Raw genomic sequence first — 70,902 nt, 5'->3', positions numbered from 1 at the left:
GACCTGGAGTCCCGGCTTGGAAAGAGGCCAGAGTACTCATCCGCCAGGTGGGCACTAAACTTACATCTGAGTTCTTTTAAAAATAACGTTAGTTTCGTGGTGGCCTGTAATCCCAGCATTTGGGAGGCAGAGGCAGGCGGATCCCTGTGAGTTCGAGGCCAGCCTGGTCTACAAAGCGAGTCCAGGATAGCCAAGGCTACATAGAGAGACCCTGTCTCAAAAAACCAAACAAAACAACAACAACCCCCCCAAACAAACAAAAAAACAAAAACAAAACAAAACAAAGCAAAGCAAAATAAAAATAATATTAGTTTGCAGTTGTGAGATTTTAAAATAAGGTTGGGAAGTATTTGTTAAATGAAGAGACCCACAAGGCAACGCGGCGCATGCCTGTGGCGCATGCGCACGGGCGCATGCCTGTAATCCCAGCGTGGAGGGTGGGAGTAGGGTGGGGGCAGGAGAGTATGAGTTCAAGGTGCCCTTTAGCTACAGAGAGAGTTTGAAGTTATCCTGGGATATGTCTTTCAAACAAACAAACAAACAAACACAAACAGACAAACACCAAAACTCAAAAGGCAAACCCTAGAGCGTTGCCTATTACTTGGTACAGCGTGCTTGTTCTCCGTGATGGGAACAGCCATCTTTACCTCAACTGCAGGCCCCAAGGGGTTTCCACTGTCCCTGTCCTCACCTGGAGGTACAGCCAGGTGAGACAAAGCCCATTTCCATGCCTCACACAGGACCCCACGGCAGCAGGCAGGCTGATAGGACTATTCGTTCACAGACACCTTTCCTGGACTGGTCAGTGATGGTAGGGGATGGTCCGGCATGGTCCAGGATGGTCCGGGGTAGTCAGGGATAGTCCGGCGTGGTCCAGGATGGTCCAGGATGGTCAGGGATGATCCGGGATGCTCCGGGATGGTCAGGGATGGTCCAGGATGGTCCGGGATAGTCCGGGATGGTCCGGGATGGTCAGGGGTGGTTAGGGGACTGGCTGGCTGCAGTGACCTTTCTCTGATCTTGCTTCTCATCTCTGCTGGATATAAGTGTATACCTATCTATCTGGCATCTAGACCTGCCTTCCTTCTGGGATGTCATTTTGTGGGGTGGAGGGGCAGAGCAATCCCCTAGAGCTGTCCAGCTTGCTTCATTCTGCTGCCACGGCTGGGCATGTGGTACGTGCCTGCCATGCCAGCACTTGGGTGGCAGGGGCGAAAGGATCAGTGGATGGAAGTCATCTTTGGCTATGTAGTGAATTGTGGCCAGTTCTCAAAACGTCTGTTGTCATCTGCGTCAATTACCACACTGCACCCACCACCACCACCACCACTCTATTCCCAGTCCAAGAGCAAACAATAAAGAAGTAGATAGCTTTGGGCTATCACAGTCTGTCACTGCCACCCAAACTGGACCATGCTTTCCTTCCATTGCGACAGAACACGGAGCTAGACTACATTTCCCAGCCTCCTTTGCAACCAGAGCTGGGTCACATGGCTGAAATCGCCCAATGGAAAGTGGTTGGAAGAGACGAATGCCAAACCTTGACTTGACTTAGGAAGCATCTACTGCCGTCAACCCCTTGTTTTATTTTCTTCCTGTTTTCTGTTGGTCAGAAATGACCCCTAGACTCCCAGGCCTGGGCCTTTACAGTGCGAGAGACCTGGGTTGAAAGAAAGCCTGCTCCTCAGTTGTTTAAAGCTGTGTGGTTTGGGATATGTGACTTACTCTTTAGAGTTCAATTTCTTCTTGGTACCAGTGCCTTGCAAAAACACAGTTCCTACCTCAAACGTATTAATCTTCTGGAGTCAAACATGAACGATCACTGCCAGAAACAGAGTCAGACAACCCTGACTACTGCGTTCCAGTGAGGCAATAGCTGCGTGAAAATTTTATAGTAACTATACAAAGAAAGCCATAAATCAAGGTACTTAAAAAAAAAACAACACTGGTTTAAAAAATGTTGTAACTCAAGTTATTTAAAAAAATAAAATAAAAATAGGGGCAAGCAAGATGGCTCAGTGCTTGACAGCACTGGCTGCCCTTCCAGAGGGCTTGGGTTCAGTTCTTAGCATCCACTTGTAGCTCACAGCCAACTGTAGCTCCAGTTCCAGGAGATTCAGTGATCTCTTCTGATCTCCATAGGCACCAGGTAGTCAAGTGACACACACATATACACACAGGCAAAAACAACAAACAAAACAACAACAACAACAACAACAACAACAACAACAAAAACCATACACTTAAAATAAGAGCAGAAACAGTCAGGTGCGGTGGCGCACTCCTAAAATCCCAGCACTCATGGAGGCAGAGGCAGGCAGACCACTGTGAGTTTGAGGCCAGCCTGGTCTATAAAGTGAGTCCAGGACAGCCAAGGCTACACAGAGAAACCCTGTCTAAAAAAAAAAAAAAAAAAAGAACCACATCTTGTGGGTTAACATCCGGGCTGGTGGAAGCCAGGAGTCTGTTTATCTCTCCCAAAAGGTTTTCTATAATGGGTCACAAGGATAGATGTTAGGTGGAGTAAAGAGGTGGATGATGAGCGGCTGTTAAGAAGGCTAAATTGGGCTGGTGAGGTGGTTAAACAGATAAAAGCACTTGCTACTAAGCCTGATGGGCGCAGTCCATTCCTTGGGCTCAGGTGGTAGAGCGGGGAGAACCAACTCACACACTTGTTCTCTTATCTTCTGCACTCTATGGTCTGCACACACACACACACACACACACACACACACACACACACACACACGCACACACACAGATGATTCTATCTCTCTCTCTCTCTCTCTCTCTCTCTCTCTATATATATATATAGCTATATGTATCTATACATATAGATAGATAGATATAGATAGATATCTATATATCTAGATATATATATACATATATACATATATATCGATATATATAGAGCGCACAAATAAGTATAGAAGAAGGCTAAAGTTGGTCAAGATAATTGGACTCTGCCTAATAGTGTTCTAGCCAGTTAATCAGCCTTAGAGAATCTTGACCCTAGGCGTGGTCTGCCCCTCCCCCCAAACTTAAACTTCACAGTTCTTTTGCGAATCAAGAAAATCTAAAGTCTCTTCCATCTAACTCTGCTCTCCTGTCACAGAGGCCCCACCTTCTGAACTCTGATGGAAGAAAGGGCTGGAAGAGATCTGGGTGTAGAGGAATTTTAACTCAGAACATGGCTGCTCTGGCAGAGGTCACATCCAAAGACCTTCAGGGTCTGTGTGATCTTGCTGGAATACAAACACACATTTAATCCAGGAGACAGAGGCAAACCAATCTGAGTGCAAGGCCAGCCTGGTATACAGCAAGTGTCAGGGAAAGAAAAGCTTAGGTCCAGGCATGGTGGTACAGGCCTTTAATCCCAAAGGAAGGTAAAGTTAGTTTGTAGAAGGAAGCACCCATGTTTGAAAGTGATGTCTAATTGAGTGTCAGAAAAGGTGAGGAATCAGAGAAGGATTTGATAGAATAAGATATGCCCAACTCTCACTAGAAGAGAGAGGAAAGGGAAACTATGTAAGGGGCAATGGAGAGAGAGAGAGAGAGAGAGAGAGAGAGAGAGAGAGAGAGAGAGAGCAGTTTTACTAGGAGAGTAATAGAGAAACAGGTTACAGAGAAAGAACTCAGGTGAAGACCAAATAAGCCAGAATGAGAAGGAGCCAGGAGATTAGAAAAGATTGCTGGGGTTGGTTTGAGGCTAAGCAGAGCAACTCAGGGACCAAGAGAGAAACCAAATTGAATCAGTCAGCTTGGAGAGGAGTTTGAGCCAGAACAGCTGAATGGAGCCAGCCAGCTTTGAGTTCTGAAAGAACAAGAAAGGGTGAGTTTATTAAACAGTAAGTCTCAGCTGGTGAAGACACTCTAGGTCTAAGTTAGATTGTACGGAGGCTGGAAGCTTCCAGGACTAGGCCCAGGTTCTCAGACAGAGGCAGTAATCCCCCAAGACAGCAATTTACTTTAGGGGAATGAAAGTTCCTTTTACGTCTGGGAGAGAGACAATTTGAAATGAGAGTTTTTTGGTGGCATATGACCTGCTGATTTCCTGCAACCAGCAGCCTGTCCCTGGTGGCAGGGAAGATAGGGAGAGCTTGTCACAGGGCACCAGTGCACGGGCTAACACCGCAGCTGGGTTAAACTGGGATTAAGAGGTTATGGGAGCAGACGCACCGGCTGACACGGGCAAGCACTTGACGGGCGTGGAAGAATCATTATAAATACCAGAAAAATCACAGAGCCATGGCTAAGGGGCCACTAGTGTGTGGGAGAAGGATCGTGACAGGCTGGGGTAGAGTCATCACCTAACCCACAGCGCCTCCTGGACTGTGTCTGTCTGCTGGGGGTCTCTCAGCTCCCGTGTCTCCAGGGCAGGAGATGCTGAGGACCAGCCCAGAGCTTAATTAGAAGGCCTGGACTCTCAAACTCCATCAAGCCTGCTGCTCATGGGTCAGAGCTGTGGGAAAGAGTGGGATGCTGATTATTAGTTCACAGGTGGGGACATCTCGGTGAATGGGTGAATGCGTTTGACAGTCTCAAATCCCTACACCCTCAGCAGCCCTCTGGCTCTGCCAGCTTGGCCCATTCCTGGTTTAAGGTGGCACTCTTGCTTGCTGGTACAGACAGAGGCCTCAGGCTTGCAAAACAGGAAGAGGCTACCTTAAAAAATGGACACAGGCCTTGTCTGGGGTCAAGATATGATTGGGTCGCAACTAAGGGAAGTAAAGGCTGGTGCTGGAGAATACTGCCCCACAAGTATAAGAATCATTGCCATCTTCATTACAGTAGCCATGACAACACTCCAGAGACCCTCAACTCAGGACTGTTGATCCCATCAAAGGGCAGACTGGGGGAGTCACAAGATCCTCACGTGAGGTTCCAGCCACTCCTTCCAGCTATATGCAACCTCACCCAAATTGCACATAGCCTTGAGGCCTTAGAGGTGCTAGCATATAGACTGTGGAAGGTTCATCCACGCTTGGGTGAGACTCCTCAGTGATGTGGCTGCTCTGGGGTCACCTCTTGTTCATGTTCTGTAAGTGAACCCAATAAACCCATTGGGTCTCCAAGTTGAACTTGGGAGCAATTGCTACTTTGATGTGTCTGTCATTGGTGTCCAGCCTGTGGGGAGCAGACATCTCCCCCAGGAAAGGTTCACAAAGTATATGGGGTGCCATGGAGGCTGCAGGGACTGACAGAGATCTGAAGAGCGTGCATGGGGCTAGATCATAAAGGTCTTAAGGTCGAAGGCAATGCAGGGTGAAGTTGGAACAGGCGAGTTCCACGATGAGCAAGCCTCTTCCCCAGATATAGGACTCCACATCCTGGCAAGAACTCCAGGAAGGATGCTCACCCACTGCTAAGATGACACTTGGAAGCTTGGAAAAAGCTCATCCTCAGGGAATAAGAAATGTCAGAACCTCCAGCTGCTAGCTGAACGCCAGGAAGGCCTGGGGACAGTGTATTCCTCATGTGCTGGTGAGAAGTGTGACAGCATGGTTCAGAAGTTCCATGGTGGCTGGCCTCTAGAAGCCGAAGCTGGCGATAAGAGACGCCGTGACTGAAGAGATGTTGCTTCTCCAATAGCAGCAGGGAAGAGGGGGGGACTGAGATAACGCCACCCCTTGGTGGAACTTAACATCATGAGCAAGGTGGGGAAACTAACTGTTCTGAATAAGGTCAGAGTGGCAGATGGGAAGTCTGCAGAGGGCTCTGCAAATGGTTACTTGGTGTTCTCGGGCAAGAGAGGGGAGCAGGTAACAATGGTACTGTGTAATTTACCCAGCCAGATGTGCTCAATAGACGGTAGGGCTGAAGACGGACATTGCACCAGGAAAAGGTTCTTTCCAGAGATAGAGTGCAGACCCAGACTCCGCTCTTCAAAGGGAGGCTGCCCACCCCCAAAGTCACTACAACACTATATTTACAGCACTGACACCCCAGTTATTCATTCTTAAAGAAACCCATTGTCACTTGTTGGAGTCGCTGTAACCCATTAGAGGAAGAATAACCAGTCCTCTCTGAGGCTGTTGGGTGGAAAGTCCAAGAGGGTGTTGACACACAAGGATCTGTGTATCATCGTGGCTTCCAGTTGGAGGAGTGGCAGGTGGGAGCCGGAAGAGACACAGAGTGATGCTCAAGCTCTGAGCATGTGTGTCTCTACTGAGTTCACAAGCCCACTCTATTCCCCGCCTCCAAGCGGAAGCCTGGGACACACGGTCTCAGCCGGACCCAGTGCAAAGCAAAACATTAAACCAAGCTTTGCATGGCAGTTTTCCTCTCAATTGAAACATTCCCTCCAGAAGGGAGAGGAAGGTTCCTGAGGTAAATGAAAGGTCATGTGTCTGGGAAATCAGAAACTGGAAAAATTCTCACTGCCGCCACACCCACCCTCACTGCCCCCAGCTTTATAGATACAGTAGACAGCGGCTGTGGGAAGAGACTGACCAGAAGATCTGAGAAGGGTTCCCAGACTTGGGACTGCCTGGAGGCTGTGTGGAGAGCCCCAGGGATGCAGCTTTTGTGAGCTGTCATGCATACTGGGTGGGCTTTTCAGCCATGCATCTGCTTGGGTCATCCATGCTTCTGTAAGGCACCTCTTAACCATACTCCTGATAGTAGCACCAGTAAACTATTGATTGGTTCACCAAGTTGGATTTTGGTACAATCATTACTTTGGTCCGTTGTGGGTTCCCTTTCTGGGGTGAATAAACACACGTGTTAAGTCTCCCTAGGAAAAGCCCATCACACAACACCAACCAATGTCGTAACCCCAATAGGGTGGCAGAAATGAGCACCGCCATTAAAGTCTCAAGACGTATGTGCGGCAGTCCTTGAGGTATCCGTTCTCTGGCTTGGTTTCTATAAAGATCCCCAGGTGTATTCTAGAAGGTGTGAGTGGGTGTCCACAGGTGCAGAGACATGGACAGTTACGGTGGCTGCGGTGCACACAGCGCCTCAGCCATGGCTGTCAGCACAGGGAAAGACACGTGACTGCCTCCTTCATACCTGTTATGGATGATCTGAAGCAGTTCACGAGGGACTGGCAAACAGTGGCAGGAAAAGATGCCGTGCTAGTATACATGCACAGATCTGTCTTATGTGCACACTGACGTTGCCATCCTGTTTCACAATGGAATACGGGCTGGGCCTCAGCGGCAGCATTTGGAGATGTGTGATGTATTAGTTATTTGTTACTGTGACAAAAGCCTGACAGAAGCGATGGAAGGGAGGGAGAGGAGGGAGGGGAAAAGGAAGGGGAAGAGGGAGGGAGGGATAGATGAATTAGGGTTTTTTTGTTTTTGTTTTTGTTTTTTGGCTCACAGTTCTAGGGGATACATGCACCATGGTGGGAAAAGAGTGGCTGTGGGAATGTGAGGTGTCTGGTCACATCGTGTCTGCAGTCAGGAAGCAAAGAGAGCTGGATGCTGCTGCTCAGTTGACTTTCTCCCTTTGCCTTTTGTTCAGAACCCCAGGCCACAGATGGTCCCGGCAATGTTTAGCATGGGTCTTCCTGCCTCACTTAAACTTCTCTGGAAACACCCTCACAGACGTGCTCAGAGGTGTGCCTCCTGAGTGAGGGGCTCCAAATCTTACACACGGCACCAGACAGGCCTCTGGGGTTCCTATGAGCAAGACACCACACATCTGACGGAAGCTACTCACTCCAAACCACATTACCAAGTGACATGGAGGGCTGGCACTGTTGAGGTAGCCCCAGGCTGAGGACAAGGAGTCCAGCAGCTAGGATCACGTGACCCAGCAGATTTGGGTGACAGATGGATCAGTGGTGGGAAAAGACGCTATGAATTTATGGCAAGCCCCAATAGGAGAGTGGCAACACAGATCCCCAGGGTTCTGGAACAAGGCCCTGCCATCTGGAGTGGAAAATTATGCAGTGTTTAAGAGAAAAAAAATAGCTTTCACATGGGGCTTGGGAGCTGTGGAGCCAGGTCCATCCTGATAGAGACAGCTTCGAGATGACACTTCGTGAGCATGGAGGGCTGAGGACACATTTGCACACAAATTAGTGATTGTTGCCTGGTGTGGGGTCCCCAGGTAGTATGATAGGTGAGTGTGGAGGCTGGGGGAGGGGGTGCGGGAGGGAAGAGCAGCCGACTAAGGGTCTTACTAATGCTGTGTGTGGGTGTACACACCACTGTGCATGTGTGGAGGTCGTTGGACAACTTTGTGGGGCGTTTTTTCCTCTCTTTCCATCTTTCCATGCGTCCCAGGCTTTGAACTCACGACTCCTGGCTTGTGCAGCCAGTGACTTTCTGCTGAGCCGTTTTTGCTGGCTCCGGGGACTGTTGCTCTTAACATCTTTGACACATGTTAAGGACTCTTCTGGTCGGCTGACACAGATGTTTTCACCAGGATACAGAGGGAATCTCTCATTAAACTTTAGCCTATACCTGCTACCTGGCCATTTCTTTGTACCAAAAGGCCAGAAGGTCAGGCAACAGTCACCACATTACCAGAATCATTGGTTTAATCAACTGGCAGGATGGACCATGGGGGAGCGTCTCTTGGTGTCCTTTAGGCCCTCAACTTCCTGCCTTTATTTTATTTTGTGTGTGGGTGTTGTGTCTGTCTGTCTGTCTGTCTGTCTGTCTGTCTGTGTACTGCATGTGTCTGATGCCTGCTGAGTTCAGAGAGGGTGTCACCAGGAACTGGGAATACGGATAGCTGTGAGGCATTATGTAGCTGCTGGGAACCAAACGCAGGTCCTCTGCAAGAGCAACAAATGCTCCTCCTAACCACTGAGCCATCTCTTTAGCTGTCTCCACTTTTTTTCTCCCTGAGACAGGCATCTTACTTTCTAGTTTGAATCTAGTCTGGACCCTCCTGTTTCAGCATCTCAAGTGTTGGGGCCGCAGGCATGTACAACCTTTCTTTTGCCCATCTTTCACTATTAAATAAATAATTCAGCAGCCACAAACTGAGGACATGATGACGCATTATGAGTGAGCATGGTCCGGCTAGAAGCTGGGCTCTGAGGCCAAGGGGGGCATTGGAGGGAGTCAGGGCAGCCAGTGAAATTAGCCTTGAGTCCAAAGCAGCTACCAAGAAGGTGTACTTCAACCCGCCAGGGACTGCACCTTCCTTTTTTTTTCCTTCTTTCCTTCTTTCCTTCCTTCCTTCCTTTCTTCCTTCTTTCCTTCCTTCTTTCCTTCCTTCTTTCTTTCCTTCCTTCCTTCCTTCTCCTTCTTCCCCCTCCCCCTCCCTCCCTTCCTTCCTCCTCCCTCCCTCCCTTCCTCCCTCCTTTCCTTCCTTCCTTCCTTCTCTCCTCCCCTTCCTCTTCCTCCTTCTCCTTCTTCTCTCTTTCCTCTCCTTCCTTCCTTCTCTCCTCCCCTTCCTCTTCCTCCTTCTCCTTCTTCTCTCTTTCCTCTCCTTCTTTCTCTCTTCTTCCCCTCTTCCTCCTCCTCCCACCCTCAGGTTTTGGGAGGGAGGGCTTATTCTGCCCACAGTTTTAGAGGTTTTGCTTCATCCTGGTGGGAAGGTGCCTGATGGAGCAGAGCCGCCCAGATCATGGTGATCAGGAAGCGGAGAAAGTCAGTGTCTGTGCCAGAGAGGCGACTCAGTGAGTAAGGGATCTTGCCACCAAGCCTGACAATGTGAGTTTAATCAAGGCCCAACATGGTGCAAGGAAAGAATCAGCTCCTTCAAGTTCTCTGACCTCCGCCCGCACCATGACACATGCACCTTGACCCCCTCTCCACAAAAAGATAATAAAAAGAAAAGAACGGCTGTGTTTTCTCAGTGTAAGTTTTGTTGTTGTTGTTTTTTGTTTTGTTTTGTTTTGTTTTTGAAAGAAAGAGACCAAGGAGGATTCCAGAAGAGCAATCTGTTCCTAGCTGGGGGAACTTGCTATATGAAGGAGGTGGATTCTAACAGAGCGAAGGGTGGCCATGTTGATACTGTGAACACACACATCTATGGAGGGACAAGGCTGCTCAGGGACCAGCCCCTCACACAGCGTCTCCCTCTGTGAAGGGGGTTGTTTCCCCTAGGGTTACACCTGTGTTGCTTACTGCTCTGACAAAATAACTGCATGAAAAAGACACCTAACCATCTTCTTATATGAAGGGAAACTGAGACTCAGAGCTGTCAATCAGTCGTCTCCAGTGACACCCACGGAAGTAGAATTAGGCATCAACTCAAGTCTGTTGTGACCAAAAGACAGTGCTGGAGTGATGCAGGAGTCCTCGTGGTCTGAGGACCCCACAAACGGTGAGGCTACACAATCCATTTCACTCGTTGGTTGTCATTTAAAAATATTTTATTTTGGTCAAGCGGTGGTGGCACACGCTTTTAATCCCAGCACTCGGGAGGCAGAGGCAGGTGGATTGCTGTGGGTTCGAGGCCAGCCTGGTCTACAAAGCGAGTCCAGGACAGCCAAGCTATACAGAGAAACCCGGTCTCGAAAAAAAAAATCATTTTATATGGACCGGTGTGCATCACCTACCTGTGTGTGTGTCTGTTCACCATGTGTGTGCCTTGTGCTGAGGTGAGCCTGATGTCCTGGAACTGGGGTTGGAGACACCACGCGCTTCTGTGTGGTTTCTGGAATCACGCGTGGGCCCCCCCGGAAGAATGAGGAGTGTTCTGTACACTGAGCCATCCCTCCAGCGCTCCGCTGGTCAGTCATGGGATGTTGTCCTCTGAGAAGGCGCCGACCCTCCCTGTGGTCCCTCCCTGCAGAGCGCTAACGGGGCTGAGAGGAGATGATGCCATGGAGACCTCCAGGCGAGGACCCCCGTCCCATGCCTCTCTCTGCATTCAACTCTATGCCTGTTTCCCTCAGGCTCTCTCTCACATGCTCATCCCTGCTTGTTGGACTCAGTAGGTGGTCTCAGAGTGTCTGTCTCCAGTGTCCCCAACCCTGCCTTAGTATCAAGAGCTTGAGGGGGCTCCACTGTGATGGTATATTCCAATGGGAGGCCAGCCTGGGGGTCTGGAGTCAATGATTTTTGACTCTGGGTGATTTCAGGCCGGCACTCAGTCTTCTCACCTGTGAAATGGGCACAAGCACCATCCGCTGGAGAACATCGTGTAGACCGGAAGCTATGCAGGAAGTTCCACCTCTTCCGTCCCACCTCTTCCTGATTCCCTCCCTCCCTCCCTCCCTCTCCCTCTCTTCTCCTCCCTCTCCCTCTCTTCTCTCTCTCTCTCTCCCTCTCTCTCTCTCTCTCTCTCTCTCTCTCTCTCTCTCATCACATGCCTCCTCTGATGGCACCAGACTAGGGGAGTCTTCATTTACATTTCAGAAGAAATGCCAGGCTCCAGTCTAGATCAAATATCTTCTGGGCTCCCTGGGAGAGTGTCTGGGCATCCCCTCTGGCGACTGGGGGAGGACAGTTCTCTTCTTGGTGGCCTCTCCCCCTTTCCTCCCCTCTGCCTCTGCCCTCTCCTGCTCTCCTAGGGTCTCAGGGGCCTCAGCCGGCAGTGATCTTCAGCGTGTTCCTGCAACTCAATTGCTTCCTGATCTGCACGCACGGTTTGTTGTTGCTACTTTTGATTAAATTTTCAATTTCTTCACTGGTTTATTTCTCCTGGGCCTCCCGGCTGGCACGGGGCAAGGAGAATATGGAGGTGGTTGAACTTTGGGGCCAGGATAGGAAATCCTGATGGACTTTGGAAAGTCAGATGATGGGGCCGGCGGCCGTTTGTGCTTTGGGGGTGTTACCTGGTACTATAAATATCCAGTCTCATGCGCTGTGAGGGGCTCCGAGTGAATGCATCGTCATTTCCTGGACTTTCCTCCCAGCTCCTGCCCACTCCCCATCTCCCCAGTCTAATTAGTCCTTTGGCAGCCTTACCTTCAAGCCCTACACGACAAAGACACTGTGCTACATAAGGCTCAGCCATGCAGCTCGGCTTGTCACATCTTGCAGTCACTGCACTTCCCAGCAGTCACCTGTCAGTACTGTCCTGGTGGCTCCCAAATGGGGCCTGGGGAGGTCAGGGGGGCCAACTTCAGCCTTTTCCACTTGTCCTTCTTGTCAGCCTCTGCAGGAAGGGACGTGCCCAGGGTTCTCAGAGGACCAGAGCCTGGTCCTGGATGAGCATCCTGAGGTGCGGCATCCCGTTGATCTGAGTGGTCCTGTGGCCACACATTGTATTTGACTGTCTGTCCCTTTGGTCCGCTGCAATCTAGACTCTTCCTATCTTCCTTGTAATTGGCGTTTTGAAGGTTCCGTATCTGATGTCTTGTAAAATGCCAGCGACCTCAATGGGTCTGATTGTTTCCTTCTGATTCGATTCAGTTCAAACGCTTTCGGCTGTGAATACTAAATAGGGGATGTCATGTCCTTATTACAGCATTACCCAACGGGGCATGTAATGTCCCGTTTGTCTATTTTTGGTGACCTACATTGGATCAGTGGTGAAGGTGATGGAGGCCAGATTGATCCTTTGGGGGGAGTTATCGCTTTCCATTTGTAATGGGCACATAATCTTGGTGACATGAGAGGCCTATGAATATCCTACTGTACCCACTGACTGCTCACCTGGTTGGGAGCTGGGAGACTCAAACACGTCTCTTAAAGGGCCAGTGCTTCTGCTGTTGGGTGGTTTATATGCAGGGCACACAGGGGTCCAGGTGGGTTGCTTCATGGGCATGCAGAACAAGGCTTATCCTTGGCCGCTCTATCAGACCTTGGAGAGCAACATTTTCTTTTGTTGTTCTTGACCACAGAGACTGGCTTCTCTGCCCAGAGAGCTAGTCTTCCCTCAGTTGGAGAATTTTGGTCTCTGAGGGCAGTCCAGTGAGTTGGCTGCTAGTCTTCTAGGTCAGCCAGCTGGCTCTGAGTGTGTGTGTGTGTGTGTGTGTGTGTGTGTGTGTGTGTGTGTGTGTGTGTGTGTGTACCTGCTGGGTAGGAGGACGTACAGGGACTTGAGACTCAGAGGTAGCACATCTGCTGTGTGCCCGGAAGCTGCAGGGTGCTGGGCTCCCGGCCTTGGTTTCCATGGCAATGGGCAACCTCCGTTCAGCAGTCTGCTTCTCTCTAGACCAGCTGATGGTGATAGGGTTGGGGACTCTGGACAAGAGACAGGAGGCGGGGAGTAGGCTTCCCTAGACCAACACTGAATAGCTTAGGGAGAAGGAGCCCAGCTGGCTGGTGGAATGTCTTGGTGAAAACAAGTTCTGGCAACAGTTTCTCTCATTGTGCTCCAAGGAGCCCAGGGGTCCCTCCCCCCATGCCTATTTACTGAAGAATGAGGTTGAACACTAGCACAGCTTAAAAGCCACATCCAGATGGCAGTGGGGCCCATTATCTTTGCTGTGAATCAACTCAAGCGTTGAGCCCTTGACCTGCTTCACATTGGCCGTGACCTTTATATATATGTGTGTGTGTGTGTGTGTGTATATATATATATATATATATATATATATATATATATATATATATAAAGATTTATTTATTATTTATACAGTATTCTGCAAGCATGCACCTGCCTGCTGCAAGAAGGCACTGGATCTCATTACAGATGGTCGTGAGCCACCATGTGGTTGCTGGGAATTGAACTCGGGGCCTTCAGAGGAGCAGCCGGTGCTCTTAACCTCTGAGCCATCTCTCCAGCCCTGGTCTTGACCTCTTATGTACATGTGTCTTGCACCACAAAGTCAGACACTGGAGGTCACTATTTGTCCCATCATATGGGAACAGGAACCGGGGCTCGTTTTGGAGGTGTGTGAAGGGTATACGGCTGGCAAAGGGAGGAGCTGTAACAGACACCCAGTGAAGCTGTGATGTAGCAACTGTGAGCATGAGCAGCACACACTGGCGGCCTGGGCCGTTTGGGCAAAGAGAAGACTCACAGATGGCCGAGGCTCGGCCTCTCCCGCCCTGGGACATGTCACCAGGGGTACAAACGCAGAGGCTCCCTGTTCTCCTTTCACCAGTGCTCTCAAGGGAACGTACCCCAAGCATAGATCCCAGAGATGGGTGTCTCTATCTGAAACACTGGACATCAAGGAAGACTTTCTCCCTTCCGTCTTCCTGCTGCCTAGACCGTAGCTGTGGTAGGTGAAGCATCACTAGCCACGCTGACTGAAGAGGCCTTGATGGTGGAGCAGAGACAGAAAGACCTAGAGTCCCAACACCTAGATGGAAAGCCCTTCCTAGCCCAATACTGTCTACATCTGGACTTTTGTGCGTGACAGAGACCCTTGTGTGTTTGGGCTAAGGGTTCGGATACCTGCAGAAACAGTTATTTGTATGCAGTGCACCAAGTGACTAGTGTATCAATCAGTAAATCAAGAAATCATAACCGTCTAAAAAAATTGAAGACTATGTATGTGTATCTATCCATCCATCCATCCATCCATCCATCCAACAACCATTGATCCATCCACCCACCCTTCTACCCATCTATTTACCCACTCATCTGTCCATTTACCCACCCACCCATCATCCTATCCAAAGACCCAGCTGGCCCAAACTGTTCATCCATCCACCCATCTGTCCATTCATCTACCCATTTACCCATCCACCCATCTGTCCATCTGTCCATCTCCCCCAAACCACCAAAACTATCCATCTACTGCAAACCATCCTCTTGCTGAGCCAACATGTATTGAGGGCTCTTTCTATTCTAGAAGCTCCATGTTCCAGAGACAAAGAAAGAGAGGAGAAGTGGAACCTTCCTCCGAAGGACCTCTGGGTGAGCGGGTGGTCATGCCATAAATCCATCTGAGAAGTCAGAGGCCTGAGGGATCTGGGAAGGATGGCCATCCCAACTTGGAGAAAAGGGAACCATGGAAAGGGTCCAACTTGAGGGGACTTTTTGGCTGTGTGGCGAGTGGGAGCTATTGGTGGGTGTGCAGAGGAGAAGATACTGGGAAGAAAGAAATGTGTTTGAGAGACTAGAAGCCAGAGCTGGGATGTACATCTTACTGCTGGCTGGCTGTAACCACCGTTGAGTATGAAGAGGGCCCAGGAGGCTGCAAAGGGAGAGGTGGGCAGGACTGTGGGGCTGACTACTCTGAGGTACCCATGGCACCTTCCTGCTTCAGGTTTTTCATTTTTGGAACCCAGGGAGGCAGGAGAAGAAAATCAATCTTTACCATGTGATCCTGAGGTCCAGAGGTGGCCAGTACATGAGTAAAGCCACAAAGCCTTTTGGAACCATCTTAGATTTCTAGCCCTGTCTTATCTCCAGTCCTTGCTCACCTCTGAGGCTCTGCCTTGCCATTCCGGCTTCAGGAAGGAAGAGGAGCCACGTGCTGACTCCCTGGCAGCCATGACCCACTGCAGCTCAGTACTCTGCTCCTCCTGGCTTCAGCCGTGGTCTTCTGTGAGGCAGTCAGCCCTCTCTTGTACACGGTGAGCCTTTCTTTCAGGGCTTTGGGGTGTGCCATGGGCTCCTGGCAGCTTCTCTGTGACCAGCTGGACCACCTACCATGTTTACTTTTCATGTGCCCTTCCTGCCTCACAGGGTAGACATCTCTGCTGCGATCGTCAGCCGTTTCTCCTTACAAACTCTTTTAAACATGTATTTATTTACTGTGTATGTGTATGCACACCACAGCCTGTATGTGGAAGTCAGAGGACAGTGTGCGGGTAAAGGAGTCAGTGCCGTTACACACTGAGCCAGCTCATAGGGTCTCTATTTGCTTCTGTTCTCCCTAAGGCCCTGGGCCTCTGCCTAGGGACTCGGCAGCAGCATGGTGAGGGAGCCTCACAGACTCTCCCCACCTGAAGGACTTGGTTGTCACAGTGATGAGCCTTTGTTCCCAACTATCCAAGGACACAGCCCAGTGCCTTAGGCCCCCACAAGTTCTATTTCCTTCCTGTCACCCACACAAAGGCCTTGGAGGCAGCTGAGCATGTACTGGGGGTGGAAGCATCCGCAGCGACAAGTCCAGGGCCCGGCCTGCTGCTCAGGGACTCTGAGCCATTTTTACTGTCTGACTGTCCTGCCTCACCAGGGTGAGAGGAACCTGCTCACAGGTACATCTGGTATCCTTACTCCCCTCACTGCCAGCTTGCTGTCTGGGGCCATGCTGAGGGCATTAGGGGTCAAAGTATCACGCTAGGGGCAGTGTGGCCTCTGGAGGTGGCAGAATCAGATCTCAGAACGTGTGAGAGGCCTGCCTGGGAAGTGTCCGCGAGACAGGCTAAGGATGGATCTGCTGTGGTCCTGCCCGGGGCTGTGTGGTTTCCCAGGCCACAAAAGCTCTGTCTGCCTGGCACCTTCTCCTATCTAACACACCGTAAAATCCTAGAGAGGATAAGACCAAGGCACTTCTTTATCGTCCTTCTTTTTTGAGTCAGGGTCTCACTATGTAGCCCTGGCTGTTCTGGAACTCGCTTGGTTAACCAGGCTGGCCTTGAACTCAACAGAGATCTGCCCACCTCTGCCTCCTGTGTGCTGGGATTAAAGTTATGTACTACCACTGCCCAGCTATCTTCTTTCTTTCTTGTTTGTTTGTTTTTCAAGACAGGGTTTCTCTGTGTAGGCCTGACTGTCCTGGACTCACCTGTAGATCAGGCTGGTCTTGAACTCACAGAGATCCACCTGCCTCTGCCTCCCAAGTTCTGGGATTAAAGGCATGTGCCACCACGCCCGGCACTTATTTCTTATTGTCACTCTTCTTAATTGCCTTTTATTCTGAGACAGGGTCTCACTAATTTGCTCGAGTTGGTCTTAAGCTCACTCTTGTCACCCAAACGGGCCTTGAACTTTTCTAACTAAGCCCCCCTCTTCCCCCCACCATGGGATTGCAGGTTTGTGCCATCTGGCCTTTCAGCTCACATGGGGCTATTTCAATGTAAATTAGTGACAATCCTGAGAGTGCTGCTCAGTTCTCACCTTGTGTTAGGAAGGAAAGAGGGAAAAAGAGAGTGAGCAAGAGGGAGAGAGAGAGAGAAAGAAGCCCGAGAGAAGATATCCCCTTCAAAGGCATGCCCCCAGTGACCCTACTGAAGGGCAAGGCCATCTCACTCATGACCCAGTGGCCCCACCAGCAGTGGACGGAACCCTTAGCCCCTGAGCCCTTTGAGGGGGACACTTAATTACTAACCGTAACAGATGCGCTCAAAGGAGGGTTTCCCATGCTAATCTTTGGGCTGGAATATTTTCATTCACACTTCCAGTCTCTTTACAGCGACATGAGCAGCTCTTACAACTTCCAGTATGTGGTGGGCACACAGGCTGAGGAAGACTAATGATTTTATTTAAAAGCACTCTACTGAATTCCATTTACATACCATAAAGTCAGCCAGCCCAAGCGCACGGTCCAGTGGTTTTTTTTTTTAGTGGAGTCAGCACTGAGCAGCTATCACCAGCACGGGATTCAGGATGTTCTTTCCCCGTAGGAGCCATTTCCGTCCCTCACAATGCTGTGTCCCAGCCCTGGGCAACTGCTAATGCATTTCCTTTGTCTCCTTGGATTTTCCTGTCCTGGGTATTTCATATATATGGAAATCATGCGATATATGGGGTTGTGGAACAGAGTGTTACAACTCTGTGGTCTTGTTATTAAATACCTGCCAGTAAAACCCCATGTTATCAACTGCATTAGCAGGGGATAATGGTTGATGTGCATTGTGGTACACTCCAGGAACCCCATCTCTGGAGGCTGAGGCAGGAGGATCATAAGTTTGAAGCCAGCTTGAGCTACATAGGTAGAGACCCTCAAAAAGATCCAGCAGCAACAGCAAACTAAAAAAGATAAGAAAGAAAGAAGGAAAGGAAGGGAAGGAGGAAGGGAGGGAGGGAAGGAGGGAGGAAGGCAGGGAGGCAGGCAGGCAGTCAAGCAGGCCGGAGAGGTGATAGGTCAGTAGTTAAGAGTACTTGTTGCATTTGCAGAGGACCTAGATTCAGTTCCCAGCACCCACTCAGCTCGGCATTTCACAACCATCTGTTACTCCAGTTCCAGGGGATCTGCTGCCTCTCCTGGCCTTCTTGGGTACTGCACACATGAGGCACTCACTTGCAGGCAAACACTCACACACGCAAAATAATCTTACAGAAAAAGGAATGATAGCTAATGTTTGGAAGACTCTGTGTGTGTGTGTGTGTGTGTGTGTGTGTGTGTGTGTGTGTGTGTGTGTGTGTTCACCGGCTTGTTTCTCAGTGGCTGCAGGGCTGACATTCACAGGCAGCCTGCGTCTTTCCACCCATACAATGGAGCAAATGAGGGCTGTCTGGCATTACATGAAGTCAAGCAGGAAGCATGCATGCACTGGAGAAACCATCTGTGTTTCTCAGGGGAATGATGTCCTTTCATTTTGATACAGGACTCACATAGCCCAGGCTGGACTCAAATCCAATTCATAGCTAAGGATGACCTTGAGTTCTTTTTTTTTTTTTTTTTTTGTAAAATTAAAAATAAAGTTATTGTGCAGGGTGCGTTGGCATATGCCTGTAATTCCCAGCACTTGGGAGGCAGAGGCAGGCAGGTCTCTGTGAGTTCAAGGCCAGCCTGTTCTACACAGAGAAACCCTGTCTCAAAAAAAAAATTATTGTGTGTACGGGTGCATGATGCGTGTGTCGGGGGCATGTGTGTGCCGAGGTGCACATGTGGAGATCAAAGAACAATCCTGTGGCATCAGGACTCTCCTTACACATCTGCATGTGCTGTAGGGTTCAAACTCAGGTTACTCATTGAGTCGTCCTGCCAGCCTGACCTTGAACTAATCCTTCAGCATCCGGTTTCTGAGTTCTGGGTGTCCCACGTATGGACCATACCATTCACAGACGAACCCAAGGACTGATGCTGTACTAAGGAAGCATTCTACATCTTTAAATGCAGGTATAGCCGGGCGTGGTGGTGCACACCTTTAATCTCAGCACTCGGGAGGCAGAGGCTGGTGGATGGCTGTGAGTTCCAGCCTGGTCTACAAAGTGAGTCCAGGCAGCCAAGGCTACACAGAGAGACCCTATCTCAAAAACCCAAAAATAAATTAAAAAATAAATAAGTAAATAAATGCAGGTATAAACGCTGGCGGAGAGGCAGGTTTCTCAGGACCTGGAGCCACAGCCCCTCCTTTATCTGTGTTCCCTGATGTTGCACGGGTAGAGCTGAGGACAGGTCACCGGTAGGGGAGTGGGAGAGCAGGACTGACTGCTTGTTTATTCCTGCTTGGAACAGTGTGGTCTCCTGGCTGGACCATCTATCTTGGTGGAAACCTTTCCTGAGATTTATCGTCCTGTTCCTGCTGGCTACGGACTGTGGGAAGGTAAAAAATGTCCTTTTTGAGGCAATAAAATATAAAATGGAACCCAATTTCTCTCCAGGGTAAGAATCATTATGTTTGACAATGGCCGTAAAGTGTGTAACGGTGAGGGGTGGGTCCACTGCAGCAGCCAGGGTGAAGTGAAGGAGGGGGGAGAGGGGAGGGGGGAGAGGGGAGGGGGGAGGGGGAGGGAGGAGGACACACCTGCAGGAGGGTAAGGCAGATTCACCAAAGTGGCCTGGAAGGTATCCAGGGATCAAGGATGCCAACCCTCTGGTGACTGGGTACCCCTGGGGGCCGATACCAGGAGGTTCCCACATAGATCCACCTGTTTTTTTGTTTGTTTGTTGTTTGTTTTGTTTTGTTTTTTAATCAAGCATCTGAACTGGGCAGGCAGACAGAGGGTCATCTTGTTTGCTGTTTCTGGCATGATGGGGAACTAAATTAAATTGACTGCTAAGAGATTCGGATTTTGCTTGAGAGTCACCAAGAAACGGGCCACATTTAAGTATATTTGAGATATAGCTTATCAAGCCCGTATCTTAAGGGTGCAGTTGACTTTCTACCCAAACATGTCCGGATAACTGTGGCCCAGCGTACATATACACAGAACATCACTGTAGCAGTCCGTACAGCTCCTGTGCCCTTCCTGTTAAAGATCACAGCTTCATTTCTCACTGCCCCTGAGTTTCATATGATTCTATCTTACTATAAACACTCTTCCTTTTATCCGGCTCTGTGTGCGTGTGCGTGTGCGTGTGCGTGTGCGTGTGTGTGTGTGTGTGTGTGTGTGTGTGTGGTTCTGGGACATGAGGTCAGGTCATGAGACTAGGAGGCCAGCTCCTTCGCACGCTGAGCCTTCTCCCTGGCCCTGGTCCTGATTTCCCCATCCTTCCCTGATCATAGGATTCACTTGTGCTGTTCTCTGTAGAAGCTCATTCTCTTTAACCTGTGTTTATTATTCCTTGTCATAGTGCACGGTGAGCTCATTCTTGCTCAGGTGACAGCCAGGTTTAGGCTTTTTTCTGGGTAAGCTGCTGTGAATGTTCTCTCGTGGGGACACATTTATTGGTTTTGTTTGTTTATTTGTTTGTTTGTTTGTTTGTTTTCTCAAGACAGGGTTTCTCTGTGTTAGCCTTGGCTGTCCTGGACTCTCTTTGTAGACCAGGCTGGCCTCAAACTCACAGGACGCCACCTGCCTCTGCCTCCCGAGTGCTGGGATTATAGCAGTGTGACACTGCACCCGGCTATGAGGACACATTTTTAAGCAGAGGACATAATCAGATTGGCTCCTTTTTGACTTTTGCCCCTTTTTAATTTTCTCTTTTAAGAACTCATCTTAGGGCCATAGAAAAGTTAAGAGGCAGCCGCAGAGACTTCCTGGACCCTCACCTCCGAGTGCACAGAGAGCCTGCCCTATCCTCAAACTCTTCACTGTAGTGGAGCATTGTGTCACCACAGGTGAACACAGAGCCCACAGTTTACCACAGGGATTTCTCTCAGTGGCATGCGTGCTGGGAGTGGCAGGCACCTATGTGCATATGTGCACAAACTTACATATATCTACACACATATAATGTATGCACATATAAAAGTAAATCTTAACAATAAATATATTCTCTCTGTGTGTATGTGTGTGTTTGTGTGTTTGTGTGTACCTGTATGCATGTAAGCAGCACTCCTCCATGGCCTCCGCTTCCATTCCTGCCTCCAGGTTCCTGCCTTGAGTTCCTGCCCTGACTTCCCTTGATGACCAATTATGATGGACTGTGATTGGGACATGTAAACAAACTCTTCCCACCCCCAGCTTGCTTTGGGTCATGGTGTTTCTCGCAGCCACAGAAATCAATCTGAGACAACGGGCTTCACTTACGGTTGGGGGATTCATCATCTTTTTGGTTTTGCTGTGATGGAGGTAGAATGTGCTGTTTGAGGAGGAAAGGCACTGGATTTTGGGGCGGGAGTGGGAGTCTTACTTGATCTCTAAATGTGCTGTTTGACCTTGAACCTCTTGTGTTTGGTCCCTAGTTTCCCCTCCCTCTCTTCTTCCCATTGTTGACTGAAGCTCACCCCTCCCCCACATTATTCTATTTTTCTCTATTAATGTCGAAGTTATAATAATGCTATTTCTAATCCCATATAATTACCATAGAAAATTTGACATGTATATTTAGATTATAATTGTTACCCTGCACCCTCCCCCTGTACAATTCCAGGACTTTGAATACACGTCCGCCCTGCGTATGCACCCAACGCCAATGCACTTGCTCATATGTACACAGCCGTGTGTGTCTGCATTTACCACCCCAGTTGCCCGGCGTCAGCTTGCACCAATCGCTCCTCTTGAGGTTTGTTTTTCAGGACTCAGCTGAATGAGGTGCTTGGCTGCAAACTCTGGCCGTTTCTGCTTGTCAGAAAACGTCTTTATTCTGCTCCTGTTCTTGGGAAATCGTTTGAGAAGCTTTCAAATGCTCGGATGCTCGGATGGCAGTTGTCTTCCGTCGTCTTTTTGAAGGTGTGATGTGCCCGTCTTGGCTCCAGAGTTGTGTGGTGAGAACCTCTCCAGCTGTCGACTCGACATCCCTCAGCAGCCTTTTTATCTCCTGTTGCTTTTAAGATTTCTACTCTATCTTAGATAGGCTGTGCTTAGACCAAGGTGTGTTTAGATAGACATCTCTTTATTTATCCTGTTTGAGATTCATTGAGAGTTGGAGGGTTTTTGCCTGTTCTGGAAAACTCTCAACTATTCTGTCCTTGAGCTCGAGTCTCTGCTGTCCTAAAACCTCCTCCTGCTAGATTTGTATGCTTTATCTCCAGTCTCTCTTTTGTATTTTCCATTTTCCATCTCTCTCCCTCCCTCCCTCCCTCCCTCCCTCCCCCCTCCCTCCCTCCCCCCTCCCTCCCTCCCTCCCTCCCTCCCCCCCTCCCTCCCTCCCCCCCTCCCTCCCTCCCCCCTCCTTCCCTCCCTCCCTCCCTCCCTCCCCCCTCCCTCTCCCTCAGAAGTGTGGGTTTTAGCCCCTTGCTAATTCACAAATTCTCTTTTCAGCTGTATCTCACCTGCTGTCTGGTCCTAACTAGTTAATACTATACTTTGAATTTCAATTATAACGTCGTTTACTCCCAGGTCCTTGGTTCTTTTTCAGATCATTGTTTCAGCCAGTGATATGGTTCCTTCCACCACGTGGGTCCTGGGGATCTAATTAGGACTGTCAGTCTTCGCAGCAAGCACCTTTATCCACTGAGCCACATCACTGGCCCTCTTTTAAAATTTATTACCACTGCTGCTCTTGCTGCTGCTGCTGCTGCTGCTGCTGCTGCCGCCGCCACCACCACCACCACTACTACTGCCACCTTTATTATGTTTCTGTGAGAGTAACAGGTGAACTTATGACCACCATGCACGTATGGATGTCAGAAGACAACTTGTGGGAGTCAGTTGTCTCTTTCCACCACCAGTCACGCAATAGAACTCAGGTCATCAGACTTGCACAGCAAATGCTTTTATTCACTAATCCATCTTGCTGGCCATTATACTGTTTGTTTGTTTGTTTGTTTGTTTGTTTTTGTTTGTCAAGACAGGGTTTCTCTGTGTAGTCTTGGCTGTACTGGACTCGCTTTGTAGACCAGGCTGGACTCGAACTCACAGAGATAAGCCTGCCTCTGCCTCCCCGAGTGCTGGGGTTACAGGTGTGCGCCACTGTGGCTGGCTGCTGTCATGCTCTTTTTTATTTTATTTGTTTGTTTGTTTCAAGACAAGGTTTCTCTGTGTAGCCTTGGCCGTCCTAGACTCACTTTGTAGACCAGGCTGGCCTTGAACTCACAGCGATCCACCTGCCTCTGCCTCCCGAGTACTGGTATTAATTAAAGGCATGCGCTGCCACGGCCAGCTTGCTGTCATGTACTTTGATACCAATTTTTACATATAAAGATATTATGTGCATGTTTTCTATCCCATGTGGAAATTCGGTGTTTGCTAGGTCAGTTCTGTATTTGCTGTCAGTGCTGACTCCTGCTCAAAGTACGTGTCCCGTGTGCTTTGACTATTGTTTTCAGAGCTCAGGTTATCCTTAAACCTATGATCCTCCTGCCTCAGCTCCCTATGTGCTGAAATTACGGATGTGTATCATTATGACTGGCCTCATCTTAAAAAATTATACACCCGTGTATTATAACTTACTTCCTGTATGAATTATTTTTTAAATTATATTAGAGACAGGGTCTTTCATAGCCCATGTTGGCCCCAAAGGTTTTTTTTTTTGTTTGTTTGTTTGTTTTTCGAGACAGGGTTTCCTGTTTAGCCTTGGCTGTCCTGGGCTTGCTTTGTAGACCAGGCTGCCCAGGAGCTCACAGCGATCTGCCAGCCTCTGTCTCCCGAGTGCTGGGATTAAAGGCGTGCACCACCGCATCCGGCGGCCCTAAACTTCTTATGTAGCTGAGGATGATCTTGAACCTCTGATCCTCCTGTCTCCACTTCCAGGGACTACAGATTGTGTACCACCATGCCCCATTTATATGGTGCTGGTGCTGGGAACTGAACCTGGAGCTTTCTGCATGCCAGGCAAGCAAGCTACCAACTGGCCCACATCCTTAGCTCCTAGACATTTTTAAACATCAAAATGGTTTAACCACTGAGAGATAGCTCAGTTGTTTGTTAAGAGAACGTGCTGCTCTTGCAGAGGACCTAACCTAGGTCCCAGCATCCACATCAAATGGCCTACAACTACAGCTCCAGGGGATCTGACACCCTTTTCTAGCCTTCTAGAGCACCCTCAAACATGTGCACATCCACAGCATGCGCATGCGCGTGGGCGCACCCCCCCCCCCACGACTATGCCTATAAAAAAAACTCTTTAAAAATGGAGAAAAGTGGGCATGGATAGAATACTGTGTATTCTTCTGATATGTATGTATTGTGCAATGGCTCCTCACTCCCTGTCTACCCTCCTCTCCCTCCCCTCCCTCCCCTCCCTTGTCCTCCCTGCCCTTCCTGATCCCCTGCCCTCCCTGCCCTCCTACCCTCCCTCTTCTCCCTCCTCTCCCTGACCCCCGTGCCCCCTATCATCCCTGCCCAACTGCTCTCTCCCTGCCCTCCCTGGCCCCTTGCCCTCTCTTCCTCCCTGCCCTCCCTGCTCCCTGGCTCCTGCCCTCCCTCCCCTCCCTCCCCTCCCTCCCCTCCCTCCCTTCCCCTCCCTACTCTCCTTCCCTTCCCTCCCCTCCCTGCCCTCCCTGCCCTCCCTGCTCCCTGTCTCCAGCCCTTCCTGTCCTCCTGTCCTTCCTGCCCTCCCTGGCCCCTCCTCTCCCTGGCTCCTGCCCTCCCTCCCCTCCTTCCCCTCCCTACTCTCCCTCCCCTCCTTCCCTTCCCTCCCCTCCCTGCCCTCCCTGCTCTCTCTTCCCTCCCTCCTTTCCCTGCCCTCTCTGCCCTCCCTACCCCCCTTGCCCCCCCCCCCTCCCATGATGGAGGCTTCTCAAGTCCTTCTTTCTGAAGGGTCACAGAGGATCATTGCCACATTTATTTGCAGGAGTCCTCTGTGGTCCCAGCTGGGAGGATGCATCTCTAGAGACCGCATCTGTTTTTGCCAGGTGCCTCTACCCATGTGGGCCAATTTGCTGCTTACAGCTTTTCAGGACACACATGAAAAATGAATTCTGGCCTCAATCCCACAGGAGGGAGAGGGCATGGTGTCCATCTGCATGGAGGGCACTGTATGTTTTCCCTCTGTTTTCTGTCCTTTCCACCTTTTCCTAGACAGGCTCTTCTTAGGGCATAACTGGGAGATTTTTTTAGACAGGCTCAGCCCTTCTCTCTTGCTTCTCTAAGAAGCTACTGGTGGGTTGACCAGTTGTCCCCAGAGAATACTGGCTTCAAGGGCCAGCTCATTTCCTTATCTGGACCTAGTTTTATTTTTTTGTCCTATCAGCTCCTAACAGTTTTCTTTACTTAAACATGGCCATGCATTGAAAAATCTTTTAAAGTGGTTCACCCATCAACTTAGAGTGTCTTATGTTAGGAGAGGATCTTGAAAAGTCAGTCTTGTGACCGCCCCCCCCCCCATTATTTATCCTTAGTTCTCTTAGCCATGTGACAAAACCTTCCTTGGTTGGTATCAATATGGTGTCATGTGACACATCTCTACCTTTGAGAGCTCATCAGAAAATAAGGATCCTTAGAAAGTGGGTGAGTGGTATTTACAGAAAGAACTCAAACTATACAGATAAAGCATTGTGTCAATCCCTGATCTCTGATGCCATGCCAGGAACTCTAAGTGGCTTGGCTGTTCTCAGCAGCACTGTGACCAAGGTAGTGTTTCATCTCATTAGTGAGCAAACAGGAACAAAGAGGCTAAGTGGCTTGCCCTGTGTCACACAACAGTGGGACGGAAGAACAATGGGAAAGCAGGCCATTTGGTCAGGAATGGGACCTTAGCCTTTGTGTGGTAAGGGACAGTGTCCTAACTGCTCCCCTCCTCGGTCCTTTCTTTACCTCCCTTCACCGCCTGGCTCATCAGTGAACTCAAGCTTTGCTTTTCTGAGCCACTCCCTTCACAGCCTGTTCTGAACAAGACTCTTCCCTGCTAGAAGCAGCCCAGTGAGGGGGCATGGCGAGGGCAACCTCATTAATATTCTCCTTCTGTCACCTTGGCAAGGGAGCAGCACCCGGGGCACCCGGAGGCACCCGGCAAGGGGCTGTGTATGTGGCAGGAAGGGCTTGTGGCCTCACTCCTGAGGGCAGGTGTAAGGCTGGCTCTGGGGCCAGGGAGGGTGGAGGGATGGCAGGAGAGCTCAGAAGAGGACCCAAAGGATGGGAACAATGGCTCAGAATGGCTGAAGGGCAGGAGTCCAGGGTGGAGGTGGGGATGGGTGGACTGCCTGCCTAGGAAGGCCAAACCGAGACATCTTCAAGCTGGGGCTAACTCTTTTGGACCAACAGAAAGAGATAAAGTGTGTTTATTATAACCAGACAGACCAGTGCACACATATAGATAGACACAGACACACAAACACACAAACACAGACACAGACAAATGAACACACACACACACACACACACACATACACACACACCGAATGTGTTGGAACATACATGTGTACACTCAACAGGAAATGTGTTATCTTTGTGCCTAACATGCTTAGCTCAGAGCCTGGCTCACCATCACACATATCTGATCACAGTTACATACAGCTAGACATTTGAAGTGGCAATGTTGTGTCTCGGTGTGGGCTTGTTCTGCAACTCAACACTAAAAGCCATGGGTCGTGGTGCTGAGGGGAGAGTTCACATCTCTTCCACCCCCTTTCACCCTCCATAGAGGAAGCCTCTAACCCGCAGTCCCATGCTTTCCCATTGTGTTGCTGCACTCTTGGAGCAGGTGAGAGGCAGGCTAACGCCTCAGCCCTATGCGCATGCGCTGTGCATCACCTCAGCAGAAGGCCTTCTGCACAGCGTGTGCATGCATACACACATAGCTACACACCTGGGGGGGGGGGCTGTGGGCTTTTCCATCTCTTCCTTTCCTTGGTGCCCACACATCTAGAATTCCCGGTCTCCCTTTAAGCCCCTTCCAGGATTCCGAGTAGGCCTGGTCTTCTGACCATTTGGCTAGAAAGAGAGAGGGGAGAAAGGTAAGGGCTGGAAGGAGACTGCTGAAGGGAGAGAGAGGAACATAAAGACCAAGATGGCTAGGCCCAGGAGTGGCTGTACTTTCAGGAAACAGCTCCCGCCAGGCTCCCACAGCCTCTTCCAGCCCCTACCTCCCACCTGACAGCGCTCAGCCCCCATCTCCTGCTGCTGTCTTGAACCCCGAGCAGAGGTCTCAGCTTGCTCTAAAGGCTTGTCATGTCTGTGTTTAATGAAGTTTAATTATCTTCCAAGATTCGATGAATAATTATAAATCTCTTCAAGATGCAATCACACGGGCTCACGCTTCATTAATGGTGGAAAATCAATTGTAATCCTCGGAAGTCCTCTCTTCTGGAGAGGGGCCCTGCTTGTGCACGCACTCCCCTTTGTATCGCTCACACGTTGTCTTTCCAGAGCTACACCTGGTGTGGCTTTCTCCTTCTCACTGATGAGCCTGGCCAGGGTGGGGGTGGGGTGGGGCAAAGTGGAGACAGCAAAAGAGAGGGAAGGCTGTGGGTCCAGTGTTGTTGAGTGTGTGTGTGTGTGGGGGGCGTTCGGGGAAGGTAGAGATAGTATGTGCCTGCCAGGTCAGGCCATGAGAAAGCAATGTTCTCAGACCCTCGTGATTTTATATTTAAATTATACTATTTATATGCACACACATATGTGGACAACTTAGAAGAATTTGTCCTTTCCTTCTATCATGTAGGTTCCAGGGATTGAACTCAGATCCTCAGGCTTGGCAGCAAGCACCTTTACCCACCGAGTCATCTCACTGAACCTTTCCTGACCCTTCAGGGGTCACAGATCCCTCTGCAAATCCAGCGAAGGCTATTCAACACTCTAGCTAGAAAAACCACATCCTAAACCCCCCGGCTGCTCAAATGGCTGCTTCCGGAGAGCCTTCCCAAGCATCTAGCTACCTAGGAGCCCAGATAATGCTGCAGAGACAAATTCCGAGTAACTCCAGATGTTCCTTTGTCTTCAAGGCATCAAGGGGCTAGGAGTGATGATGCAGACACGTATTGCCCATTAGTTGGGAGGCTGAGGCAAGATCACAAGCATAAGGTCAGTCTCCTGTGCTACAGAGTCCAGGTCCAACTCAGGCAACCTGGGGAGACCCTGTCTTCAAGTAAGGATGAAAAGGAATGATGATTCAATGGCGACTTAGTGCCCAGGTGTGAGGACCTGAGTGTGAATCGCCAGCACCCGCAGGAAAAAACCTGGGCATGGGAATGTGTGTCTGTAAGCCCAGGGTTGGTGGAGTGTCAGTCAGTCTAGCCAGCATGGTAAGCTCCAGGTTCAACAGAGACACACACACACAGACTCACAGACACACAGACAGACACATACACACAGAGACAGAGAAAGACAGAGAAGCAGACACAGACAGACAGACAGACAGACAGACAGACAGACACACACACACACACACACACACACACACACACACACACCCTGGCTGGGGCTGCACCTCAGTGGCGCAGAATTTTCTTCGAGTGTTTTTGGCCATGGGTTCAGTACACAGTGTACTACAAAGCGAGTGGGCACACTGTGCACTTGGAGCCTGGATGCACAAGCAATATCTCCCTATCTTTATCTTCCCATCCCTCTCCCTCTCCTTAGACAGGCAGAGTGCGGAGGTCCAGGGTGTCGCTGCCAGAGCCCTCTGGCCTGCACAGTCTCCTTACAGCCAAGACCTGTGTCTTGTCTCTTGAAAGTGGCAAAGTGCTCAAGTGTACACCACAGAGGGGAGTGGGGCTTCTTCAGGCCCCTCGGGGTGTGAGGACACAAAGAAGCTACCAGATAATTAGCAGAGCTATGTTGAGAGCCAAGGAAAGGCAGTCTCTGCACCCAGCAGAGGACAAGGTCCCTGTGACTCCTCGCCTGGCTCAGTTTCTCCTCTAGCCTATGGCTCTAAGCCCAGCAAACCTAGTGGAATTTTCTGCTCATCTAGGGGTCATTGGCCATGTGTGGACATTTCAGTTTAAATCAAATAAAAATAAACAGTTCCCACTAGGCTGCCCTCCAAAGTGTTGGGCAGCCACACCCAGGCAGCAGACAACAGAGTCCAACCTTTCTATCACTGAGGAAAACTCTCTGGGACAGTGTAGACCTTGGGTCTTTGTGCCTCCTGGCACCAGCCCAGGCTCACCAGCTATTTCTAGAGAGTGCTGAACATCTTGGAGCAGCCAGGGGTCATTTCCTGTGGCTGACAGAATAAATTGTCCTGTCTTATGTCCCTCTCTGTTGCTGTGATAAAACACTATGACCAAAAAACAGGCTGGGGAGGAAAGGGTTTATTTCAGCTTACAGCTCCCAGCTAGACTACTCTCCATTACTGAGGGGTGTCAGGGCAGGAGCTTAAGGCAGGAACCCTGGAGGCAAAGCCATGGAGGAATAATGCTTACTGGCTTGCTCCCATACAGGTTTATGTTTAGGTAGCTTTGTTTTATAGCCTAGGACCAGCTGCCTAGGGATGGTGCCACCCACAGTGGCTGGGCCCTCGTACATCAATCAACAATTTAGACAGCCCTCCCCACAGACACGCCCACAGGCCCATCTGATCTAGGCAGGTCCTCAGCAGAAGATTTCCTCTCAGACGACTCCACGTTGTGTCAAGTCGGCAACTGAGCTGAACAAGACAGGCCCCAGTGGTACGTTTAATGTGATACAAATCTGCTTGTGGCTATGGCATTCAGAATAAATTTGACTGGGCTGATGTTGAGGTGTTAGCTGAGCTGGGCACTTTTTCTGGGGTCTATGGCAGAGTAAGATTCCTTGTTTCTCCCAGTTTCTAACAGTGCCTGCATTCCTTGACCCCCTTTTATCTTCAAAGCCAGCAAGTTTTCCCTGCCCCACTTCCCTGTACCCCCACAATTTAAAAAGGCCCTGGCCCATAACAACTCATATTACTGGATCTGATGGCCTCCTATTTCAAGACACTTAACTCATACGCACACACTTGCCAAAAAAAAAAAAAATCCTTTCCGTACCTGGCACCTAGCACAGATGCTAGGAGTGAGGACCCCATCTCTTTAGGGGGCACCTCCTATCCACCACAGGCCCTACATCCAGGCTTCCAGAGCCAGAGATGGGAGGGGCTTCCTCAAGGTCACACAGGGTTTGCTGGGAACTACACTGCCCTTCCAAGTCATCTTCTCCAGAACATACACCCAACCCAGTGCTGGGCTCCTGCGCTGCTAACAGCTGACAGCCCACCCTTCTCCCTCCTCCCTCTTCTCCGTCCTCCCCCTTCTCCCTCCTCCCTCTTCTCCCTCCTCCCCCTTCTCCCTCCTCCCCCTTCTCCCTCCTCCCCCTTCTCCCTCCTCCCTCTTCTCCGTCCTCCCCCTTCTCCCTCCTCCCAGGGCCTTGTCCTTGGCTTCAGAAATGTAGGCTCAAGGGCAACCCTACTCCCACACCTCTGGGTTGAGTCCAGCTTTCTGTCAAAGTCTGACCGATGCATATACACAAAAGACTCCCCTCTATCCACTGGGGGGTTCTCTGAAAGGTCCCACATAAGCTTAGGTCTAAGCTGCAGCCGCATGGTGAATCTGCTTCTGTCTCCCTAAACTCCAACAGGTTAAGTGTGGAGCCCAACTCCGGGTGCTGGGAACCCGACTGTGGTCCTGCCTGGCCGGTCCTTAGTCTACCTGCAGTTATCCCGCCTCCATGTGGGCACTCAGAGGTAATGGTTTACCTGGGCTGGTGGATGGGGCGCTACTGTACTCTGGTTATCCTCTCAGGGGGAGGCAGCCCCCTGTCCCAGACTGCAGGGCTCACAGTGCTGTGGAAGGAGGCTGGACAGCGGCTCCAAGAAGTAAAGTAGCCCTCTGTGCTCAAGTAGTGTGTGTGTGGGGGGGGGTGGTCCTGGCTCCATCCTGGACACCTGTAAGGCCCTGTAAGTGGACCTGTAAGAGGTGCCCTCAGGACTCCCTTTGTAATTGGGGTGGGGAGAGGCAGGGTCTCAGGTTCTCAGATGCCTGAGAAGTCCTATCCCCCACAAAAGGTTCATCAAGACCCATGTGTACCCCACTGAGAGACAAACATGGAACCAGGGGGCCTGGGTTCCTCTCCAGGACCCACAACTGACCAAGCTCACCCCTCAGAGCCTTGTTCACATTAGGAGTGACACTACCTGCCTTACGGAGAAGCCGTGAGGGTAGCACATGCTGTCTCCACGGACTCCCATTTGATGACGGAGCTTATGAATGTCCCCTCTGATGTGCTGGTGACATCTTCTATTGTTAAGTGTTGCCATGCACTGAGCTTCGCCCTAATTGCTTTGCCTTCATTATTCCATCCCAGCTGTACAGGACAGGAGTCAGGTTTGGCTATTCCTAAGCAGATGAGAGCATGGAGGCCCAGAGTCACATAGCCAAGGGAAGGCAGATTAAACACCAGGTTCATGTACAGCGCAGGTTTGTGGTAGTCACTAGACTGTGTCACCTCTTGTCATTTTTCTCTTTTTTTGGCTCTTCTGTACTTCCTGATTTCCCCACACTGCAAGACCTCTCTGGCTGAAAAATGTCTTTTCAACTGTGTTGTTTGCTTTTGGTAGACAGATGTGTGGTCTTCCTGGCGGTTCAGTCTGCCAGGGGTGGCTTTTTGGAGTAACTTATAGGCTGTCACTGGGTCACAAGGTCTCAGTGTACATCGTTAAACACTAACCAGATCAATGGGACCAGGTTTGAGCCCAGAGCCCTAGCTGCAAGAGAGTCTGGAAAACACAGATTCATGGTTTGGATTTTAATTGTTCCCAAAAGGCCCAAAGTGTTAAAGGCTTGGTCTTCAGCTTCTGGTACCACTGGGAGTCAATAGCAGTTGGGGGCTAGTGAGAGAAAGGTAGGTCATTAGGGAAATGCCCTTGTGTGTCTCCGATCCTGCTTCTGTGTTCTATTTGTCTCTTGACGCTACGCATTTTATTTATTTCTGAATGGATCATCCGAGTCTCCCACTGGAGTGTCAGCTCCCAAGGGTGGAGACTTCTATCCTATCCCAGAGCTAGAGTCCCTGCCACACCATGCTCAAAACCATTGGTTTTAATGAATGGACAAATAAACCCTTCCTTTGCTGTCCAGCCCGAATAGCGCCAACCCCTCATAACTTCAGTGCTGTCAGCAGACGGAGGATACCAGGGCCACCAAGGCAGGTGAGGATGTCAGGATATGAAGTGTCTCCCTGTGGTGGTTACTGTCCACTGTGAACCAGATGGGATCTAGTATCCCCTAGAAGACAAGCAAAGCCCACCTTAACTATGATTGGCAGCATTCCACAGCTGGAATCCTGGGCTGGATTTTTTTTTTCAGAGGAAGATGATGATGAGGGAGTGAGCTGAACACCGGCATCATCTTTCCCTGCCTCCTCCCTCTCTCTCTCTGCTTCCTGGACCAATGTGACCAGCTGCTGTGATTTCCTGTCATGCTGGGCTTTCCCCTCCAACTGTGAACCCAAGCAAATCCTTCCTCAGACATTTTGTCAGAGCAACGGCTCAGTAACTAATACATCCCATAAAAGGCTCATGTGTTGGAGGCTTGTTCTCCAGCTAATTGGTCCAATCATTGGAAATGATTGTCTCCTGAGGGCTCTGACCTCATTAATCAACCATGAGATGCACAGTTGGGAGTTGGGGAAAGGGAGGAGGTGTGATTTAGTAGAGAAAAGAGGTCACTGAGGCTGGGCCCTGTAAAGAGCTGCCTTCTCCTCAGTCCTTTCTTTCCCCTCTCCCTCCCTCCCTCTCTGCCCCTCTCTCTCTGCTTCCTGGCCACCATAAGGGGGGAAGCCTCCTCTCTACCACAGGAGGCCACCATGAGGTCTCTATCTCACCTTAGGCCCAAAGCAACAGAGGCCACGGCCCACAGACTAAACTGATGAACACAGCCTGAAATACAAAGGGATTTTTCCATTTCCCTAAAGAGAACTTGAATGTGTGTTTTGCCAGGCCAGTGGGGAAAGGAGTTACATATTTACTTGTAATTTTGAATTTATTAGTTTAATTATATGTGTCTATGAGAAGGCAGTGATCTAAAGTAAGGTGCGGTCGTGTAGAAATATGGCTTCCCCCACACAGTGCATTTCATGGCATTCTTTTGCACAGCTCCCTTATGAGATCTCCACCCTCAGGAGTGGGGCTTTAGCGGAACATGTCTCCCTGTCCACACCACTATTAGAAATGAACCGGCATCATTCCGCACCCCTCCCTGGAGTAGCTCCCGGACCTCATTCTAAGATCTTTCCATCTGCAGATCACGGGGTCAAAAATGCCAAGAGAAGCCCCATATATCTGTGCTTTTAGCTATGCACCCTGGCCCCAACCGAAGCGCATCTAGGGACCCACAGAAGCATCCTGGGACGTGAACTCCCAAAGCCTGCGTGTGCACGTTTTCCATGGAGAGAGAAGAGTTTTTATCAGATTCTCACACCGGTCCAAGCTTTCCCAGCTCACGTCCCAGGCTTGCAACTGACATAAACTGGGTAGCCCGTTACACTGGAGGCGAGCGTAGTCAAGGCCTGTGCGTGCCTGTGCTCACGCATGTGAGATGATGCAGGGGTGGGTCTGGCACTTGCTCTCTCCATCGTATCTTCCTCCTCTGCCCGTGTCGTTCCTGGCTCTTCTGCGGTCCCTCTCCAGCCTCATGGCATCACAAGGCCAGCTGGACCCAACGCATGCTCCACACACAGCAGGCTGGCCCTACTGCTGGCTCCCATGCCATGTTTCATTTTTGTCCTGCCCGTCAGCTGGGCCTCCCCAGGGCCTGCTTCCACAGTTGTTTTATGGAAGGTGTCAGCTTCCCATACCACTCTCTGGCCTGATGTAGTTATTAGGAACGGCTACAAGAAGAGACAAAATACGCGGCGAGATGGCGGGGGTGGGGGGGTGGGGTGGGGAGGGGGAGGTTGGGGTCCCCAGGCAGCTGCTCAGAGCATGTAATCCCTCATCCTTCGCATCACTGAAAGCAACACGATGCTCCTGCCATCACTTCCCATTTAGAACAGCACAATGATTAGACTGCAGATTCAGAAACAATTAAGACTGCACGTGGCTCACTCTGCCCAGGCCTCGTTGATGAGGTTTATCCCATAGAGAATGAGACCTGGGAGGAGTCGTCAGGGCCCAGGTGGCTCCTGCTCTGAAGTAGGCCTTCACTTCAGGAGGAGTTCTGCCTCCTTTTCCTGGAGAATGCCCCTATGGCACTGGTATGATGGCCCTGGCTTCTTATTGGCTTGCCGCTAGGGCCTGGCGGGGACAGAAGTGGTTTGGGTCAGCCTCTTAGGATGGTGGTGATGATTCGTTAGTTGGGTAGGGCTGGTCTAAAGGCACACCCTGAGTGAGCCTGGCCTGCTCTGTTCCTACTGAGTCCATCCATGTGCCTGTGTTGTGGTGTCCCAAAAGCCAAATCTCTACCTGCTTCTGAAGGGTGACCTCAGGCCTTCATGCATCCAAGAGTTCTGCGTTCTGTGAACCACGCAGATCCTGGCTTTAAGTCCAAGCTCTTCCTTCCGTGTGTCTGGGCGACCCTGGTCCAGCTCTTTTCTCTGTCCCCACCTTTCAGAACAAGAAAGTCTCAGGTTTGGCTCTACAGGGTGCTACTTCCAACTTCAGCTCTCTCCTTGCTAGCTCTGCGACTTAAAGCAAGCCACAGTTTCCTCATCTGTAGAATGGGCACGTCAGTGGCCATCTTTTCCTGTAGTTCTTACGGGGACAAAATGAAAGATCACATGGAAAGCGGTTGCCAGGGTTCAGGCAGCCACAGTTGTTGTGGAGCTCACAGCCTGGCCTTGGGGAGTCCCTGCTCTGCATTTTGCCATGGGAAGTGAGATCTGGGGAGCCACACCCAGTCCTGAGGTCCTTTTACCGCCTCCTGTGCTAGCTCCCTGCCAAACTTCAACACCGACACCTGCTTGCCCAGTGTCTGAGTGTCCTGACCTTTTGCTTCCAACCCACCCCTTGCTGTACTCAGTATGGCTGCCCCTGGGGCCTTAAAGGCACAGATCAACCCACACCCCCCCATCTCCTGTCCCCGCCCCCCCCCCCCCCCGCCACCTCCAGCACTCTTGCTGCCTCCCATCCATCTCCGAGTGACATGGATGTCTGTGAGGACACACATGTCATCTATGGAGTTTCCTAGGATGGCTGCTGTGATAATTTAGCCCAAACAATGGAAATAATTCTTTCCCAATTCTGGAAGCCAGAGGTCTGAGTTCAGGATCAGTGCCTGTGCCTGTGTGTGCATATGTGCATGCTTGTGTGTGTGTGTGTGTGTGTGCACATGTGTGTTGCATACAGGTGATGAACAGGCCATCCTGTCACCTTCTGCCTAAAATACCTTGAGACAAAGTCTCTCGCTGAATCAAAAGTTTATAGTGTCAGCCACATTGGCTGGCTCTTGGAGGCTCTGCCTTTCTCTACTTCCTCTTCTTGGTGGCAGACACATGCAGCCACGCCCTGCTTCTTACATGGGTGCTGGGGATTTGAACTAGGTCATCATACTTACAGAGCAAACCCTGTTATCCACTAAGCTATCTCCCTAGAGCCATTCTGTGAAGGGAGAGTCCTCCCTGCAGCTTCCAGCCGGGGGCTGCTACGCTCCCTGGCTGATGGGTGTATCTCTCCATATTTTCCTGAGATATCTCCTATTTCCATCTGCCTTCTCTAGACTGCCTTGACTCCTCTGCTCCCACCTCTCTCTTAGAAGGACACTTGGCTTTGGCTTTGGGGGTCCACCCAGAACAGCCAGCAAAGCTCTAAGCACATCAGCACCCCTAAGTTAACCACATCTGCAAAGCTAAACATTGTGAATCCCTAAGTCCAAGGTTAGGATGTACGGATACCTTCCGGGGAACACCACTGAGCCCCCTCCAGGCTTGAAGAGAGTGTCCCTCACTCACTGTAGCACCATGGTTCCTAACCATTTCTTTTCTGTCTTTCCTCTTTCTTTCTTCTTTCTTTCTTTCTTTCTTTCTTTCTTTCTTTCTTTCTTTCTTTCTTTCTGTTTTTTTGAGACAGGGTTTCTCTGTGTAGCCTAGACTGTCCTGGAACTCACACTGTAGACCAGGCTGGCCTCAAACTCACAGAGATCCACCTGCCTCTGCCTCCCTGAGTGCTGGGGTGAAAGGCACGGGCCACCTCTGCCCAGCCCCTAGCTATTTCTTATATCATTTCCCCCCTCACCTTTCTTCAGATAACCCTCTCCCATGGACTCTCTTCAGAAATGATGTTCTTGGCCACCTTCCTAAAGCCCTGTTGCCATGTGTTTCGCTTCTGTTCTTGTAATTGGATACTGGACAAAAAGCAATTTAGAGGGGATAGGGGCTTATTTCTGGTTATAATTCCAGGTCACAGTCTGTCATTGTGAACCACTATGTGGTTGCTGGTAGTTGAACTCAGGACCTCTGGAAGAGCAGTCAGCACTCTTAACCTCTGAGCCATCTCTCCAGCCCCACAGTCTGTCACTGTAAGGAAGTCAAAGCAGGAACTTCAAACAGCTGGTCACACGACACACACAGCCAGGAGCACACAGAAATGAATCCATGCTCACTTGTTTGTTGCCAACTTGATTTCTCCATTCTCACACAGTTCAAGACCACTGCACAGGGAATGGTGCTGCCCACAGTGGACTGGGTCTTCCCATATAAGTTAACTCAATGGAAGCTATCCCCCAGCAGGTCAACCCAATACAGACTATCCTTCCTTGAGGCTCTCTTGGCATGGGGTTCTAGGTTGTGTCAAGCTGACGAAGCTACTCTTTCCCATACTCACTGCCTGTTAGAGAGATGGCTTTACTTGCTTATTGCTTCTCACTGGCTTGGAGAATGAACTTCCACCAGGACAGAGACTTCATCTATTTTGTTCATTGATCTGACTACATTGTCTGAAATCAAGCCTATGCATAGTAGGTACTCAAAAGACATTTACTGTGTGTGTGTATATATATATATATGAATGAATAGGCTGTGTTGGGCTACAAGAAACAGAGCAGGGCTCTTGGGGCTGATGTGAGGAGTTTTCATTCCTCTTGAATAAACTCGAGTGTGGTCATCTTGTCGGTGTCACTTTGTTCACGGCGCCCAGCACTTTGCAGGAACTCGGCAAAGATTTGTCGAACGAATGACTCACCCCTGCACAGGGAGGTGAATACCTGTTTAGAATGGAAGGCTTGGGTCTGTAACTTCAGTGTGTCAGCATGCCAAGGCCCTGCCCTGAGTGCAAAATATGATGCGTAGGGACCTTATCTGTGTGCCACAAAAGCAGACCTTCCTGAGAAGCAACTGTCCCACCAGCTGATGTCTCCTATGGGGAATGCCAACTACTGTCCAGCCTAGACCCTCAGCTGTGCCAAGCCCAGACACCCAGGCCTCTGTGGAGATGGCCTGTCTGTGTGGCTGGCAGTACACCCACCTGCCCAGCAGGACTATCGTAACCATGGAAATGCTCCTGTTCAGGGAACAGGATCAAGACATCAAGGGGCACCTCATCCAGTAAGGACCAGAGTTCTCAGGGGTGCGCTGACTACCAAGTCACTTTGTGTCACCTGGGGCCTCCAACCTGGCCCTGCCTCTGGCTGTTCTGACTCCCTCAGGAGATGAGATCAGAGAACTTAGGGCACACGGCCTTGGTGTTCCGCAAGGCTGCTCATGAGGGGCTTCATCCTCTGTCCGCTCCCAGGTTTGTGTCTAACGTCCATGTCCAGGGAGACCTAGGCAAAGCCATTTATCAGAGACATCTGGCATTGAGGCCAAGCCCCAGATTGGATGTCAGCTCCTGAAGGTCTGGGCCAGGGGTTCCCAGGCAGGTCCCTCTTCTCAGAGCCTGTCTCCAGGAATGAGGCGGCAGCATCTGTCTGGCAGCAGCAAGGGACATGGACTTCACATATATCTTGATCACCATCGTCTCCCATCTGTCCTGTCCCTGAGGGAGGCCAGGCTCTGTGTGTCCTACAGGTGGGTGGGAAGGGCAGGCTACCTGATAACCCACTGAAACCAGGGGGACTTTATCCAAAGCAGTAACTGTCAGGAGAAATCTCCCAGAGGAGTGAAATAAATAACTGGGAAGGTGGAGCGAGTGGGAGGTGCCCATCGGAAGCTGTAGACGTTCGTTCATTCCTGTCTGGACTGGGAACGTGGGGGGTTTCTTGTCATCTGAGTCCAAAGCCTTTATGCCTGAGAATGCCAGTACAGTGAGAGGAACAGGAAGATGGGCTGGCGGGGGGGTTTCTTTCCTCCCCCTGCTTGGAGATACCCTTGAGAGTGTAGGAAAGACACCCAAGCTTTCCAACAGCCCAGGGCTTCCTAACCCTGATGCCCTAACTGTGCCCCCCTCCCCTGTCCTCAATCCATCCCAGCCACCCAGCTTTATGCCAGGCAAGCCGGAGAACTGGCTGGCTGCCTCCTCATGGGGCACAGGGATTTACAGGATTCTGTCCTGGACCCCCTAAGGGCTCCTCGTGGATTAAGGGATAAATCTCAGGGACAAATGTTAAGAGCAGAGATGAGCACAGAGGAAAGAATTGCAGTCAGAGCCTGTGGATCCCTTCGCTGCCATCGCACTGTGGTCGCCCAGCACGGGGCTCCACTGTACCCACCTCTCTGTGAGCTGATTTTCTCAGGGACTGTATTGTGAGTGGTGTTCTGAGAAGTCTCTCCCGCCCACCCAGCTGGTCTGTGGGGTCGCTGTGCTTTCTCATCTGTTGACTAAGAACATTCTGGATGAACCTAGCAGACACACATCCATAAGCTCATCTTTATGAAACACAAATGCCTTTGTCTCTTCAAAAGCAAACCAACAGTATTATGCAGATGGTCAGGCACACCTTTTATCTCATGTAATACTCATTGTGAGTGACATGTGGAATCCTTGTCATCAAGTCGTGGCCTCTTGGGATCTGTGGCCAGCTTGGGAGAGGAGGAGCCCAGCGGTGTTGGTTGGTATCTGGGAAGGGCGCGGCTTCAGTCCCTAGCGTGCTCATGTGTTACAACATCAGGAGTTGCTATAGGGGGGTTGTTTATTTTGCCTCTGTCTGTTACTTCTTTGAGGGAAAATCTCTCTCTCTCTCTCTCTCTCTCTCTCTCTCTCTCTCTCTCTCTCTTTCTCCATTTATTGGTTTTTGAGACATGATTTCTCTATGTAGCCTTGGCTGTCCTGAAACTCACTATGTAGACCAAGCTGGCCTTGAACTCAGAGATCCACCTGCCTTAGCATCCCTAGTGCTGGGATCAAAGGCATGTGCCACCAATGCCAGGCCTTTGAGTGACTCTTAACCTCTCCCCTGGCTTCTCCCTGGCCTCTCCCTGGCTTCTCCTTATCCACCCTAGGCCTGACCTGCACAGGAAACCCTCAGCCGAGTTCCCTTGCCGAGTACTCACATAGAGGTCACCATGGATGAGCTGCCTGGATGAAAGAGGCACAACACAGGCAGGGGAAGTCTGAGGGTTGAGAGAGGGAGACAGGGTAGGACTAAAGAGCACAGGGTCAACTGAGATGTGACCATAGCAGAGGCGGGAGGAGAACCTTTAAAACAACAGGCCAGGGGGTGGGGGGACTCCCAGTAGAACTGGCTAGAGAGGGAAGTGCCGTGAAGCAGAGCCAAAGCCCTTCTTCCTTGTTTGACGGGGCTGAGAAGAGCAGTCTCCGTGGCAGGCTCACCAGTCTTCACTCTCTCCCAAAGAAGATCCTATCTGATGTGGCCCCAATGGGAGGAGCACCCTAAAATCAAACACCCCGTGGCTCCCCTCCAATGGCTTCAACTGCTCCAGACTCAAAAACAAACAAAACAATAACAACAAAATACAACACCTGACAAGCAAACAAAAAACCCCAACAACACCAAAAACAATAAAATCTCCAATGCTGCTTCTCAAGAGTCACTCGGCCCCTGCCTGCCTCTTTCTCTCCATTCTGTAGACTTTATTTATTATTTATTTATTTATTTATTTATTTTGGTCACCTCATGACATTCTCCCTCCTGCTGAGGCCACCCATAGCACCTTGGAAACCTCTATTTGTTAGAGCAGACATAGATGACTGATGGGGGAGGGGCAACCTCAGAAACAACTGATTGGTTGCAGCACTAGACGCAGAGAGAGAGGGCACAAGTGTATGAGTGTACTTATGATCTTTGGAGGAGCGCGGGCGATGATTGATTAGTGATGTCTGCTGTGGACAACAGAAGTAACGGTACGTGTGCTATATATCTGTCACACCAGATTGGAAGCTCCTGGAAATAAGTTAGGGCTTTCTCAGTTTTCTTTGCAGAGCCCTGGCAGCTGGCACAGGCCAGCTGTCTGCTCATGCTTGATGTTGGCTAACTGGCCAACTGGGATGGCTCCACTTTGAGGTCCAGGCTCCTGAAGAGAGGGGAGAGAACTTCTAAGCCATTAGTTTTCAATGTTTCAGAAAAACCCTCAGTGTTCTGTCTTCAAAGGACATCTTACTTGAAGCGTGGCATATTTGCAGATGAAAGCAAAGCGAAGTTGCTCTGGCCCGCGCTGAGGCCGGGACTGAGAATCTCAAGTGCTTCTCGAGGCTTCTCTGAGACACCTCCAAGGTGCACAATAGCTCCCTAGAACCCGACCTGGGAGCCACAGATGAGGAACCCAAGGTCCAGAAATGGGAAAAACAGCTTCGCCAAGGCCACACAGTAACTAGACAACACCGGCTGTAGGCTCCCAGCTCAGTGCTCCTTCTGCTATCAACCCAGAGTCTCCATGAGGCCAAGAAAAGGCATCTCCCCATAACTCCCTCTTCTTGGGGTCAGCTGTGAGCATCCCTGTCACCCAGACCAGGTGGGCGGGGCACCTGCCTGTCTTGATGGGTTATCTTGCTCTGGGAGCCCGTGGGCTCTCCCTGTGGAGAAGCAGCTCCCTCTCCCCCAAGTGTGTTTTATTAATTAAACATCCTCCTCTCTGGTAGCAGCTGCTTAGAAAGCTCTGCAAATGTTTAATTCATCAGGTTCCGAACTGGTCCTCCCCCAACTTCCCCCGCCCCCCTTCCACCCCATCACCTCCTTCCTTCAAAGTGCTTTCCCCGGGAAACCCTCCTGGCAGGAAGCCTGCTGCCCCTTCCCTCACTGCTACGCCGCACACCCTGGGCCCCTCCCAGCGGCTGCTGCGAAGGTGATCTGTTAGGCAGCTGGAGACAGCTGTAAGGAATGTGCGCCTTGAGTTGCCTCCCTCAGACGCTGTAAAAGGCGGTGATTTGTTGAATCACTACAAGAGTATTTAATGACCATCTTCCCCGGCCGCTTAGAGGCAAAAAAAAAATGAGGGCATTGATTAGCCAATGATGCTGATTAGCGGCTCAGGCTTCCTGAGGTGTGTGCACACATAGAGTTTGACTCCGAGGGATTCTCCAAGGAGAGCTGAGGGGAGCCTTGAGCTCTTCATGTCTGAGGTCAGAAGAGAAGAGTTGTCAATGGAGGTCTGATGGGACCCTGGAGAGGTAGCTTCCTTTACCTGGGTGCTCGTGGACACCTCCCCTAGTCCACGAGGCCTCCAAGGATGCTTGCCTGAACACGTGTACCTTTCTTGGACCTGATCTCTACTCCAACTTCCTGTGCTCTTGAGGGACCTAAGTTGAGTTTATAGGTTGGGACAAGCTGGGAGACCCCTTCCGTTTTCCTGGTCAGATCTACTGTACATGGGAAGGGAAAGCCTGTGCCCCACCCGTGTCTTCTTCTTCTTCTTTTAAAAAATTTTTTTATTAATTTATTCATATTACATCTCAATGGTTATCCCATCCCTTGTATCCTCCCATTCCTCCCTCCCTCCCATTTTCCCCTTACTCCCCTCCCCTATGACGGTGACTGAGGGGGACTTCCTCCCCCTTTATATGCTCATAGGGTATCAAGTCTCTTCTTGGTACCTTGTCTTCTTTATAGTGACCCCTCTCTCTGTCCATTCCACCGATGTGTTCCAGAAGCACATCCGAAGTGTGCAGATTGTGACACAAACCAGAAGCAAGTCCTGTGTACTGTGGGGGAAACTCAGAGTAAGGTCGTGGGGTGCAGACTTCCTGGAAACAGAGCAGGGCTTGCACCCCGCCCCCCCCCCCCCCCAGGCCTCCTGAGTCAGCTGAGCTGTCTCCGTGGCTCTGCCCTGTTGACTCAGGTGTCACTGTCTTAATTTCTTTTTCCTGGAGCTGTGATAACACACCCTGACAAAAGCAACTTAGGTAAGGGCGCCCTTATTTTAGCCCACAATTTGAGGTTCAGTCCACTGTGACGGCAAAGTCAAGGCCACGGGAGTTTGCAACAGCTGGTTACATTAGGTCGGTGGTCAGGAGAAGAGAGCAATGCACATGCTGCTTAGCACACTCTCCAGGACCCCAGATAGGGAATGATGCCGCCCATAGTGGCCGGTTTTCCTATATGAAGTAACCTAATCAAGATAACTCCCCACAGGCATGCCCAGAGGCCCATCTCCCAAGTGAGCCTAGATCTGTTAACTTGATGGTTGACCCTTCACAGTAGCTTAGATCTGCCCTCTGACCTGGTGATTCCACCCCTCAGAGATCTCACTGTAACCTGGGCTACTCAAAACATCGCAGTGAATGACGTATTCCTCAGGAAGGGTGCTGAGAAAAGTCCCTGCCCTCTGAGTATAGGTGATGTCCAAAGTTGGCTTGGCAAGAGCATGGCTCCCCTAGTCCTCCCTCACTTTCAGGCAAGGTGCCATTTCTTGGATGAGTAAACTGAGGTGGGCAGAGTCTTCGTAACTGCTCAGAGTCACTCAGGAGTGGGTGACAAGTGGTTTACGTTAAGTCTGTCTGGTTTCAGGCCAACAGAGACAGGTCCATCACAGCTTCCTGGGTGTGGTTAGATCACTCTAGCCAGATAGGGCAGGGCCACAGCTGCTGGAGCCGACTGCACTGGAACATAGCGTTAGGGTCAGCCAGATTGGCCTCAGGCCTAGGGCTTGTTCCCATGAGCCACCCAGACAGACAGACCCCAGCCATGTTCTCATAGCAGCAAACAGAGCATATGAGCATATGTGTGTGTGTGTGTGTGTGTGTGTGTGTGTGTGTGTGTGTACGTATATATGTATATATTGAACAAGAAGTAAGAATGACTTATTGTGTTAAAGGACAAGAGAAAGAAGACATGTTGGGAGGGTCCCCAAGGCTGGCAGCAGACTGAGGTCATGTGAGTGTTGTAGCTGGAGCAGCCTGAAGACGGACTCGAATGGGCGGTGGGTGGTGGGTGCCTGAGGTGGAGTGGGAGGGAGATATCCGAGGTCTGTATGGCAGAACCTGAGATCCAGCTTCCCCAGGGGAAACAAACAGGCAGAATGGGTTGGTGGCAGTGGCGGGGATGTGGGTGTGGGTGTCAAGGCGAGGAGTCCCAAGTCTTCCCAAGGGCCCTGGCTTTTCTCTGAGCACAAGGCTGAGCCTGGCAGTGCCTGTTTCGTGTTTGTTATTCCTTTAAGGATTTTTTTCCCCTGTAGTCTGGAAGAAGGGCCCCTTCTTGTTCCCAGAAACAAACATTGCCCAATTAGATGTTGCCCCTGCTCCGGGAGTTTCTTTTCCTGTTTTTGCCATGGAGACGGGCTCTTTGGTCCTGCTTTCCCCCGAGAATAAGTACATTTAGCAAAGTGGGGGCCTCACTGCAGGAGCTCCTGGGGGCAGGAAACAGCAAGCAAGGAGAGACAGGAGAAGGACGGAGAGGAAGGAAGTAAAGAGAGCAAGCTAGAGGAGAAGAAGGGGAGGAGAGGTGAAAGAAAAGGAGGGAGGGAGGGAGGAGAGGGAATTAGGAGAGGGAGGAGGAGGAGAAGGGGAGAAACAGGGTGGGAGGCCAGAAAGGGAGCATAGGGCAATTGTCACTCAGCCTCCTCAGCTGAGGCTCTCCATGTGGCCCTCTCCCCCAAGGAGCTTCTGAGCAAGTGTCAAAGAGGTGGTTATTTTGGGTGGCAGCGTGATTGGGAGCTTGGAAAGCAGGAAATTGAGTAGTGATTAAGGTTGTAATAAGTTGACAACATCAAATATCATTACCCCCAGAACATGCAAATGATCCCATCTTTACCGGGATTTGCCGTGCAAATACCAATTAGCAGGAGACTAGCTGCCTTCATGGGGGGGGGAGGGGGCTGGCTTTCCTCCCCACAGAAAGGTAAACAGGGAGGAGGGGGACAGTTCTTGACAGGCATCAGTGGAGTACAGGAAGATCATGGCAGTTCACCAGCACAGGATCTACTCAATGTCAAAAACTGGGGCTCAGGGCCTCATAGCCTATGATGCTTGGCTAGGGTCTTGTCCCTACTCTTCTGCTTTATGGTTATTGACCCTGAAGGCTGCAGGGCAGATGATGGAGAGCTGCTGGAAAGAAGCCTTCCAGATCTCCCCTCCCCTTGATCAGTTTTTACCGCCTTTGCCACACCTGGCACACAGCAGGCACTGGTACACACGCTGAGACGAACACACAGTACCTGCCCTCAGACGTCCCAGGCTCCCTTAGAAAATAGGAGTGCCCAGCAGGCAACGGGTTGTAAGGTGAGTGGGACCTGTGGGAATGGCTCGGGCTGCTGCAGGGAACTTGCCTTTTTGCTGTGGTGGCATGAGATGGTGGCGAGGCATCTGTACTGAGCCCGAGGGAGTCATAAGTGGGAGGGGGAGGGCAGAATCTGCATGGCCCACCATTGAAGAGGTCATATCGGGAAGGGGAGGGAAGGGCTTGCTGAGAACAGAGACAGTAGACTTTGGAGGCCAGGAGAGATACGCTATGCACTGGGACCAGCGAGCTGTACCCTCTCCATCCTATCTCACTACCCAGCCACCTCACGCAGTCATCCACCCCACACACCAGCTCACTGCCAGCCACTGAACCCATTCACCCATGGCCACAACCCCTAAACCAGCAGGTCCTCTTGTAACCTATGCACCATTGCTGCACCCACTGCCCACCACCCCAACCCAAACCATTTCTTCCCCCCTGCCACGTAGCCCTGCTCGGAGCCTCCTCTCCGGAACGGGGTTGCCTGGCTACACAATACTCTCAGTGTCTCCACATCTCTTGGACTCAGAGCTTTTGTCTTTGGCATGAGGTATGTTTATCTGGAGTGAGTTAGGGTGCTTAGAGCATCAAAGGCTCTCCTGTGTCATTGACTGGGATGGAGGAGGCCTGATGACACATGCTACCTGGGGTCCTTTGAATCATTCCTGAGGCCAGTGGGTTCCACTAGGTAAGGGAGCACTGAGATTGGAACTGGGTGGCAGACAGCTGGCCTGCAGGGAGATATGAGTAGGTTCAGAGTGGGGGTGATCAGAAGGGAGAAGATGGATGATCACAGCCTTTCTATCATCCAGTCTCAAAGGAAGGACCCACTTGGGGAGCAGAGGTGTCAATTCTCAGCAGGGAATGCATCTTTTTTTTTTTTTTTTACTAATGCCTGAGCCTTAATGTCTATGCCCTTTGATGATGGGCATAGCCCCCAGAAGTCCACATCTCTTTCTGCATTCTTTAGAGACCCCTAATTGCCATGTATCCTCCCACACAACCCTACCAAAGCTGCACACAGAGGTATTTTCTACAGTCCTATCCTGCCAGAAATCTCCAGTGGCTTCCATGCCCTTGCCTCAAGACATGTTTTTGATCCTCTGGATTTGGGTTATATCGATTGGCCAAATCCCTCATGTTGCTGAGTCTTTTTCTCGTGTGATTAGTAGCGGTCCCTCTCTGGGCTCCCTGGAGCATCTTTGTCTGAGGCTTCCCGGCCTCTGGGCCCTGCAACCGCTCAGGCTATTGGAAATGGCTGAGCACGAGAGAAGATGCCAGGACAGGAGCCAGGCAGCTGCAGTGTGCCCTGTCATTGTCCAGGTGTTGGAGTGCCCGCTCTATAGTGCAGGGTCCGGTGGAGCCCAAGGTGGTGGGTTATTAGCCCCGACCGCCCAGCCGGTGGAGCTATTACAAGGCATAGTTCAATTTCACGCCCTGTTTCTTCCCTCCTTGGTCCGCAGTTTCTGCTCTATTTGTCCACAATGAACAGAGATGAAGTGAGATGAATTACAGCATTTCTCCCCCTTCTGCTCTCTCCCCTCCACTTGTCGGCAGCCTCCACGGGAGCCAGGAGACCCCTTGCCCACGCCCCGGACCCCCACCCTCCCTGCTCTCTTCCAGACCCCTCTGCTTTAGTGCTTCTCCTCACTGCTCCATTAAAAGATGTGACTCCTAGCCAGGCATAGTGGCGCATGCTTACAGTCTCAGCTGCTTTGGGGGTTGAGGTAGGAGGGATCGCTGCAATCTAAGAACTCAAGATCTGGCTGGGCCACACAGTGGGGACCCAGCTCAGAAAAACTCTACCCTGCACTTACCCCCTGCTACAGTTTAAATCTGAAATGAAGGAGGTAGGAGGTGAGACAGAGAAAGAGAAATTGAGACTCAGAGAAAGACGGAGATAGACGGACAGAGAGACAATGGCACAGCGAAAGGGGTGAGGAAAGCCGATAGGAGGGAGAGGGAGGAGGGTCACAGGAAGACGATACGAAGAAGTGGTTCCTCCAGTCTAGTGTCTGCCGTTCAGTCCTCCAGATCCCCCTTCCTTGATCCCATAAGGAACCTTTTACAACTGTCCAACAATCCCCTTTTTGTTCAGGTAAGCCTAAGTGGAATGGTGACCCCAACATGGCCTTGATTCCCTTAAGCTTATACAGGGAGCATAGCCAACCCCTGTTGCAGGGACCCTGAGGTGTCTTCCTGTGACGCCCCACTTGTCCTTTCACAGCCTCCTCAAGTCCTAGGCTCTTGGGGGGCTCTTTCTCAGTTCTCAGGGCATCTTCATTCTTTTGACTCCAGTCAAGCCAGGCAGGGCTCATCCAGTGTCCAGTATGTGTGAGCACTGGTCAAGCTGAGTTCTGGGGCTAAGGCTTCCTTAAGGCCCCCTCCTCTGTCCCCCCGCCATGGACAATGTCTCCCTCATTACAGGCAGGGAGAGCAGAGTGGATGTGGGACTTGCCTGAGCATCCAGCTGGGAGAGACTGCAGGGTCACTGTGTTCTCACCTCTGCTGTTCCTGTTGGTGAGAATTCCTCCCCTGCGGAGGTGTAAGCAATGTTTACCCCTTCCTTATAAAGTCCCAACAATCCACTGAAGCTCCACTTGGGGAACCAATGAGTTAATTTGTACTTACTTTTAGAATTTGGGTGAGGGACTGCCTACAGGACGGTGGGTGACACTAACCCAGTTGTACTGCAAGGTCCTTGCCCAGCATGGATGGCAGCTTCCCCAGAGTGGCATAGATGGAGTCCCATCCCACATGTTCTAGCAGCTCCAGGGACTGTGGCTATGTCAGCCGTGCAGGTAACTTAGAATGGCTGAGAGGAAGGGGTGGAGTGGGAGGAGCAGGAGGGCCCAATAAGCCTGCTCACCCTCCCCCGCCAGGGAATGTGGGCAGCCCACAGGCACTCCTGGTGGACTCTTGTAAGCAGGAACAGACTTGAAGGAGTGAGCTGTAAGACCTCATATCTAAATGAGGGTCCTCTCAGAAGCCACCGACTCCTGAGTGAGATGGAGAAACTGAGTCAAGCAGGGGCGAAGGCAGCTGGGTAGAGATGCAGGCATATATAGTGCGATGGTGTGTGCTAGCTGGAAAGTGTGGGGGTGGGGACTCCAGAAAGTGCCAGGTCATCCTAGGCTACAGAATTGATTCTCTCTCTCTCTCTCTCTCTCTCTCTCTCTCTCTCTCTCTCTCTCTCTTTCTGTTCCTCCCTCCCTTTCTCTTTCTCTCCCCCTCCCCCTTCTCTCTCTCTTTCTCTCAAATACACACCACACTACACACACACACACACACACACACACACACACACACACACACACACACACACACACAACGTCATGAGGGCCAGAGAGCCACAGGACCTGTCCCAGATTGGGGGTGGGGATCAAGGGGAGGAATTGTCCTTTACCCAGGCTTGCCCCTTCCCTAAGGGGTTGTTTCTTTTGAGGGGGCTCCTGTGGCCTGACTCTTTGCTCTGTGATCCCAACCATTTTGGTTGCTGAACTCTCCCCAAGTTTTGAATCAACAGCTGCAAACTCAAGTGACTACAGAGCTCAGGAGGGCAGAGCAAGAGGAGATATGGGTGGAGAGGTAATGGGACAGTTAGGACGGTGGCAAACTGGAGGTGGACATCTCCGAGCCACAGCCAACCCTCTGCCGATGGTCACGCTGTAGGATGGTGGCCCGGCATGATAAGGAGCTAGGGAGATGGCTCAGTGCTTAAGAGCATATGGTGGCTCACAGTCACCACCCATTACTCCAGTTCCAGCAGATGTGACACCCTCTTCTGGCCTCCATGGGTACCAGGCACACACGCAGTGCACAAATGCACATGCCAACAAACACTCATACGCATAAAGTAAAGTAGAGGTAGATCTGGGTTTCTTATGTTTTCTTTTTCTGGGGATTGAACCAAGGGTCTCAATGCACATGAGGCAAAGAACGCTGCCACTGGGCTACAGCCCCGAGTTGGGCCCCCACATTGTCAGCTATCAGGGTGTGTGTGGCCGGATCTTCTACTAAGTGCCCAGGGTTCTAAAAGCTCCAGAACTCTCAGGAACATGAGCTCTTCCCTTTTGTGCATCACCAGGATGGATGGGTCCCATTTGCTGGGCTGAGACTGTTTCCACATCACCGCCTCCGACACAGGGGTAGTAATTACACTCCGACATTAATATTTAAGCCACAAACAGAGTTAGTGTGCTAATACCATCCCTGAAGGCTTCAGACTCATTTGCGTCTCATCCTTGTGAGACTTAATTATTGCCTGTAGTGAATCCTAGAAGACTGCAGGGTTAGGTGAGGCCAGAAGACAGGCAGAGGCCTGAGAGGCAAGTGACCTGTGGGGATCAGACCCAGGATGGCCTAAAGTCAAGATTAAATGCCACTGGCAAATGAGTCGTTAAAGAGGACTGAGGGGTGGATAGGTCAGCCACATGCCCCAACCTGCCATCATTAGACACAAGAGGGAACTCCCCTCTAAGGCTTCCCAGGCTGAGGACTGAGGCATTGGCACATCAGCCCGTGACCTCTGACTCTTTGGCCTAGGCTCCAGGGAGAGCACCCCTTACCTACTCAGGTGCATTGACTAGGAGGAAATAGGCTTTTTGCATTTCCTATGCCTCTCCCTGAAGAAAAGGATGAGTTTGTGAGGCAGAGGGCAGAGGGCAGAGGGCAAAGGGCAGAAGGCAGAGGGCAGAGGTGTCGTAGGCAGTGGAAGTGGACTGCAACTTCCCAAGCTAGATTTCAAAAGCTCCCATGGTTCACATGTTTTGCTGGGTTTGGTGCCTTGCACCCAGCTTATGAAGTTTCTGCCTTCTTTATTAGCTGGCGGTCACTGCCCAGTCTGCACAGCAGGACTCACCACTGAGCCGCTGTGAGGAGCGAGGAGAACTGTGGGGAAGCGTTCTGGAAGTGTAGGAGAATGACCCTGAGAAGGGGTCTGTCTGGGTGAGGAGGCAAGGAAGAAGAAGAAGCCAACAAATGGAATTCGATTTTCTATTCTGGAAGCTTCTATTTACTCTCTCGTAGGATGGGCCTGAGGGTTGAGACATTGGAGCCTGGGGGCCCTTGGGTTAGATTAAGCTCTGCCCGCTTGCCCACTCCGTGGCTGTGATGGACAGGCCTCGGTAGACTTCATTTGCTGCCCTGTGAAATGGGGATCTCTTCCGGAGCGTAGAGTTTGAAGGAGAATTAAATGAGGAAATACAAGCACAGGGCTGATGCCAGGGAAGGCTCAATGAACAGTACCTGCTTTTGTGATTTTTACTGTCTTCTGATGCTCCCAAGGGCTTCACGCTTGAGAAGACACTTGATTAGAAGCAAGGAACTGGGCTGGGATCCTTCCCTTGCTGGCCCCCGGGGTTCACACACTGCCCGGCCCCTCCTTAGGCCCTGGCCCAGGTTGCCTCCTCCACATTGACCTGATGTCTTTCCAGGCTGGGAAAGCCTCCCACTCCCAGCTTGCCCTGGAGAGCTGCGGGCTGTAAATTTTCTCCATTTATCTCAGGGAAAGAAAGGCCCAAGATAAATACCCTTGGATGAATCCGCCAGAGGCCCGGGCATGCCGTAATTCAGATAGGGCCTCCCTTGAAATCACAGGAACCCTGGGCTGCAAGCCTGCAGCGGGGGAGTCTGAGAAGCCTGGAGGGCTGGCTATGGCGCTTGACTAGCCTATAGAGCCTGGTCTTCTAGTGTAGGAGTCACACCCTGAGAGGGCCATCTGTGTCCCTGGGGGCCATAGATAGGAGCCTAGAAGCCAAGGCAGAAGGGGACGTGGAGCTGGGAGAAGCCGGGAGAAGCCAGGTCTCACTCCCTCTCGGGGGCCTTCTGTTCTCTCCCCAGTGGTGTCTTCTAACTGGCCCTGCCACGCGTGAGGTGGACTAGAGGCAGCTCCCAGCATGGACACTGCAATTCCACTCCAGAGGCACACATGCATGCGTTGAGCCTCATCCCCAACAGCAAAGAGACTGGAGATTATGTGATGCTGGAGTTGCTTGAATGAGACTTCTCCCCACCCCCACCCCCCTATAGCATAGTCTTGGGCATTTGAACACTTGGTCTCCTATTGGTAGCTTTGTCTAGGTATGCTTAGGGTGTACAGCTGTGCTGGAGGTTGGCTTTGAGATTAAAGCCATCTCTCTCTCTCTCTCTCTCTCTCTCTCTCTCTCTCTCTCTCTCCCTCCCTCCCTCCCTCCCTCCCTCCCTCCTTCCCCCTCTCTCTACAGCATGTTCATGGGTGAGATTTGAGCTCTCAGCTTCCTCTCGTACAACCCACACCTGCCACCTGCTGCCATGCTCCCCTGCCTGATGGACCCCCTTTCTTCTAGAACCCTGAGCCCCAATAAATTCTCCCTCCTATAATTTGCCTCACTCGTGCTATCGTATCGCAGCATCGGATTGGAAGTAGAGGTGAAGGGAGACGGAACGGGGTGCGGTGGGGGTTGTGACCAGAGTCCTCTCTGCTCAGGGAGGAGGAGCTGGGAAAAGTCCCTGCAGCTGGCCTGAGCTCAGTGTGGCAGGACACAGCTGAGGACCACACAGGGTTGGGGGAGAGACCTCCAGAGCCCTCAGATGCACACGGGAGGGGAAGCTAGTGCTGAGCCAATGGGACAGACCCAGCTTGGAGAAAAGAGAAGTTATTGACAGCTGAGCCACCATGGACTGTCCTCAGTCCACAGTCTCACTTAAGAATGGTTAAAATGGGACTGGGGGTGGTGGTGGTGGTGGTGGTGGTTGAGTGGGCTAAGCACTTGCCATGCAAACATGAGGACCTCAGTTCAGACCCCCAGAACCCCAGAATGTGGTAGCATGCATCTGTAAGCTCAGCACTATGGCCAGACAGGAGAATCCTCATAAGCTTGCGGGCCAGCCAGCTTGTCTCTTAACACAATGGAAGGCTGGGTGGAGAAGTGTCTCATCTCTTTCTGTACTCCTTTGTACTGTTTCAATCTAAAACTCACATACATGTATTATTTCTAAATTTTGTACTGTGGAGAGACCCTTTCTCTGCCTTCATGGCCACATGGCACATCCTGCCCTGGGCTGGGGTAGTAGAAAGCTCACGAAGGCTAGAGTTCCAGTGGTTTGGCACAAGATTACTGTTCTTCCCTCTCCCGATGCTTGCTGTGTGAGCTGAGGGAGCCGTGAGGAGTCTCTGGTCTTGCCTCTCTGGGATTTAAAGTTCCATAGTTCATCCTGTCCTCACCGGCTGCAGCCATCGACTCCCCAGCTGTGGTTAGTGGCCGTCAGGGCATGTTTGAGCAGGATGCAGGCCAGCGGGCAGCAGCAATTTGGCAAGACAGAGCATCCTTGGGGCCCACGTAGTCTGTGCTCTGTCTAGAGTGGGCATTATCCTTAGCAACAGCTCTGACGATGAGTTACAAGTGCAATGTGACAGCCTCTGCTGGCACCTCCTCTCTCTAGCTGACTTCCTTAAGCCCTCAAACTCCTGTCAGGGCCACATCTGTCCCTACCTTCTGCAGCAGACACTGCGCTGGAAGCGAAGTCTCTCTCAAGTAAAAACTGTCATTTTTCATTCCCCTGGCAGTTCCTTGGGATGCTGGACAAGCAAAAGCCGGTGTCCTTTCCACAGACCTGATGCCGCTGGGGTATGTGTATCCACCCCCTCCCAACCAGGGGGACAGGAACTCCTGGGTGACCCAGCTATATAGCAAGGTTGCTGAACCGAGCCTGGGCTCTGCGCCTCAAGGTGATGGCTGTTCTACCCGGACAAGGAGCGATTAGCAGGCTGACAGAGGAGGCCGGAGGACTGGGCCAGAGAACTAGGGCTGGGGGAAAAAAGATGGGAGACTCATTGTTCATTTGGGTCAAAGGGCGAGGAATTGAGGGTGGGAGAGATATATACTTTGACGTTAAGGGGCCCGCTCTGGGGCTAGAAAGATACGTGTGCAAGTCTTCAGCTCTGTCTGAGAGTCAGTGCTGCCCGCTGCCTAGGTCCTCTCCTCCACAGCCCAGCTGCAGACTCACGGCTACTGCTTAGAGACTGTGAAGTTAAAATGAGTGATGACCAGAGCCAGGGCACTGCGTGCTCCTCCCGGGAGAGCGCAGCCGGAAGCCGTGATTATTGCTGTATGTTGCCACTGGAAACTATTTTCTTGGTGGTGGGCTTGGAGATAAAAGGAGGGTAATAAAAAGAGACGGTAGGGCTTGGGATCCAGCTGGGGTGATGGTGTGACAGGGGCCAGCTGGGAGAGTGGGAGTGAATTACCTCTGCACTTAAGGGGCATGATCTGAAAATGGGTCCCAGGGGCACCCCCACCCCCTATCGCTCTTGGGTACCAGCACCGGTCATTGTCACCTCACGCCCCATTTTTTTTTTTTGTCTGTCCTGATTTATCCTCTGTCCCCGGATTCACCCCTTTCCAGGGCATCTGCATAACATTTCCTGGGAAGGGTTTTAAACTGGAGCGAGAATTAATTGCAAGGGAGATGAGACCGCCTTGTGTGCTGTGGTTAGGAGCCGCATTGGGAGCTGGCAGACAGGCTGATGGCTAAGTGTGGCTTGTGCTTAGAATCACCAAGCGCCTGGCTGTCTTTCTCCTCCCAGCTTCCCGCTTCGATTGCAAGAGAAAATCGAGGTCTAATGACAGACTTGGCTTGCAGCTGGCACACACCCATAAGCAAAAGCAGAGCTTGGAGTGCTGAACGGGAGAGAGGCTGCCAGAGTCAGGGGCCGCGGCTTCCTCCTGCCACCTCTCTGAGCCAGGGCAATTTCAGCAGTCAGGGATGGCATTTGGGAGACTGCTGACCAAAGTATTCATGGAAGGTGGGAGGGCTGCAAGGTCCTCTAAAGTGACAAACTGTGTTCATGAATGACTGCCACCTCAGAAAGCGGGTAGGAGGAGAGGAAGAAGCCTCCCCAAGGTCGTCCCTGACTCTTCTTGCTGTCTGGCTGTGCTTGGGCCACATGTGCCCTTGACCTAGAGCCCCCTCCTGGAACACTGAAGGCATCGCAGTCTCACACTGGAAGTGACCAAGCCACAGTTTTCATCTTGGCTGTGTCACCTTTTGTGAGACCCTGTGAGGGGCCACTCCGTGTGAAATTGATGCCCTCATTATTAACATTTTACAGGCAGGGCAAGTGAGGGGCTGTGAGAGGCTGGTGGCTTCTTTGAGGACATGTATGTAGGCAGTGGGAAAGCTGGGATTTGTCCTCTGTTTGATCCAACCATGCCCTGCCAACACAGGTTGGAGGACGCTGCAGAAAGAAGGTGACAAGTGTCTCTATGTCTACCCTGTAGCAGCTGGGATCTTTTCCTGACCTCACTACCCATCATCCGTAAAGCGGGGCTTGTGTCCTCAGCTCAGCTGGGATAATAATGCCAAGCGCTTTGGAAGGAAAGTCACTCAGATGCTCCTTGGGTCTAGCAGTTGTGAAGGGGTGCAAGGCTCAAAACTATGGCTATGTGTGGGGAAGAGGGAGGAGTGGGACTCTCAGTGATGCCCTGTGGCTGTAGGGTGGTCTCTTCTCTGTGCCTGGGGAGGGAAGCTTACAAGCAGGTTGTCCTCAGAGGGCCAATTATTATTATTTTTTCTGAGCTTGATGATGCTTTGGCTGCCATTATTGTTGACGACAGGTTCTCCTAGGCAATCTCAGCCTCCCAAGGAGTGCTACCACGCCTGACCCACTATCATCTCTAACCTGAGAGTTATTCTCCGCCCTGTAAGCTCAGTGCCTACCTTCCCTAGACTGCCTACCTGGAATGCCAGGGTAGAGAGATAGGAATGTGGGATCAAGAGCCAAGTGGACCACTATCCTATCGGAAGGACTGGACTTGGCTATCCTGAGCGGCCACTGAGGGCTCCTACCTTCAGTGCCCAAACCCAGGCAGAGCCTACATGCAGTGGGCACCTGCCCAGCTAGCTCACTGCTGCAGCCTCTTGTCTGGAGCTCAGCAGGATCCTACCTTTGCTCCTAATTCAGCCCCCCATACCCTCCTCCGTTTTTCTGCCATTCCCATCACACTTCTCACCTGCCCAGGGTCGTCAGCATTCAGGAAGGTCCAGACGGGGGGAGAGTGCCCACACTTGGAGGGCTCCATCCGTGAAGGGCTCCTAAAGGCCTCGGGAATGGGGTGAGCCATGTAGCTGGACAGTGACAGTAGGACGACCAGACGACCTTACCCAGACATCGCGACTGCATAGCTTTAATTTATTTAATCAATTCCGGGCCCCCGGGCTGAGGAAGGGAACCGGCAGGATATTAAATCTGTCTCTCTCGCTGATCTGTCATAGGGATGTCAGCACACATCGATTCTCCTCCTCCTGCTTTTATTAACTGTCTCCTCCAGGGGCTGCGGGCACCACCGGTCCCAGCCTAGTCCTGCTAGGAGCAGGGAACAGATTGCAGAGGGAAGGAGGGGGCTGAATGGGCCGTGATGATCTTTTAGGGGACAATTACAACAAGAAAACTTTCCGTTTGTAATCTGTGCTTTTCTGTTTACCAAGAAGACGTGGTGTTTAGAGAGCAGTTGGGGGAGCTGGTTGCGTTGCACAGCCTCACAGGGACAAGACTGACACTTCCTGTTCATTGGGTACTAGATTAGACTCTGCTGCCTGTTGTAACCAATTACTATAAGCAGAGCGGTTTAAAAAAAAACAGCACAGATGAAGCTTGGCACGGAGGCACACAATTGTAATCCCAGCACTTGTGGGGTAGAGTGCAGGGCTAGACGCAGCTACATAGCAAGTTTGACACCAGTCTGAGATACAGGAGACCTTGTCTCAAAAACAAAACAAAACAAACAAACAAACAAACAAAAAACTAATACCCTTGGCCAAGAAGAAGACATCAGTTAGATACTGAGAACTCACATAAAGCCAGATACGATGGTCTGTCTGTAATCCCAGGACTCCTGCAGTGAGATGGGACAGATACAGGACAATAGCCCGGAAGCTCCGTGCCAGCTAGCCTGGGGTATGCAGCCCAGCGGGAGAAACAGAGAGATAGACTCTGCCTCAGTAATGTGGAAGGCAAGCGCCAACTCCCTAACACACGCATACAAACACAAACATGCCCCCCAAAATAAAATGAACCAGCAACACACATAATGCAAAGCATTGTCCGGCAGCTCTGGATGTCAGTAGTCCCAAATGGGTCTTGCTGGGTTGGCACCAAGGTATGGGCAGGCCTGTGCTCCTGAAGGTTCTAAGGAAGGATCTCTTTCTGTGCCTGTTCCCGCTTCTAGAGGCCACTTGTATTCCTCTGCTCATGGTCCCTTCCAAATTCAAAGTCAACAAGGCTAGTGAAGTCTATCTCATACCCAGTACAAACTCCTCCTCCTCCCAGGCCCTCCCCGACCCAGGTACCCACTCCATCTGAAGGCTAACCATCAGCCTTCATTACACACACACACACACACACACACACACACACACACACACCCTTGTGACATAAAGGATGATACCCACAGGTTTCAGGGATTACAATGTGGACATCTTTTAGGGGCCTCACTTTGGGCAAGCGCCTCCTTCACACCCACAGCACCTCCAAAAAACTGCACCCATCATACAATAAAGAACATCCCTGTAGTGGACGCACACATATTTTTGTTGTTGTTTGGTTTTTTTGTTATTGTTGTTTTGTTTTGTTTTTGTTTTTTGGAGACAGGGTTTCTCTGTGTAATCCTGGCTGTCCTGGACTTGCTTTGTAGACCAGGCTGGCCTCTAACTCACAATGATCCACCTGCCTCTGCCTCCGGAATGCTGGGATTAAAGGCATGCGCCACCACGCCTGGCTACACATGTTTTGTTTTGATCCCAAGTGTGGGATGGGGAACAAATATGTGAGAGACAGGTGATGTTTATCCAATAGAAGATGAACCTCCTCGTGCAGGTGGTGGTGGGGGGGGGTGCTATTTTGTTTTGATCTTGGTATTGTTTGACTTTTCACCACTCCACTTCGAGACGCTCCTAGAGAGACTGCTCCAGAGAATGCTTTGGGGCTCCGGGTTCCAGCTGCTATTCCAGGTTCCAGCAGCAAATTTGGTTGAATTGCTGGTCTGTTGAAATCCTGCTGACTACGCCAGGGGAATCGCTCTCAGGAACTGAGTCCAAAAAGGTCTACGTATGCTGTTCCCATTAGCCCCTTTTCTCTCCTATCTAGGGTAGGTGGGCCGGAAGGGAGGCATAAGCATTAAAGAACCTCAAATAAAGTAGTTTTAGAAAATGTCGAAGCCTACACATCCCATCATACATATGGCAAGGCTGAGCTTAGGCAGGTGGTGACTGCTGCTGGGATGTAGATGCAGGTCCAGTGGAATGCAGAGGCCAAGTTCCTCCGCTCAGCTGCCCCGGGGATCAGGAGGTACAGCATCCAGGAAGGGGAACCTGGAACTACCTGCCAGGGACCCAGTGGAGGAAGGCAGGAGCCAGGAAGTGAACTCCCCCAGCTTCAGCTCATACAGTAAAGCAAAAGAGCAAGAGTGTGCTTTCAAAAGGAGTTCGGGGCAGGTGGGTGTGGTGGTGTACACATTTATTCCTAGCACTGAGAGTCAGAGACAGGCAGATCTCTGAGTTCAAAGCCAGCCTAGTCTGCTAAGAGAGTTCCAGAACAGCTAGGGTTACACAGAGAAACTCTGTCTGTATGGCCCTCTGGAGGAGGAGGAGGAGGAGAGGAAGAAGAAGAAGAGGAGGAGGAGGAGGAAGAGGAGGAGGAGGAGGAGGAGGAGGAGGAGGAGGAGGAAGAAGAAGAAGAAGAAGAAGAAGAAGAAGAAGAAGAAGAAGAAGAAGAAGAAAGTGGAAATTTGGACAGCCCCTCCCGACTTTGGGAGCCACTTTCTGCTCTAAATAATTGAGGCCCTGTCCGCCTCCCTCTTCCCAGCCCTTCTCCATCAGACGATTTATTTGCTCATAAAATTGAAGGCCTTCTTTGGCACCATTTTCTGTTCGGCTTAGACAAATATTTAGCAGACACACCTGACCTTAATTTCCTTAAATATCAGGGGGGGTGGAAGATGGAGTGGTTTGCCCAGCAGGAGAGGACACGCGAGTCTGGGGTGGGGTCAGTGTGTGGGGGGGAAAGCAGCACCACGTCTAAGAGATTAACTGCCCCTCTCTATGACCATCCCTGTCTTCTCTCCAGTGACAAACTCACTGAGACTGCAGGAAGAGCAGGGTGCAGGTGGCAGAGTGCCAGGGATTTTGTGCCCAGCGGAGCTGGCATTCTGGGACAGTCCTTACTGCAGGTGATGGCAGAACAGTCACGGATTTCCCCCCCCCCCCCAGTCCCAGGGTTCCTTACTCTTACAGAACAAGCCTGGTACACGTGAGGCAGAAGGTGGAGGCAGGAGCAGCTAGCGAGGGAAGGAGGGGGCTGTTGCCAGGGCTCTAGGGACTGGTAACCCCCTGTGCCTCCAGCACGGCCACTCATGGACTCATGTCATTCGTGCGTTCTTGGAGAAAAAGTCAGTCCTGTGCTGAGGCCTGAAGTCAGAGACAAAGTCCTCGCAGGGGCAAAGGGCTTTGAAGTTGGTGAAAAGAGGACGTACTGTGGGGAGAGGAACAAAGGTCCAAGCAGTCCCGGTAGGAAAGGGGCGTGGCCAAGAGGAGCCTTGAGGACAATTTAAACGGGGGTCCCCAGAGAGGGCCAGATAGAAAGACAAGTGGTTGGTGACCTCCAGAGGTGGGAACCTCTAGGGCGCTGGGACTCTGAGGAGTCTAGGAGCCGCCTCTCAACTCCAGCCTCTGTAATTAGCTCCCATATTTCACCTCTCTTTCCACTCAGTCCCTCCCTCCCTTCTTCACTTCCTGTCTGTGGGGGAGGGGCGGTTGGGAGAGCTACCAGTGCCCTCCCAGACACCCAGGCAGTAGCCATTCCGTCTCCTCTGATAAATGAGGCAGCGACCATGTTCCACGCTTTAGGCACATTACCTTATTTAATTCTCACAGCATTCCCACTGAGGAGGCTGTGTGCATTCCCTGTGTTATAGAAACTGAGGTCTAGAAATGAAATGCTCAACACCAAGACAGCCCAGTGTGTTGGATCATTGAGCCTGCACAGGGATGGGGTGGGTGCAGAGAGGAGATGCTCCAGGAGTGGGCTGAGGCCTCTGAAGGCCCCGAGGTGTATATTCAAAGAATGGCAGGTGAGCAGTGCAGTGGGGCATGCAGCAGAGTGGAGAAGGAGCCTGCTTCGCGTTGGGTGTCGCCTGTTAATGAAAGAGTGATGACAATTCCCCAGAGCTTTTGCTCTTCGAGCTACCTTCACTGTGGCCATCTTATTTCATCTTCTTTCCGTTGTTGCAGTAAGAGGCCCAGAGAGATGACGATGAAGCCCAAGAATGCATAGGCGAGAAGTGTCAGGGTTGCACCCTATCCCTGCAGCAGTTCCCTCTAGGGTCTTTTGGTAGAATGGCCTCCTGATCTGAGGAGTCGGACCAGGAGCCCTTCACGGAGAAAGGGAGGCAGAAGCAGTAGCGAGGGGGACCTGTGCATTAGCGAGGAGGACCTGTGTGTTAGCGAGGGGGACCTGTGTGTTAGCGAGGAGGACCTGTGTATTAGCGAGGAGGACCTGAGTGTTAGTGAGGAGGACCTGTGTATTAGTGAGGAGGACCTGTGTGTTAGCGAGGAGGACCTGTGTGTTAGCGAGGAGGACCTGTGTGTTAGCGAGGGGGACCTGTGTGTTAGCGAGGAGGATCTGTGTGTTAGCGAGGAGGATCTGTGTGTTAGCGGGGAGGACCTGTGTGTTAGTGGGGAGGACCTTTGTGTTAGTGGGGAGGACCTGTGTGTTAGTGGGGAGGACCTGTGTGTTAGCGGGGAGGATCTGTGCGTTTGTGGGGAGGACCTGTGTGTTAGCAGGGAGGACCTGTGTGTTAATGGGGGAGGATCTGTGTGTTAGTGGGGAGGACCTGTGTGTTAATGGGGAGGATCTGTGCGTTTGTGGGGAGGACCTGTGTGTTAGCAGGGAGGACCTGTGTGTTAGTGGGGAGGACCTGTGTGTTAGCGGGGAGGACCTGTGTGTTAGTGGGGAGGACCTGTGTGTTAGTGGGGAGGACCTGTGTGTTAGTGGGGAGGACCTGTGTGTTAGTGGGGAGGACCTGTGTGTTAGTGGGGAGGACCTGTGTGTTAGTGAGGAGGACCTGTGTGTTAGCGGGGAGGACCTGTGTGTTAGTGAGGAGGACCTGTGTGTTAGCGGGGAGGACCTGTGTGTTAGTGGGGAGGATCTGTGCGTTAGTGGGGAGGACCTGTGTGTTAGTCACGTATCTGTTGCTGTGATAAAGCACCATGACCAAGACAACTTATAGAAGGAAGGGCTAGGGTTCCAGAGGGTCGGAGTCCATAATGGCAGAGTAGATGCACGGTGGCTGGAGCAGGAAGCGCAGCGCTCATGTCTTCAGCAGCAAGAACACCGCAGAGAGAGGGCGCGGGAGGGACGAGTGGCTTTGAGACTTCAAAACCTGCCCCCAGTGACATGCTTCCTCCAGCAAGGCCACCCTGCCACGCCTAACTCAGGCCACCAACCCTGAACCTGCTCACCCTTCTATGACTGTATCGCCTCCTCCGGGAAGCCTCCTTGGTCCCCACTGTTGCCCCACATTCCCACATCTTGCTATGCTGTTCCATCCACCATGACTATCCTCCATCTTGAATCTAAGTATAAACTCATCGTCGCTTATTGGCTACAGGTCTCTGCTTTGTTTGTATAACTGTGGGTGGAAACCAAGGCCTTGTGCGTGGTAGGCAAGAGATTTACCATTGACCTTCACATGTGTGTGTGTGTGTGTGTGTGTGTGTGTGTGTGTGTGTGTGCGCGCGTGCTCGCGCGCGTACATGCGCTACTAATAGTAGGTGTGCCCTTGTTAGCTGAGGTGTGGCCTTGTTGGAGGAAGTAAGTCACTAGGGTGTGGACTTTAAGGTCTCAGATGTTTAAGCCACGCTGAATGTGGTACCCTTTTCCCGCTGCCTGCCAGTCTGGATGTAGGGACTCTCAGCCACCTCTCCAGCATCATGTCTGCCTGCAGGCCACTGTGCTTCTCACCATGATGATGATTGCCCAAAAATCTGAACTGTAAGCCGATTAAAGGTTTCCCTTTATAAGAGTTCCCGTGGTCCTGGGGTCTCCTCCCAGCCTCAATTTTCTCATCAGTAAAATGGGTGTGTAACGGTACCTGCCTCATCTCTCTGATGTGACAATGTGATCAGCAAGGTCACAGATAGGGCCTAGCAGAGGCCATGATGGACAGCAAGGGCCTGTCTGACAGTGTTAGTCAGTTGTCGGTCGTGGGTTGAATTTTAAGTGTCCTAAGTCCCTAACATCAGGAATGGGCCTGGGTGTGGAAATGGGGGTAGACGTAATCAAGTTAAGATAATGTCACCGTCAGTGTGGTCTTTAATCCCATGCCCTCGCAGGAGGGAAACTTGGGCCCAAATAGCAACACATAGCGAGAACACTGTGGAGGTGGAGACCGAGACGGGAGTGACACATGTGTCAGCCTAGGGACACTGAAGGATTGTCACCAGCAGAAGCTGAAGAAATGTGTGGAATAGATCATGCCCAGAGCCTCAAGAAAGTGCGAACCTGTCAACACCTAGACTTGGGGCTGGCAGCCACAGAAGGTTACAGAGTATCTCATGTCCCTACTGATTTACTGTGGCAGCTCCAGGAAGCCAGAGACCTGCTGTGTGAAGCAGTAAGACTGAGTGAGGTTCTTGGTACTAGCTATGAAGTGCTGGGGACAGAGTGCTGCATTTGAGGTACTAGGTACCAAGTACTGGGGACAGGGTGCTGTATTTGAGGTGCTAGGTACCAATTACTGGGGACAGGGTGCTGCATATGAAGTGCTGGGGACAAGGTGCTAGGTACAGGGTGCTGGATGTGAGGTACTGAGTACCAAGTGCTGGGTACAAGGTGTTGGGTGTGAGGTACTGAGTTTCAAGTGCTGGGTACAAAGTACTGGGTGTGACGTACTGAGCACTAAGTGCTGGGTACAGGCTGCTGAGTGTGAAGTACTGAGCACCAAGTACTGGGTACAATGTGCTGGGTGTGAGGTACTAAGCACCAAGTGCTGGGTACAAAGTACTGGGTGTGACATACTGAGTACCAAGTGCTGGGTACAAGGTGCTGCTGGGTGTGAGGTGTGAAGTGTTGAGAGCTGCGTGGTTCTCTTCTGAGAAAGATCCTCTCCCTTCCTCACCTGGTGTTGACCTTCTGCACTTCCGTGTCCCTACCTCAAGTACCTGCACCCATCCTCCTTGCTGGCACTGTTCGCTAGTCCAGTCCTGGCTGGAGAGTGGCTGGGTCAGGGCCGGTGGCCAGAGCTGCTTCTCTTGGCTGGGGGCCGAGACCTGCAACACCTCATTATTAGGCAGAATGTAATGCAATTTCACCCTTGGACTGCGTTGAAAGCCAGGCCTCTGCTGGCCAAAAGATGGGCCGGAAGCTGCTCTGGGGGCCCCTCCTGGCCTGGCAAGTCTCTGAAGCACCCAATTGCTGCCTCACAGTGAACTCCACAGCTGAAGCAAGCTGATAAACCTCGCCAGCCAGCGTGCTGGTCTGCGTTGTCCTGGAGCAAACATCAGGAAATGAATGAGTCTTTTCTTGAGCTGCTCCCAACCCCCACCTCCGCTGCTCACTGCACCCCTGCCTGCTGCCTCCCCTTCCTGGGCTTTCTTTTCTTCCTCCCTTTGTTTCCTGTTTTCAATAAACATGATTCATGCCAGCCGTCTGGCCCTGTCACCAGCCCAAGGCCAGCTGTAATTTTCAGCAGTGAACCCTGGGCCACTGCTAACTCTATAGCCCTGAGGTGGACCCAGTATTTTGGGCTCCTCAGGAAATGCACACAGGTAGAAGGGATTTGGGCAGCCCAGGCAGGTGACCTTGTGCCAGGCCCATGAGGTGCCACTGAGTGCTGAGCCTCAGAGAAACAGCTATGGCCAGAGCCTTCCAGGTCACACTCCAGTGAACACTGGCAGCAGCTTAGCCCCCTTAGGCAGGCCAGTGGTTCAAGGAAGAGAAGCCTCTTCTCTCTCATGGAGGCCAGAAGTCAAAACCCCAACAGTTACAGGGCCTTGCAGTCTGAAGGGAACCCCTTTCTGGGCCCTTCTAGCTTCTGGTTGGGGTGTATGTGCATGCGTGCATGCGTGTGTGTCACTCCTGGTGCTTTTCCTGGTCTCTGCCTTGGTCCTTGAGTGCTTTTATTCCTGTATGTCTTTGTGTTTCTCTGAGCCTCCTGGCTCTCTCTCCTAAGGACATGGATCACATTAGGCTAAGGGCCACGATACTCCAGTGTGACCTTTTCACCGATTACATCAGTGACAATTCTGTTCCTAACAATGTCCCATTCGTAGACACTAGGGGTTAGGCTCTCTTTCGCTTTCTCGGGTGGGGGGCACACATGAGGGATCATATGTGTAAGAGGGGGCTGTGGGCTGGTGTGGGTGAGTGTGAGAGAGCTCTTCCTTAATCAGCGCACATCTTATTTTTTGAGGCAGGGTCTCTCACTGAACCCAGGGCTCATTCATTAGGCTAGATTGGCTGGCTAGTAAGCCCCAGGGGTCCTCCTGTCTTTGTCTCCCAACACTGGGATTGCAGCCCCACCAACTTCTCTAACTGGTCCTGTGGCCCAGCAGCCACGTGACAAGGACATCACTTCTGTCTGCTTCATTCTGAGGCGGCTTCTCGGTGAGGCTCACAAGGCGGAGTGATCCAACTTGCCTTAGCGGGGAGTAGGGGGCATGACCTTGGAGACGGAACACCTGGCTTCACTTGTGACACAGCTACACGCTGGCTGTGCAACCTTGGTCCTGTCACTTGAGCTCTCTGGGCTCTGGGCTCCCTGTGGGTATGGTAGGGAGGAAGAGAAGGAGGAGGCCACGTCAGGCAAATAGAGAGTAAGTCCAGAAAGCCAGCAGGCAGCGGCGGCCATTATGCCTCCCATCTCTTCCTCCCACGGTGTCCGACGCTGTCCCTCCTGTGGTGACGGCGATGTGCACAGCTTTTTCCGCTCCCTCTGCATTTAACTCACTCATTTAAATTTTAACAATTTTGCCTAAGAAGTGAAAGAAAACACAGATAAAAAGCCATTTAGAATCATGGCTCCATAATCCAGGAATTCTCCTTCCCAGGCAAGCTGTTCCGTAGTTATTTGTGGGAGGGAGAACCTAGTGGATAAATGCAGCCTGCAAGCGCCCAGAGGGAGGGGAAGCCCAGGCCCCCCAAGACTGTCTGCCTCTCCCTCAGAAATGCGTTCATGTGTCACCACTTGGGAATGTAACACCCCCAGGCCTGCTGGGCTCCTGGGGGGGGGGTAAGGAGGAGAAGAGAGCCCACCTGAGAACAGAGCTCGAACGGTCAAGTGGTCTCTGGGGGCCGTCATGACCAGGGGCCTACAGTTCATCTAGGTGACTCACTCCGTGTCCCTTGGGACAGCTGGACTCGGGGTCACACTCTAGCTCTCTGAGCTCCCTCTCTGCAGGTATCAGGACACGGCCCTGAGGAATGGCCTTTGTACCATGCCTTAAAGGCTTCTTCTAGAGAAAGACTTCAGGCAGGACCCACGGACCTCTTAGGACCTCAGTTTCCTGAACTACAAGGTGAGTGGCAGGCCTCCCTACTTTACAGTGTGAGGAAAGAGAAAGCTCCTGCAAGGAAAGGTGTATTCACAGCCGGATGCACCAGAGCTATCCGGACACTCTGCTGTGGGAAAGCAGAAGGCCAGCCAAGGCAGAATCCCGACTCCGCATGGTGACAGCGTGACCCTAGGAATGGGGCCTCGGCAGAGGAGGAAGTCGATCCCTGGAGTGGAGGCGGGCCAAGGCATAGAGTCATGCTTCTGAAAAGCCTGTGGAGGGTTCCCATGGTATGAAGGTCTCAGCCAGGCCTCGGGGTACACTGTGCCTCCACCCTCATTCTCTGCTCTTGGGGCCTGCACACAGTAGGTGCCATATCCACATTCTTCATGGAACTGCACATAGCAGGTGCTCTGTATATACTCCTGTCACTCAAATATCACATGGAAGGTGCTTAATATATGGTTGCCTTATATAGGGTGTGTCCTTGGATTCAAGAAGATGTGTCTTCTTCATTCTCTTGGGAGCTGGGTCTGTGCCTCTTTAAGGCCCCATGACATCTGGTGGTTGAACACACAGTACGGGCACAGTAAATGTGGCTGGAATAATGCTCTCACATCCTCTTTCCCAGCTGGACTGGGTACAGTGAGTGGGGTGGTGGTGGTGGTGGTGTATACCAGGGAGCAGAGGGGCCAGCCTCTTCCTGTCCTTGAACTCAGCCTGCCGTGAAGCCCAATTACAGTCCCTGTCTAACTGCCACACCCTGGGGGGGGCACTGTCTGACTGCAGTCACTGCCTCACTAACTAGCTTGCTAGCTCTTTGCCGATGGCCACGGGTCTGCTACAGCTTCCTGCCTCTCCCTCCCTTTCTCACCATCGTCTCCTTGGGATAGAGCAGGGCCCACCAGGCTGTGCAGGGCAACCCTGGCAGCCTCCCAGACTCTGCGCGTCTAGTTCCTGCTAGGACCAGCACTGGATTCAGATAGAGGATGGATAAGTGGGAGTTAACCAATTAAGTGCAGTGTGGGAGGAGCCATGAGCAGAGGACAGCTCCTCCATCCACCCATCAAATCATTCTGTCTTCAGCAATGGTTTCAGCCCCTGCGAAGAGCTTGGTAACTCCCCAGACCACAGGACAGACAAGCAGGAAGCTGCCGGGTGGTCCCTGTCTGCAGGCATCAGGACAGCTCCCTGCGGAACTGGCCTTTGCACCATACCGTAAAGGCTGCAGATCCCTCTAGAGGAGGTGATGAAGAAAAACCCCAGTAGGCTGCGGCCAGCCTCAGCCAAAGTGAGGAGCTATGAGGCAAGTGGAAGGGGGTGTCACTTGACCTGGGTCCCCTAGATGCACCAACTTCTCCATTCCGTAGTGTTAAGGAAAGAGACAGAGGTGGGCACGGAGCATGAGGTCCAGAGCCTGCACCTGATCTCAGAGATCAGCCACAGCCTGAAGCGTTCACTCCAGTACCAACCTAACCACCCCAGATGACGGCATCTGCGGGGGTGATGGGTGCTGAGAAAGTTCTTGGGAGAAATCCAGGGTGCTATGATAGATTAGCCATGTCTGCCATGGGAACAGGAAGGGAGCAAGGCAGCTCCGAGCTGGTCCCTCCCTTATTACTTTGTTGTTGTTGTTGTTTGAGACAGGGTTTCCCTCTGTAGCCTTGGCTGTCCTAGACTCACTTTGTAGACCAGGCTGGCCTCGAACTCACAATGATCCGCCTGCCTCTGCCTCCCGAGTGCTGGGATTAAAGGCGTGCACCACCACCACCTGGCTCCCTCCCTTATTTTACACACATGGAGACTGAAGCCAAAAGAGGATAAGAGGAGCTGAGTAGCTGGGCCTGGGCTCATCAATTAGGCTAGGTTGAGTGTCAGCAAGCCTCAGGCATCCACCTGGCTCTGCCTTCCCTGCACAGAAATTACAAGTGAGCACCACCACTATTTTTGTTTTGTTTTGTTGTTTTTCAAGACAGGGTTTCTCTGTGTAGCCTTAGCTGTCCTGGACTCACTTTGTAGACCAGGCTGGCCTCAAACTCACAGCGACCCACCTGCCTCTGCCTCCAGAGTGCTGGGATTAAAGGCGCGCACCACCATGTCCTGGCTACCACCACGATTTTTACATAGGTACAGGGGATGGAACTCACCTCCTCGTGCTTAAGTGGCAAGCACTTTACCAACAGAGCCATGTCCCCAACCCCTGCATTTTAACAAAAGCCTACAAATTACTGATGCTACTGGCCTATGGGCTGCACTTTGAGAAACAAGGTCCAGAGGAGAAAAACAGACCTCTGTGTAACTGCCAGGCTGGCATATTTTAAGATATTGCATGTAGACAGATCTTTGTCAATGTCAGTATTTGCAAGGCCTCCACAGATAGACCTCCCAGAATATCCCTGGTGCGCTCTCTCTCTCTCTCTCTCTCTCTCTCTCTCTCTCTCTCTCTCTTTCTGTCTCTCTGTCTCTGTCTCTGTCTCTCTGTCTCTCTCTCTCTTCTCTCTTGTCTGTCTCTCAGTCTCTGTCTCCCTATTTCTCTGTCTGTCTCTGTCTCTCTGTCTGTCTCTGTCTCTCTGTCTCTCAGTCTCTGTCTCCCTGTCTCTGTCTCTGTCTCTCTGTCTCTCAGTCTCTGTCACTCTGTCTCTCTGTCTGTCTCTGTCTGCCTCTGTCTCTCTGTCTCTCTCAGTCTCTGTCTCTCTGTCTCTGTCTGTCTGTCTGTCTGTCTGTCTGTCTCTCTCTCTCTCTCTCTCTCTCTCTCTCTCTCTCTCTCCCCCACCACCCACAAGGGGCCCCTCTGGAGCACACCACCCAAGCACAGTCCCCAAGGGACTTGGCAGGCAGGGACCCAGCACAGCAGCCATTGCTTGCTGCCTTCTCTCCATTCTGGTCTTCAGATTCCTCACATGTAAAGACAGCCTCCCTAGGCTGAAAACTGACGTCTCTCTTTCTCTGGTGCTTCCCCCAAATCCCACTGTCACTCTGCCTAGAATTCTTCTTCCTGCTCAAGTTGCAGCACCAACTGTGGGCAAGGGGATGGTACTCTGGCCTCGCAGTAAGGGAAGGTTGGGTCTCCGCGCGCACATAGCTAACGCTTTCCCCAGATTGGTTTAATCACCGTGGGCTTCATCTCTGGGACACAACAAACGAATGATTCTAAGCACCCTGGCTTGGCTCTGGGTGTTGAAATTTTTACGATGATACTGTTGTGGACTTCTGTCCTCCAGGCATGGCAGACACCACCTTCTTCTTCAGGACAGCTGGGACTCCCTGTGGGAGACCCTCAACAAATGGAGGTACCACTCCATCCATGCAGCTATGAAAAAAACTGTTATCGATGCTGAGTGGGGGTGGGGGTGGGGTGGTAGATGTTTTGGAGATATGGCTGATCTGGAATCACCCACAATTTTATAAGCAACCCTTCACCCAAGATCTGGTAAGCATGCCCAATAAACTCACTGCTCACCAATCCGGGCTTGGGTGGAACCTCTCTCTGCTGTCTGTCATCGGTGCCCTATCTGAGTGAACTGACATTTGTTCATGTCTCCCCAGGGAAAGGTAGCACAAGAAATGGGATTTCAAGTTTATTTAATCAGACTCTTTCAGTTGTAAGTGACAAAACCCCTGCTTTGCCTGGCCAGAGAAAAGCTCAAAAGTACAGCCAAGACTCCAGGCATAGCTTGACCCAACACCTCAGACTACACCTCTCTCTGCCCCTCAGTTCATGGTGCCTTTATTCTTAGACCCAATACTAAGGTTAGGGAAAGTCCATGTCCCCTTGACCCAATGAGGGTCTCTTGACAAGCAAGGTGACAAAAACATTAAGACTGATTACTAAACTGAATTTGCCACCAGGCCATCATGGTCAAGGGGATAACGGACTACTCTGATTGGCTTATCCTGACTCCTGAATGTGTGCCTCCATCCAGATTGAATTGATTGAAAAGAAAAGGTGATAGTCATCTGTTATCAAAAGTGGGTGGACCTGGGGCTGGCGGGATGGCTCAGTGGTTAAGAGCACTTGCTGTTCTCCCGGAGAGCCCGGGTTCAATTCCCAGAATCCACATCAGGAGGGTCACAACTGCTTGTAACTCATGTTCCCGGAAATCCAGTTTCTCTGGTTACCCTGGCCACCTGGACTAGCGTACACAAACCCACACAGACACATAATTAAAAAAATAAATATTTTTTAAACAGAGGGTGAACAGATATAGGAAGGTAAAAATAAAATCCCCATAGTTTCTCAGGCCATGCTGAGCAATGATACTGTGAAAACTTTAGGTAAACCTTTTAAAAATTTTTTTCAGATTTATTGCGCGAGCGCGCTCAAGCATGCACACTGCACACGAGGAGGTCATAGGACAGCTTGTAAAGGTCAGTTCTTTCTTTCGCCATGTGAACCCCAGAAATTGAACTCAGGTCATTGAGCTTGGCAGCAGATGCCTTTATCTGCTGAGTCACCATGTCAGCCCAACTCAAGGCTTTAAAAGGTCCTCAAAACTCCCCGAATTTGGACAGCAGATGGTGCCAGAAGACAGTGTGGTAATGGCACATAGCCCCAGCTCTCTGCCTTTTCAGAATTGAGCAAACCAAACACCCTGTGCCCCGTCTCAGTGTCGCACTACTGAGGTTGGGGCATTTTCGCTTCATCACTCTTCTCTGCTGACTTGCAGCCAGCCTGGCTCAGCTTCCAATGAGGAATGCGCAAATGAGCCAAGGACTCTGTAAGGGGGAAACTGGGCACCTTGTCTAGTGGCTTTGAAGGGACATCTAGCCGTCAGCTTTGTCTATAAGTGGGAAGCAAGGCATAGACATGGCATAAAAGATTACATTTCTGCTCTCCGTTCTTGGGTCTCCTGGAGTGGTAGTTTACAGTCACACCCTTGCCACAGCTGGATGGGATCTACCTCCCCGCCTTGGGCAGAGTTGGAATTACAAGGGGCTGTGAGCTACTAGGCGTAGGCACCAGGAACTTAACTTTGAATTGTCTTCAGCACCAACACCAGGTACTTTTAACCTCTGAGCCATCTCTCCGGCCCTAGACTGGGACATATTTATGGTTCACAGCCGGCCTGCTCTTTTCTCCTAGCTTAACAAGAGGAAGGGCATAGTCAGAGTAACTGTGGGCCCTTCCAGGATCCCCAGGACAGAGGTGACCTGACTCATGGCCCACAGCAGAGCTCCCGACCAGTCAGTCTTAGACCTGTGAGCCAAACAAAAACCTCTTGTTCAATGCCTCTGACCAGTGAGGGCTGGAGACTCTGATGTGCTCCTGCCCAGCACTGCAGCCAGGTTTTAGAGCCTTGTAGGATGAGGCAGTAGAAGGCCAGGTTGGCAGCACACCACAAAGGCCATGCAATCACAGGACACACCTTCCAGGGATATCCATAGTCTTATCCCCGAAATATCTGGGTCCAGCATACCTGTGGGAGCCAGATGGTCCCACAGCTCCGGGATCTGCTGCCCAAGTTCCGCTCCTCAACTAGAGCCCTTGCCTGGGAAGTGGCCCCCTGCAGAAATTTAGGAGTCCACACACTTAGGCAACAGGCCTCCGTACAGAACCCAAGTCAGGCTGGGATAAGCGCAGGAATAGATGTGTGAATTCGTTCTGGGAGCCAGGAGGGGGCGGGGTGGTACTCTGGAGAGATGCAGTGTGGGGAGGATGGGGGTGGTTTCTCTGATGACAGGATGAGCTGGCCCAGGGATGGATGAATCTGCTGGCAGCAAGGAAGGAGAAGGGCATTTCAGGCAGGGAAAGAGTGTGAGCTTGCATGGGGCACTCAGGCGCCTGACGAGTGTGTATGACAGGGGCCTGGCAAGAGCCGCGAAAGACATGTTAGTGGCAGGTTGCAGGGCTAGGGGGAGGTCATGAAGGAGGAGAGGGACCTGGATGGCCAGGCAGTGGGGGCCTTGGAACTCCTAGACCATGTACCCTCCAACCATCAGGGGATGCAGGGAAGGGACTGGCTCTCCCAGCTCCTCATACCAGGTCCAGGTGGGAAACAAGGCTTGGGCTTCCTGGTTCTGTAAACCCTGTGGGACCTGCAAGGTAAGCAGGCTTGGCAGGTGGGAGCACCCTAGGGAGCTGCTGCAGTTAAGTAGGAAGGAGTGTAGTTTAAATGAATGACACAGCGGGAAGGGCAAGCTGCCAGCTAGGGCAGGGTGCCTGGGAGAGCAGGCGGACTTTGTGAAGGAGAGCTCCTCTGAGTCACTGAGAGTGAGGGGCTGCCTCATCCCTAGAGGAGCCCACAGGCTCCATCCTGCACACTTCTCGGCATGTGGCTGCTGTGCGAAAGACAGGGGGCCCGGAAACCCATCAGACCTGGATTGCAATCCTACGTTCCAATAGCCCTGCCATTTATTAACTGTGTGACCTTGGACTAGAGACTGGATCTTATCACTAACTCTTTTGGTGGTGGTGATGGTAGTTTATTTTTTGAGACAGGCTCAGATGTAGCCCAAGCCGGCCTAAAGGCTATGTAGCTATGGCTGGCCTTGAACCTCTGATCTTCTCACTTCCATTTCCCAAATACTGTAATTATAAGTCCCGTGTTTGGCTCTGTTACCTCTTCTATAAAACCTAGGATTGTTAAGGAGATTAAATACAATGTTAGCCAATGTTTACTAATCTTGCTTCTATCTCCCACATCCCTTGCTTCCTCTACACAGCCTCTCAGTCAGTGGGCACCGCTATGAGCCCCCTTTACAGATGGGAAAATTGATTCGTAGAAGGGTTTATTGATTTTTCTGAAAGTCACACCGAAAGTAACCAGAAGAACTGAGATTTGAACTCAAGTCTCTGGAACTTGAGTGTTGAAACCTACACACCTGGTATGGAATGGTGTGAGTATATATCACAAATTTGCTTGCTGTAGCCTTGTTGTCTAAACCGTATTAAACAAACAAATGAACACTGAGAACAAGTGACTGTCTGTGAAACAGGTGGTGAGGAGGTGTCCCAGGGATAGTTGGGGTTTTGTCTTAAGTCTACTGCCAGCCGCTCTCCCCAACACACACACACACACACACACACACACACACACACACACACACACACACAAGATAGCAATAACGTTGCCTGGAG

At 51.4% G+C, this 70,902-nt stretch overlaps 2 long non-coding RNA genes across 2 annotated transcripts; one reads left to right on the top strand and one right to left on the bottom strand.

Annotated features, from left to right (window-relative positions):
• The first annotated feature begins 15,249 nt into the window (after positions 1 to 15,249).
• LOC311599229 lies at positions 15,250 to 20,932 on the top strand. The gene is made up of 4 exons (XR_014779824.1): positions 15,250 to 15,338; positions 19,112 to 19,199; positions 20,171 to 20,225; positions 20,911 to 20,932. It is a non-coding gene; the product is annotated as an uncharacterized lncRNA (long non-coding RNA).
• A 20,676-nt stretch (positions 20,933 to 41,608) lies between these two features.
• Positions 41,609 to 47,115, bottom strand: LOC311599458. Its single transcript, XR_014779899.1, has 3 exons — positions 46,929 to 47,115; positions 46,756 to 46,832; positions 41,609 to 41,782 (listed from the first exon to the last, which is right to left on the bottom strand). It is a non-coding gene; the product is annotated as an uncharacterized lncRNA (long non-coding RNA).
• Positions 47,116 to 70,902: the final 23,787 nt, after the last annotated feature.

This window comes from Acomys minous (genome assembly GCF_964271855.1).
Source record: "Acomys minous genome assembly, chromosome: 6".
NCBI classification, from domain to species: Eukaryota; Metazoa; Chordata; class Mammalia; order Rodentia; family Muridae; genus Acomys; species Acomys minous.
Note: the sequence above shows the minus strand (reverse complement) of the source record. Positions and strands in the feature narration are given on the sequence as shown.